This window comes from Aotus nancymaae, unplaced genomic scaffold (genome assembly GCF_030222135.1).
Source record: "Aotus nancymaae isolate 86718 unplaced genomic scaffold, 86718_ANA_hifiasm-v0.15.2.pri h1tg000059l, whole genome shotgun sequence".
Lineage (NCBI taxonomy): Eukaryota > Metazoa > Chordata > Mammalia > Primates > Aotidae > Aotus > Aotus nancymaae.
The window spans coordinates 77,033,332-77,104,636 of record NW_026988473.1 but is presented as its reverse complement, the minus strand read 5'-3'; the positions used below and the strand labels follow the sequence as shown (position 1 = coordinate 77,104,636).

The 71,305-nt window shown below is 43.3% G+C and overlaps 2 protein-coding genes, 1 non-coding gene and 2 pseudogenes across 6 annotated transcripts; 1 reads left to right on the top strand and 4 right to left on the bottom strand.

The window, feature by feature from the left end:
- Positions 1–28,928: 28,928 nt before the first annotated feature.
- On the top strand, positions 28,929–31,810 carry VSTM5 (V-set and transmembrane domain containing 5). Its single transcript, XM_064365625.1, has 4 exons — positions 28,929–29,010; positions 30,565–30,891; positions 31,003–31,143; positions 31,274–31,810. Exons 1-4 carry the CDS (start codon positions 28,929–28,931, stop codon positions 31,315–31,317), a joined length of 594 nt encoding a protein of 197 aa, XP_064221695.1. The 3' UTR covers positions 31,318–31,810.
- Positions 31,811–35,565: 3,755 nt separating this feature from the next.
- MED17 (mediator complex subunit 17) lies at positions 35,566–65,673 on the bottom strand. Of its 4 annotated transcripts, none has more exons than XM_064365420.1 (13): positions 65,216–65,673; positions 62,344–62,510; positions 59,715–59,934; positions 56,160–56,296; positions 55,989–56,073; positions 54,961–55,113; positions 53,825–53,955; positions 52,655–52,839; positions 49,566–49,703; positions 43,990–44,107; positions 41,763–41,819; positions 39,306–39,455; positions 35,566–37,813 (listed from the first exon to the last, which is right to left on the bottom strand). In XM_064365420.1, exons 1-13 carry the CDS (start codon positions 65,463–65,465, stop codon positions 37,796–37,798), a joined length of 1,809 nt encoding a protein of 602 aa, XP_064221490.1. In that variant the 5' UTR covers positions 65,466–65,673; the 3' UTR covers positions 35,566–37,795. The 4 variants fall into 4 exon arrangements, with proteins under 4 accessions (XP_064221490.1, XP_064221488.1, XP_064221489.1 ...); XM_064365418.1 differs by having other exon boundaries at positions 35,577–37,813; positions 41,660–41,819; positions 65,216–65,670; XM_064365419.1 differs by lacking the exon at positions 35,566–37,813 and having other exon boundaries at positions 39,177–39,455; positions 65,216–65,672.
- LOC135270369 (U4 spliceosomal RNA) lies at positions 43,460–43,622 on the bottom strand (annotated as a pseudogene).
- On the bottom strand, positions 53,066–53,166 carry LOC135270341 (small nucleolar RNA U13). The gene has a single exon (XR_010338499.1). It is a non-coding gene; the product is annotated as a small nucleolar RNA U13 (small nucleolar RNA).
- Positions 55,354–55,458, bottom strand: LOC135270377 (U4 spliceosomal RNA; annotated as a pseudogene).
- Positions 65,674–71,305: the final 5,632 nt, after the last annotated feature.

Here is a 71,305-nt window from a genome sequence, read left to right as displayed (position 1 = left end):
GCTTCATCCAGAACCTCCAATATTCACTATTTACCCTGAAATCTCAGTTAAAGCATGCCAAAGACAAACACCCTGCTTCTGAAGCTTTTCCCTTATAAATGGCACTGTTCCTGACTAAATGTATGGGTCCTCCCAAGATTCATATGTTCAAGCCCTAACCTCGAATGTGATGGTATTTGGAGGAGGGAATTTAGGCAGGTGATTTGGTTTAGATGAGGTCATCAAGTGGAGCCCCATAATAGGATTAGCATCCTTGTAAGGAAGAGAGACCAGAGCTCTCCCTCCCAGCTGTGTGAGAACACAGCAAGAAAATGGAGATTAGCAAGCCAGAAAGAAGGCCCTCACCACAAACTGGCACCTTGATCTTGAGCTTCCCAGCCTCTCCAGAACTGTGAGAAATAACTGTGGTTTAAGCCACATCAGTCCATGATCATCTGTTACAGTAGCCTGAGCTGAAAGGAGAAGGATTTACAGGCTCAGAAAGCTGGCAGGCCTCCCCACCAGGGCAGGCACCTTTCTAGAACATTTGTTCATTTCCTTACCTGGTACATTGGCGATCAGGCTCACAAATTCCCACCCAGTGCTCCCCCTCATTTGGAAGCACGTGATTCAAGACTATAGTAGGATAGTTTAGTTAATGGCCTGGGCCAAAATCAGCTTGCTTTCTTTGTTCCAGTCCCAGTTTCTAAGCAGCAGCCAGCTCCCCCAACACACACACACAGACACACAGTGGGGCCAGTCCCCAGGAAAATAGAGGAACAGGGCTAGGGCTGAATCTGAAGCTGAGGAGGGAGTGGACAGACCCAGGGATGCCACAGCCAGAATGAAGCTGTGGGTTCTGGGCTTAGTGGAAGGTGGTGGCGGACGGGATGGGGAGGGAGCCAGTATAGGAGGAATCCCCTCGAGGCCCCTCATAACTCTGGGTCCATCACTCCATAAGTCCTTAGCAGCTGCCCAGTGCTGCCATCCATGTGGCAAACATCTTTGAAGCACCTACTATGCTGCCTTGGGCTCTGCGCTGATCCCTGATCAAACAGAGACGAATGAGGTGTGGTCTCACTCTGCACTGCCCTTTCAGATTTATAAAAAATATTTTTGCATACATATAAATGTGCTCACTGGAAAAAAAAGTGAGTTTTCAATGTACTTTTAAGAAATGCAGTCATTCTGTACCAGTTATTCAGCAACTTAGTTTTTACACCAATTTTTTTTAGCTGTATCCACATTGATAAGGAAGTGCATTCCTTTCAACTACTCTATGTGTCATCATATAAATATGCTGCTTTTTACTTAGCCAGGCCCCCTGATGGACAATTAAGCTTTCAACTTTTAGCCCTCACTCAGGGGAGAGAGACTTCTCATACGGAGTGATGTGTGAGTGCTAGTGATGCCCACATCGTATGGAAGAGGTGCCAGTTTTCTGGCTGACAAGCACCCCTGCACACACACCTCCTCCCCGTCTCAGAAAATGCCCGAAAGACAGAATTGAAGCTGTTGGGAGTGTGGAGTCAACCAGAAAGTGTCGCAGAGGTCTTACTTCTTGATCTCCAAGGGCGTTCCTGAGTATGCTCCCTACCGGTCTGAGAGCAGGGCGCGGGCCAGGAGACTCTACTCTCCATTATCCCCAGAACCTGAGGACAGCTGTATCCCTTATCTGATGTAAGACTCTTTGAAAAAAAAAATTTACTATATCTAAAGTCAGGATTCATGTTATAAATCAATAGCTTTGAAGCTGGGCACAGTGGCACTCACCGGCAGTCCCAGCTATTCGGGAGGCTGAGGTGGGAGGATCGCTTGAGTTCAGGAGTGTGAGACCAGCCTGGGCAACATAGTGAGACCTTGCCTCTAAAACCAACTCACAGAAAAGGCTTTGCTGCCATTTTTGTCAGCCTGGATTGAAGGCGAGTTCTTCCAAAGAGAATGTGTGTTGCTTCTGCCAGTCATGGCAGGCATCCTGCCTGGTGAGTCAGAAATGCTTCATGGAGCAGGTGAGGTTGAGTCTTGAAAGATGAGTAATTGTGTTCATCAGGACAGGGTGGAGAAGAGAATTGCAAGCACACAGCAGGTGCTCAAAAAATAGGTGCACAATACCTCTGGGGGCCTGGCAAGGGAAGAGGGAGTGGTAGTTGCCCTAGCGTGTACCCACGGGAACTTAGCCACTGCCCCACTCAGAGACCCCACTGATGCTGGAGCCCCATAGCTTATGCACTCAAGATACTGGCTTCTCTGTGCCTGAATTTTCCCTGGAAAATGGGCTTGGGGTTGGAAAATAATTACTTATCCAGCAGGAATGAGAGTGGGAGGGAGGGGGATTGACAAGTTCAAGGTTGGAAATGACTCGCTGCTCCTGTAACTGGTTAGCTGGGCTAGGAAGGCACCTGTCGTCCCTATAGGAAAAGGAAAAACGACACACCGGACAGTAAAAGGAGCACAATCCATTCTTTGTCCACGTGTCCGGCTGGTCAAGGGAGCGCACTAGCCTTTCTCCCCACTCAGCTCAGGCCCATCCCATGCTGGCCCCAGAGGAGTCCTGCTGCAGAGAATCCTCAGCTGCCAGCACCCATTTCAGTGTCAGTGTGTAAGCCCCGCAGGTGGGGTCATCCTTCTCTGAGTGTACACGGACATCGTAAGATGCCCACATCCTGCCGTAGACCAGTTAGATCAGTATCTCTGAGGGCAGGACCCACTGCTTTGTTTTGCTTTTAAGCTCCTCAGTGGTTCTGATGTGTGGCCGGAGAACTACCGCACTAGACTGGGCCATTCCAGGTCCCTCCATTAGCCTGACCCTATGGAAACAGCTGGGTCGGCACATCTCCCACCTGCTGTTCTCAGAACACCCATCATTGTGTCGTACAGTCTCACCTGTGGCTTTGTGGTTTTATCTTGACAAACCTGAAAATACTTTCCCACCAGGCTGAGGGCAGGAGACAAGGCTGCTTTGCTGGGAAGTTTGGTTAGGCTCAATAAATGGCTCCTGAGCACCCACTGTGCCTGGGACAGCGTGCCAAGACCTGGAGTAGCAGCGGGGCCGGCACTGAGGGATTAAAAGCAGCTGATTTGCTGTCAGATGCCCTAGGGGTGCTGAGAAAGGCAGGTAGCTCAGCTTGGAATGGGAGGAGCTTCTTGAAGAAGAGGCCTTGATGACAAAGTAGGAGATAGTCAGGTGAGGAGAGAGAGCGAGAAAGTTCTTAGCACTGGTAAATTGCTAAGGACCACTACCGTCTTTTAGTGGGCCAGTGGAAGGGGTGATCATTCTTTATTTTAATCTCGCTTTTCTAGTCGTGTTAATTTCCTTGTATTCAGCCTAACTAGTTGTCTGATGGTTAAGGGAATGGAGCTTGGAAAGGTCTTGGTACCTGGGAAGGTCTTGCATCTTGGGTGGAAGGTGGCAGAATATTGCCTCCAATAGACCCCTTCATTAGTGACAGAGGAGGGAGACGTGGGTCCCTCGGCACTAGGCACAGGTAAAGGGACCTAATGTCAGGCTCCTCTGACAGTTTGTCCTTCTGTACTAATACAGTATTCCTGCCCCAGGCTCCCTCTGGGACTAGATCACATTCTTTTTGGAAGCGAATTCCTCAAAGCAGAACACCAGAACTCCTCCTTCCTCTCCCCTCCACCAAGCCTTCCACACACTTCTGGATGGGATTTCAGGGGTTCTTAAACCAGAACTTGCTCCTTTATATGAGGTCAATTCAATTTGACAGCCTGTGCTTGAATGAGTCATCCCTCATGTCACATACTGCTGAGTGCTGGTGATTCAGACATAAGCACAATGTGGTACCTGCCACATCTGCTAAAGGGGGAGACAGGCAGGCAGTCATCTAACAGGAGTGGAAGGCTGGTGTGAGCTGTGCTGTGGGAGCCTAGTGGGGCCTGGCAGAGGAGGTGACATTGAAGATGGGCCTTGAAGAGTGAGCAGGAACCTCAGAATGGGGAAGCGGTGAGCTGAGCTGAGGTTGAGTGAATAAAGGCCCAGTGAGGGTTGGTCTGTAGTTAGATATGACTGGAATTGGGGGTGAGAAGTCATGGGAGATGGAGATGGCAATGAAAGCTGGGACTAGATTACTGAGGTCTTCCAGAGCCAGGAAGGCGGCTAGATGTGTGGTTTAGAAAGGTCACTGATAATAGCCTACAGCCCACTGAAGAGAAGAAGAGCCAGTATCGCCTCAGTTTTTTATGACTTAATAAATAGCAATTACAAGACAATAGTAACTGTGACTGCTTACCGAGCACTTCATGCCAGGCACCGTAACAGCTGCTTTTGATTCATCTTCAGCGTTAGCCTGCAAAGAGATGCCATTAATCCTTATTTTATAGGTGCAGAAACTGAGGCTCAGAGAAGTTGAGGGACTTGCCTAAAGACATTCATTCATTCATTCATTCATTCATTCATTCAGGTGCATATGAGAAGCCCGCAGTGCCAGGCACTGTGCTAGGCCCTGAGGATTCGATGGTCACCAAGACGGACCAACTCCTATGTTCACATAGCTGACAGCGAATCGAGGAGGAGGAGCCATTCATCAAGAGAAATTAGAAAAGAGGGGGATAACTGTGTTGCTAGAGAGAAACAGGGAGCAATGGGAACACAGAAATGGGACCCTTAGCCTGGTGGTAGGGATTGGGGAAAGCCTTCCTGGAAAAATGATGTTTAAACAGAAACATAAATGTTGAATAGGAATTGGCCTATTAGTTTCTCTGGGAGGAGAATTTACTCTAACCTGTAGTATCCAGTTATGCATGTGCCTGAATTCCTTTTTTTTTTTGAGACAGAGTCTCACTCTGTCACTCATGCTGGAGTACAATAGCGTGATCTTGGCTCACTGCAAACTCCGCCTTCCAGGATCAAGTGATTCTCCTGTCTCAACCTCCTGAGTAGCTGAGAATACAAGTGTGTGCCACCACACCAGGCTAATTTTTGTATTTTTGGTTTTGCCATGTTGGCCTGACTGATCTCAAACTCCTGACCTCAAGTGGTCCACCTGCCTCGGCCTCCCAAAGTGCTGGGATTACAGGATTGAGCCACTGCGCCCAGCCCAGAATGATTTTTTGATCACTCTATACCCCTCCTACAAGTGCCTTCAGGCATCCTGTAAAATCACCTCAAAAGAATTGCTGGGAGATGACAACACCTCTCTTCTTCCCTTGTCTTCCTATTCAATGCACATTTAGTCCCCAGGCTGGCCACTAGGGAACTAAAGAAGACCGAACCTTCTAGTCACCCAGGCTGGCCACTGGCCCAGGCCTGACTCAGTCTTGCCACCCAGCTTTGCAGAGGGCAGACCCAGCCAGCTCCCCCACCTCTCACACACTGGTCCAGGGTGAGGCAGTTGCTACTGTCTTGCCACCCAGCTTTGCAGAGGGCAGACCCAGCCAGCTCCCCCACCTCTCACACACTGGTCCCGGGTGAGGCAGTTGCTGCTGTCATGCCTTGCTCCCTTGGCATCTGGTTAGAATCGTGGCAGTGTCTTTTACATACCCTGTGGCCTTTCAGAAAAACTCCAGCTTTCCAGCAAGGGTGGCTCTTGTTGGTGCCTGGAAAAGGTGTAGGAGGAAGATTGTAGAAGGAATTCCACAGGAAGGAATTTCAGGTCACCCAGTCTTGCCACACTTCAGAAGAGAATCGTGGGTTTACAGATGCTCATTCCAGTTCTATTTTGTGATTTGGAGCAGAAGAACCAGCCTCTTCCTCCAACACTCCCAGTCTCAGATCTTCTGCTTTAATCCCTGATATGACTCCAGCTTCTGCTTACATACCCCCAAGGATGGGAAGATCATTACCTCACTAAGAAAGCCTGTGCATCTTCAAAAAATTCTCATTAGTAATAGCTGCTATTTATTGAGCTATCACCAAGTGTTAGAGACTGATAAGCTCTTCACATATATTTTCTCATTTAAACTTTATTCTGCTGCAGGAGGCAGGCACAGCACTATACTATCCTTATTTCCTAGGCACCATAACAGAGGCTGAAAAAAGTCATTTACCCCAGTTCACACAGTTATTGGCACAGATGAATTTTGAACACCAGTTAGTCTGACTCTAGAGTCCATGAATGCATCCGTTCTACACACACAGCCTCAGTTCTGTTCACCAGAACCTGCCTCCTTTCACTCTTGATCCATTGACCCCGGTTCTGGTAATGACTGGGAGTCCTGTAACTTCCCTTCCCCAAGATCAGACTAGCTCCAGCCTGGCAGGAACGGCGTTAGCAGTGTCGGAGAAGGAGAGGAGGGCCTGGCCTGCTGGGACCCTGAGAGCATCCTTGGTGTCCTTTTCACCATAAGGTCTTACAGAATCCTTTCTGTCGAAGTTCTAAAAGTACAGTTCCGGGACCACCAGCAGCATCACCTAGGTGTAACCGGAAGGAGAGCCTGAGTGAGTTGTCCAGGTGGCTGGTGTTTTGAACAAAGAATTAACACACAAAGTAACAAAGGAATGAAACACCAGTGACGCTGCAAGAGCAGGGATTTGTTACAGCAAGAAAGCACTCCGCAGGGTGGGGCACCCTGAGCCAGCGTTTACAACGTTTCTGGGTTTTAAGTACTCCTTTGGAGGTCTCTATCAGTTACCCCTATCTGAATAAAGGATTTGGCCTGTGGCTAATTAAAGGCTGAGGGATTCAAGACATGCAGCTAAAGAGACGGCCCGTGCTTGGCCCGCGGCCAATCCAAGGCACTCTCTCTTTCCCTCCGAGACCTGAGGGAGGGCGAGGGGTGTACGGCGAGTAGCCTTTGGGCCTGGGAAGACCGGGCTTTTCCTTTTGGTTTAGCTTTAAGATGTTTTAGTCAATTGGCCTTAGGTTCCCTGCCCCCAGACCCAGGTATTTCCCTTGGATTTAACCTTAGGAAATTATCACGAATTGGCCTCAGCTTCCCTGCCCCAAACCTGGTGTTTTCTCTTGATTCGGCTTCAGGAAGTCAGCCAACGGGGCCTGAGTTCCCTACCTGCAGACCCTGTTCTCCGGCCGGCCGCAGAGACACTTGTTAGAAATACACTTTTGGGACTCACCTTAAGCTACTGAATGAGAAACTGGGGACCGGGCCCAGCAGTCTGGTTCAGTGACCACCTCCAGGGAGCCAAATGCTGAGAACTAACGTGTTATAGTTTTGAAGAGGGTGGAGGGAGCAAATGGAATGACTTACCTGCCTGTTCTTCCTTCTAAGCCCTCAAAGTATCCCTAGAAATAGGACCAACCAGTTACAGTAAAATTTGAATGATGCCAGAAATAGTCCACTTCCCCCAACTGTCTTCCTGAAAGAGCTGTCACTAGTATCTCAAACATTCCTAGTTCTTTGGCTTCAGGCGTTGCTAAAGGGCCTGCTGGGAAGGAATTCTAATAAACCGTCTTCAGCTGCTAACACCTCAGTGTGGATTAGCTCAGCGGTTATCAATCTTGATGCACGCTGGAAACACATGGGAAGGTTTAAAAAATCACAGAGGCCTTGGTCCCGCCCCCAGATGCTGAGTTCACTGACACAGGAGCGTGCTGTAAAACCTTCCCCGGATAATCTAATGCTCGATCAAGTTTTGAAAACAACAGATTAGCTGATTCAGTCCTTTCCAATCAGAAAACTGAGGACAACTATTTCTAGAAACAAAAGCCACAGAAGGGCATTTGCCAGGGTGCCATAACAAATGACCACAGCTGGGGTGATTTAAACAACAGAAATTCATTGTCTCCAAGTTCGAAAGGCTAGAGGTCTGGGATCAAAGTGTCAGCAGGGCTGGTTAGTCCTGAGGCCAGTAAGGGGGCCTGTTCCATGCCGCTCCCTGGCTTCGGGTGGTTTGCTGGCAATCTGGCATTCCCTGGCTTGTAGATGCATCCTTTGATCTCTGCCTTCATCTTCACACGGCATTCTCTCCGTGTGCATGTACATCTCTATATCCAAATGTCCCCTTTTCAGAAGGGTCATATTAGATTAGGGCTCACCATAATGACCTCATTTTAACTCGATTGCCTCTGTAACAACCCTATCTCCAAATAAGGTCACCTTCTGAGTTCTGGTTAGGATGCCAACATATCTTTTAGGGGACACACAATTCAAACCATAACAGGCAAAGAGGACGAGGGCTTTGGGTGGAGTGCAGGTCTGGATGGAACCAAGCACCACCTAGATTCCATCCTTACCGGTAGTCTGTGGCTCCCACCCATGCCCTAGCAGGCCTGACCACGCCACTGCCTCACCTCCTCAAGCTGGCACTGATGGACTATGATAATACTTATTTTTAATGCACCTCATAGAGAGTGCTTACTGCATGTCACACTGAGTTTTCACAACCATGCAAAGCAGGCACTGCTATTCTCACTTTACACAAGAAGAAACAGATTCTGGGAGGCCAAGTAATTTGGAAGGAACAGGAGACAATCAAGGCATAGTGTATTCAGAGGGAAGTAGGGGTATCTGCCAAGGACAGAGGTGTCAGGCCTGGTCCTAGACCTGGGACCAGGACCCCAGAAGCCATCTGGGTCCACGGCAGCAGCTGCTGTCTCCAGCAGTCCCTGGCCCATGGGAGCCCAGCCTCTCCTCCTGCCCCGCAGCCTCCTGCCAGGACCAGTTTTCTCTACTCCACTTACTGTGGCCTTGGGGTGGCAGCCCTTCTCTTGGGGCCACCATAGGGCCTAAGAGGCCCCACATCCCAAGTCCACAGTCTTGGGACAGAGAATCTAATTGGCCCAGTTCACATCAGTATCAACCTTGGGCCAATCACCACAGGTGGGTTCACAAGGCCCTTTCTTCAGGGGCTGGGGCTGTAAGAAGAGCCTGGCACCGCTGGCTGGGCAGCCAAATTCATTCATTAGGGACTCCAGACTGGAGCTGGATGGGCCCAAAAGCAAGAGCTCCTTAAATGCTGGTCCCGACTCCACCCTTCCCCAAATGCTTCTTGAATGGAAGGAGACTGAATTCTCTTGGTCTGGAATCAGGGCTTGTGCCCCTGGAATTGCTACTAGCTGTCAAGCTTTCTTACCTGTTTGGTTTTGTTTGTATATTGATTTTCTTTTTTTGAGACAGGGTCTCGCTCTGTTGCCCAGGCTGGAGTGCAGTGGTGCAATCTCAGCTCACTGTAGCCTTGACCTCCCAGGCCCAAGTTATCCGCCCGTCTTAGCTTCCCTGGTAGCTGGGACCACAGCCTGCACCACCACATCCAGCTTTTTTTTTTTTTTTTTTTTTTAAGAGACTGGTTTTCACCATGTTGACCAGACTGGTCTTAAACTCCTGAGCGCAAGTGATCCACCTACCTCCCAAAGTTCTGGGATTACAGGTGTGAGCCACTATGCTCAGCTTGGTTGTTTTTGGTTTTTTGTTTTTCGTTTCATTTTTTAAGATGGAATCTGGCTCTGTCACCCAGGCTGGAGTGCAGTGATGCTATCTTGGCTCACTGCAGTCTCCACCTCCCAAGTTCAAGCGATTCTCCTGCCTCAGTCCCGAGTAGCTAGGTCTACAGGCACCCACCACCACGCCTGGCTGTTTGTATTTTTAGTGGAGACAGAGTTTCACCACATTAGCCAGGCTGATCTCAAACTCCTGGCCTCAAGTGATCCACCCACCTTGGCCTCCCAAAGTTCTGGGATTACAGGCATGAGCCACTGTGCCCGGCTTTGTTTTTTAAATTGAACAATTGACAGGCATGCCACGAAGTGGCCAGGAAAGGGGAAGTGGTTTGTGCAGAGACGCCCAACTATATAGTGTGTGCAGCCCAGACAGAACCTGAGTCTTTTGGCTCCAGGGTATATGCTCTCCCGGGCAGGGGTTGGGAGGAGTCTTTTCTGGCTTTCCCTGTACATGCCCCCACTCCCTGTATCTTGCCCTCCTCTGCCACCCTCTGCGCCCCCCTCGGCAGTTCCCTCAGCCCTGTTGCTCTGAATCAGTTGTGCCACGCAGTCAGCTAAGTTTCCTCTTAAGGGTCAGAGAAGCAGTTTGCCTGTTTTCTTTGTTTTAAAACTTTCTTTTTTTATGGGTGTGTTTGCAACAGCCTGAGGCACACCATGAATTATCTTCTGATTAGTCCTGAGAGTCTTCTTCTTGGCGTGGTTGGCATATAGCCCTGGTATACCCATGCCTACCATTTACTGGCAGGGTGAGGGCACTGTGCTAGGCATTTGGCATATTGCATTCACTTTCACTCTTTCTAACATATCCGATCTGTGAGATGTCTATGGTCCTCCTCGTTTTACACATGAGGAATAGACAGTCAGTGACTTTGAGCTAATTTGGCCAAAGTCATGTTACAAACAAAGGGCAGATCGATATTGGAACCACTTCCGCTTGGCCAATTTCCTCTGACACCCTTGCTTCCCTGGCAACTCCTTAAATGCGCCTTAAAAACTTTTCCTGGGATTTCTTCCCTATATGGCCCCATTTGCCAGAACTCAGAAACTGGGCTCTGTGTGCATGAGGACATATGTAGAAGCATGGGTGCACGTGCATGCATGTGTGTAATACAAGGAAGCTCAGACAGGAGAATCAAAAATATATTGCAGGCCGGGCAAGGTGGTTCACACCTGTAATCCCAGCACTTTGGGAGGCCAAGGTGGGCAAATCACCAAAGGTCAGTTCGAGACTAGCCTGGCCAACATGACGAAACCCCATATCCACTAAAAATACAAAAATTATCGGGCATGGTGGCACACACCTGTAATCCTAGCTACTCGAGAGGCTGAGATAGGAGAATTGCTTGAACCCGGAAGCCAGAGGTTGCAGCGAGCTGAGATCGTGCCTCTGAACTCCAGCCTGGGTGACACAGCAAGACTTAGTCTCAAAAAAACATAGATAGATAGATAGACACATACATACATATACATATATATACACATATATGTATGTGTGTGTGTATGTGTTTCTGTATGTGTGTATATATACATTTTTTCTTTTTTTTCCAGACAGAAAGAAGGAAGCAAATTGGGTCCCAAGGGTCACGCAAGAACTGGCTGTGGGGTCCAAAGTCCTGACCCTGTGCTCAGCTTGGCATAGCCCTGGGTTCTGTAGGCCACACCCCCAGATGAGATGTACAACCCTATAAGGGGAGTCACTGCGCATAAATTCCCATCCATGTTACAGGTCGGCAGCATTCTGGGGCTGCAGCAGGGAACCAAATTGGCAGCTCCTGCCCTCATGGAATTTACAGTCTAAAGGGAGAACAGATGTCAAATATCCATACATGTGTATACTTATAAACTGTGAGAGTTACTATGATGGAAAGGTGCTATGAAAACATACAAGAAGAGACCTGATCTAGCCTGGGATTGGGACAGGCTTCCCAGAAGAGGTGATAATTGAAATCTGAAGGATGAATAAAGGTTAACAGGAAAACAAGGGTGGGAGCAGGCAGGGGGAGCAGCATTTCCTGAGTCCCTGCAATGGGAGAGAATGAGATGACTGCAAGGGGCTGAAGAAAGGGCAGCGTGCCTGGACCCCAGTGCATGTGGACGTGCTGTGGATGCTGAGGCCTGAGTGATGGGCAGGAGCCAAATGACACGTGGCCAGTCAAGCCTTTGAAGGGGTTTAACTTCATTTCTAGAGCAATGGACAGCCAGACAAGAGTTTTAAACGGAGGGTGACAAAATACAATGAAGTTTTGAAAGTATCACCCAGGACTTGCTGTGTAGACAGTAAGTTAGCAGGGAGTAAGCAGGCATAGTGAGGCACATTGAGAGACCATTGTCACCATTCATGAGTTGGTGGCTTGGACTAGGGTGATGGTGGAAGAAAGAGCACACAAATCAGATTCAAGTTACATGTCAGAGGTAAAATTGACAGGACCCTGTGACAGATGGGATGTAATGGGTGAGGAAGGTGTCAGGATGGTGTCCCATGGAACTGACTGGCCAGGAGAGCCTTTCACCGAGGTTGGGGATACCGGACCACCAAATTTGGGAGACAAGATTATACATTTATTGTGTTTTTAAAATTAATTTTCTTCTTTCTGCTTTTGCTTGTGTTTGAATAGGTAGTATTTGCACACAGTCCAAAATTCACCCAGTTCCTCCTCCTTACCTGCTGGGGCCAATAGGTATTACCAGGTTCTTCCATATCTTTCCAGATAGTCATGACTGTAGACTCAATTCTGTGTGCGTTTAATTTGTCTTTGAAGATGTAGATTCCGCAGTGCCTGTCAACTGCCAAGTGCAGATGTAAAGCAGACAGTTGGATTAATGAGTCTGATGTGAATTTGGAAGTAACTGGACTCAGAGCTGCATGCATAGATGAGATTACCTAGGGAGAGAATAAAGGAGAGGGCCTAGGACGAAGCTCAAGGAATTCTGTGATTTAATGGCAGATCAAAGAATCTTAGTCTATTTTTGGTTGCTATAACTAACTACTACAGACTTTTCTTTTTTAATTTTTTTAGAGATCGGGTCTTGTTCTGTTGTCCAGACCTCAGAGCAGTGATGCAATCATAGTTCACTGCAGCCTGAAACTCTTGAACTCAAGTGACCTTTCCCCCTCGGCCTCCTGAGTAGCTGTGACTACAGGTGTACACCACCAACCTGGCTTTCTTTTAAAAAAATTTTTGAAGAGATGTGGTCTTGTTTTGCTTCCCAGCTGGTCTTGAACTCCTGGCCTCAAGCAGTCTTCCTGCCTTGGCCTTCAAAAGTGCTAGGAATACAAGCATGAGCCACTGCACCTGACCATAAGAATTTATTTCTTACAGCTCTAGAGGCTGGGAAATCCAAGATTGAGGGCTATTATCTGGTGAGGGCCTTTTTGCTGGTGAGACCTCTCTATAGAATCCTGAGTCAGCAGAGGGCATCATGTGGTGAGGAGGTCACTGTGAGCTAAACTGGCTTTTATAACAGACCCGCTCTCATGATAATCCATGAATCTATTAACTCACTAATCTATTAATCCATGAATGGGTTAATTCATTCATGAGGGAAGAGCCTTCATGACCCAATCACCTCTTAAAGGCCCCACCTCTTAATACCATTACATTGGGGATTAAATTTCTTGATTTTGATTTTTAAATTTATTTTTAGACAGTCTTGCTCTGTCACGCAGTGGTGCGATCTTGGCTTACTGCATTCTCCGCCTCCTGGCTTCAAGCAGTTCTCCTGCCTCAGCCTTCCGAGTAGCTGGGACTACAGGTACACATCATCACATCTGGCTAATTTTTGTGTTTTTTTGTAGAGCTGGGGTTTTGCCATGTTGGCCAAGTTGGTCTAGAATTCCTGGCCTCAAGCAATCCATCTGCCCCAGCCTCCCAAAGTACTGGGATTACAGGCATGAGCCACCACACATGGCCAGGGGATTCAGTTTCAACATGAGCTTTGTGGGGACAGACATTCAAACCATAGCAAAGAGGATGAGTCCTCAAAAGAACTGAGAAGCAGCAACCAGAGAGGGGGGAAGAATAGCTAGTGAGTGTGGTGGGCCAGAGCTACAAACCACCAAAGCAGGAGGGAGTGTCAGCAGCGTCCCAGGAAGAGGAGGGAGCCTGTACAGTAACTGTGGAAAAAGGAAGTGTGGATTTATGTTAAAAAAAAACAGTAAGAGGCCCGGCGCGGTGGCTCACGCCTATAATCCCAGCACTTTGGGAGGCCGAGACAGGTGGATCACAAGGTCAAGAGATCGAGACCATCCTGGTCAACATGGTGAAACCCCGTCTCTACTAAAAATACAAAAAAGTTAGCTGGGCACGGTGGCGCGTGCCTGTAATCCCAGCTACTCAGGAGGCTGAGGCAGGAGAATTGCCTGAACCCAGGAGGCGGAGGTTGCGGTGAGCCGAGATCGCACCATTGCACTCTCCAGCCTGGGTAACAAGAGCAATACTCCGTCTCAAAAAAAAAAAACAAAAAAGAAAACAGTAAGAAAAAAAATAAAAATAAATTTAAAAAAGCAAAAAATAAAAAAAGAAAGAAAAAAGCAAAAAGAAAAAAAGAAACAAAAAAAAGAGAAAAAAAAAACAGTAAGATTGTCTGGCATGACAGGGGCCCTGCTGAGTTTGGAAACAGTGTGCTTTGTTGTGCTGAAGAGTGTCTGCCAGGGGACATTCTCCTGTAGCATTGGCTACACACGTACGGGCAGAGAGAGAGCAGAACATTGTTAGTCCCAGGGCTAGGGCCTTGCCAGGTAGGCATGATGAAAAGGCAGAAAGTACTGGTGTTGAAAGGATTGACAGGAGTCGTTAGATCCTGATGGGCGATGGAACGGAGGCTGGGTAGGGAGGGAAGTGAGGAGGATGGATTGGGAAAAGTAGAGGGGGTTGGAGTGTAAGGACTGATGAGGCCAAGAAGAGGAATTGAACCATGAACAAGAAGGAGCGAAGGTGTGGTCAAAGCAGGCTGCTTTACTGGAGGCTGAGGCTGACCAGAGGGAGGATGTTCCTGTAGATGAGATCACCGGATGGGCTGTCCATGGGTATGGTGCAGGTACACAGGATGATGCTGTAACTTGTAGTAAAAGAAGCCAACATGTTTAAAGAATGAAGAGAGAGGGCTGGGGACAGAGAGCTCACATTGTTGAGGGGTGGAAGAGCATGGAACAATCTCAAGGGAACAAGTTTTATTTTTCTGGCAAGAGGTTGAAGAAATGATAGTTTATACCAACATTTTCCAATAGAAAATGCCTTGCATTCAAGGCTCACAAGCAAGCCATGTATGTAATTTTATTTTTGAGGCAGGGTCTCACTGTGTCACCCAGAATGGAATGCAGTGGTGCGACCATGGCTCACTCCAACCTCTGCCTCCTGGGCTGAAGCTATCCTCCCACCCTCAGCCGCCCAAGTAGCTGGGACCACAGGTGCACACCACCATGCTCAGTGAATTTTTGTATTTTTTGCAGAGACGGGGTTTCACCACGTTGCCTAGGCTGGTCTCAAACTACAGTCACAGTGTATTTATTTTTTAAGTAATTCACAAACTTGCTAAAATATTACTATTGTTCAAAAGGGCATAGAGTGATATGCAAAACCTTCTCCCATTCCAGACACTCATTCTGCTCCCCAAAGACAACCAAACCTCCTGGTTTTTAGAGTAACTTAGAGCTGTTCTATGCATTTATATAGATAACTGTGTATCTGCAAGTTTGTGTATATACCCATATGATTACTTTATTCAAGTGGAATCATTCTTTACACACTGTTCTGCCTTGTACTTTTTTTCATTATTGTTGAGATCTAATGTCAACACATATAGATTTGCCCCATTCTTTTGAACACTTTTGTAATATCCCAAAGCATGAACACCAATATTTTATTAAACTGGTTCCTTATCAGTGAACACACAGGTGCATCTCCAGTCTTGCTGCTACAATTGACTGTACTCTGCTTCATGACAACACTGACATATGTATCTCTGCATCTATATGACCATCTTATCTGTAGGATAAATTATTAGAAGTGGAATTTCTGGGTCAAAAGGTATGTGCTATTTAAATATTTTTACAGATTGCAGCATATGCCCTCCAATCAGGTTCCACCCATTTACAATCACCACAGTCATGTTTGAGTGTAACTTCCACACACCCCTGACAACAGAATGTTATCAAACTTCTTCATCTTTGCCAGTCTGATAATGGCCAGGTCAGTCAACTTTCCCAGCCTTGGTTTCACTGGGCTGTGATAAAGGTGTATAACATCTGATATCTAACAGGTGTTAACTAACAGAAATGGTGACTATTGCTATTTTCGAGTGATTTTCCTGGTTTGGGTACAAATTCTGAAACCTGATGAAAGGGAATAGCCTGGTGTGATGCACCTAAACCTGCATCTGTTTACGTTGTTTGAGTTTGGCTGACATCTGGGTGACCTTCCAAGGCCATTATACAGCAAGATCATGAGGAGCCCCCTCCAAGATGAGCTGAGCTTTGGTTTCTAAGCAACCAGGCACTGAGAGGGGGAATTACCACCTGAGGTCACAGGAGGTATGGGTACTTGTGAACTGTGTGCCCAGGGCGGCCATCAGCACTGTTTCAAGACCAGGGTGGGCAACATGGCAAAACCCCATCTCTACAAAAAATTAAAATTAAAATTAATAGCCGGGTATGGTGGTTCTTGCCTGTGATCCCAGCTACTCGGGAGCTGAGGCTGGAGGACAGCTTAAGCCCAGGAAGCAGAGGTTGCAGTGAGCCAAGATCACACTCATTACACTCCAGCCTCAGCAGTGAGACCTTGTCTCAAAAAAAAAAAAAAAAAACCAACCAAACAACAAACCTGTGCTGTTTCTCCCGCTAGCTGTTTGACTCTCAGCAGACTTGGAGCTGGGTAAGGGGTCCCTCCAGCACCTTCTCCAGCTAGATCCAGTAACCCTCAGGTCAGCGCAGATACTCCCTTCCTGCTCTCTCCCGGTTGGCAACAGTTTGACAGGCAGGGCAGGCATGTCACCATTTGTTCATCCATGCAAGTATATTTTGAGCATCTATAGTGTCAGGCCCTGTCCTGGGCACTGGGGGTTCTGAGATGAACAGGACAAGAATTCTGTCCACAGAGATCTCATGGTCTTGGGCAGACTTGCCCTATGCATGCCCTCTTCTTAATACCCCTTCTCTCAGAGGCTGGCACAGGGTGGTCAGGGGATGTTTAGGCTCCAGCCTTAGGTTCTCCCAAAAAACAAGCACCTGTCGGGGGGCCCAGGGGCATGCATGTGATGTATGTAAATGGTAAGATCATGAATTCTGCCAGACTGTCCTTCCAGAAGCCCAGTTCAGATCATGTCATGGCTCTATTTGAACACCTTCCTGGGTCCTGTTCTGCCTCTGCCCCGCCCTCACCCTGCCCCACACTCTGTCAGCTTCCTTACCCCATGGTCACCCTGCACTTCTTAATCGCCAAGTCCCAAACTTTGATTAAACTTTTTTTTTAATTGAGTCCCAAACTTCAGGAGCCTCGGACCATCCTCCCCAAGTTATCTCACTATTCTCAGCTGAGATTGGGCTTCCTCCCTTTCCCACACTTTTTTGTTTTGTTTTGTTTGTTTTGAGACGGAGTCTCACTCTGCCACCCAGGCTGGAGTGCAAGGTGTGATCTCTGCTCACTGCAACCTCTGCCCCCCGGGTTCAAGACATTCTCATGCCTCAGCCTCCTGAGTAGCTGGGATTACAAGTGCCTGCCACCATGCCCGGCTAACTTTTTGTATTTTTAGTAGAGACAGGGTTTCACCATGTTGGCCAGGCTGGTCTTGAACTCCTGACCTCAGGTGATCTGCCCGCCTCAGCCTCCCAAAGTGCTGGGATTACAGGCATAAGCCACTGCGGTGATCAACTCTGTTGGTTTGCCCACGACTGTCCTGATTTTAGCTCTGAAACTGCCACATCCTGGGAAATCCCTCAGTCCTGGACAAACTGGGGCAGTTGGTCAGTCACCCTGAGGCAGGTGACAGAGACTTGATCAGAGAAGGGTGAGTGATGGGGGCTGCGGCTCCTGGACAAACACAAAGTGCTGTGTCCTTGCTCAGTGCCTGGCCTGTTGCTGAGCCTTAAACGTGTCATCAACCCTCATCCTCACGGGAAAGCTCGGGCTCTCATAGTTAAGGACTTTCTCCAGATCTCCCAGCGAGGAAGTACCAGGGCAGAACCTGTGTGTGTCCTGCCCACATTAGGTTTCTCCACGACACTTCCATGCCACTTGAAATGATCCTTTTGTAATGTCACTCGTCACTCACCCACCCCACTGTAACAGGTTTCTGAATTAGGGTTCCTGAACCTTCAGGAGTCCTGTACGCTAGCTGCTTAATTAATGGCTTGATACGGATGACAGTGATGCTTAGTTCCTAGTTCTCAGCTGCATCTGACAATCACATTTGCTGAATACGTTGTTTTCCAGATAAATGAGGTGAAAATGAGTTATCCTAATTAAGACGTATCTCTATAACTCCTTAAATGCAGAGACTACGTTGGCAAGATATCTGTCCTATCATTAGTTGATATTCTTGTAATTTCAATAGATGTAATTGTCATCTCAACAGTATTGACCTTTGTTATGATTTCAAGAAATACATCCCCCTTCTTAAATAATCATTAAAAAAAAAAAATTGAAAAGCACAGCCTATGTAATTTATTTGTAAGAAAAGGAGTAAGTAACCCTTCTGAGTGTTATATTCCAGCCCATTGCTCGGTAGGTGGTTTCAGCTTCCTGGTACTTTTACTATTTTCTCTTGACAGCTTTTTGATTAGTTACCAGAGGGTCTCACCGTCTCCAGGAAATTGGGAAACCCTTTGGTTCAGGTTCCAGTGACTTTTGTCCTGCTAAAATCTTCTACTCTGTGAATTGTTCTTCAAGAGAGGGATCCCCATCTACCTTGGAAATGCCTAAAAATTGAGTTCCTCTTTGCTTTTCACAAATAATTCAAGTGAAGATACAAAAGTAAACTTTTAAACTTTAAATTTTGCTGGCCAAGATTGTGTAGTCTAATCAGGAGAACTTAAGACTTTTTAAAGTAACTTTTTAAAAATTATCAACTCAATAAATAACTGAAAAATTCAAAATTATATAAATGGCTTACATGGAAAATAAAATTCTCCTGCCATTCGATCTCTGAGGGGCAATACCTGTTAACAGTTTAGCATATATTACTCCAACACGTTTCCATTTTTCCGTACATAATATGTATATACTAGCACCTGTTTATACAAATATAAGTGAGATCACATTATCTATGCTGTTTTATACATTTTTTTTTAAACTTAGTAACATCATAGACATCTTTCCTTGCCGGTACAAAGCTCATTCTTGTTAATGGCTGCCTGCTGTCTTTTTTTTTTTTTTTTCTTAAGACTAGTCAGGCCAGGTGCAGTGGCTCACACCTGTAATCTCAGCACTTTGGGAAGCTGAGGTGGGTGGATCATCTGAGGTCAGGAGTTCGAGACCAGCCTGGCCAACTTGATGAAACCTCATCTCTACTAAAAATACAAAAATTAGCCAGGCATGGTGGCAGGTGCCTGTAATCCCAGCTACTCGGGAGGCTGAGACAGGAGAATCACTTGCACCCGGGAGGCGGAGGTTGCAGTGAGCCAAGATCGTGCCATTGTACTCTAGCCTGGGTGACAAAGCGAGACTCCAGCTCCAAAAAAAAAAGGACTAGTCAAGAACAATAGCGAAAAGGGAAGAAAGAGTAGAATGAGTAGTTTCATCTGTAACTGACCGTGAACAATCGGTTGAGATAACTCACTAGCTTCAGACCAGCCCATCCATTTTATAAGTGAAATCTGATGTAATGAACAAACCTCCTTGAATAGAACATTTGAGCCAGGCCTGAATATTGGCCCAGCCACTAAGTTTCTCTGGACTCATTATGGATTGATTTTAGCATGAGATACAGAGGTGGTTACTCATTAATTCAACTTTTTAAATAATTGACAAGCAGTTTGCTTTAAAACCATGAAACTGTTCCATTTTCATCTTTGTTATAGATTATTTATTCCTAATTATATGTGATAGACAGGTGTTGTTCCTAACACCTAGTTAAACGTTCAGTTAGTCTGTCTAATTAAAAGGAGGTTTTTCTCAAATCTTAACAAATTCAAGAAGATTTAAATCATGTCAAGTGTCTTTCCTGACCACAATAATATGAAACTAGAAACCAACAGTAGGAATAAAATTGGAAAATTCTCAAATTTGTAGAAATTAAACAACACACTCCTAAATGACCAGTGTGTCAAAGACAAAAATGAAAAAAATCTTGAAACAAATAAAAATGGAAATACAGCATACCATAGTTTATAGGGTGCAGCAAGAACAATTTTAGGTGGAAAGTTTATAGCTATAAATGCTTACATTAAGAAAAAAGATGTCAAATAATCACTTCAAGGAAGTATTAGAAAACTAATAGAAAAAGAAGAGCAGAAGAAAAGAAATAATAAAGATCAGGTCAGAAAACTAAAGATTTGTCAATTTTATTTATTTTAAAATTGTTATTTAATTTTTTTTAGAGACAGGTTCTGCCTCTGTTGCCCAGGCTGGAGTGCAATGGCATGATCATAGCTCACGGAAGCCTGGAACTCCTGGGCTCAGATGATCCACCTGTTTCAGCCCTCCAAGTAGCTAGAACCACGGGTGTGCACTACCACACCTTGCTAATTTTTTGCTTTTTGTAGAGATGGGGTTTCAAATTATACCCAGGCTGGTCTTGAACTCCTGGCCTCCGATGATCCTCTCCCACTCTGGCCTCTCGAAGTGCTGGGATGACAGACGTGAGCCACTGAGCCCGGCCCTTATTTCTTTTTTAAAAAAATCAACTCTTAGTTTTGTTCATCTTTTCTATTATTTTTCTAGTCTCTATTTCACTTATTTCTGACTTTGACCGGCCAAGATTGCACCACTGCACTCCAGCCTGGGTGACAAAGTGAGACACTGTATTAAAAAAAAAAAAAAAAAAAAATTGGGGGGCCGGGCACGGTGGCTCACGCCTGTAATCCCAGTACTTTAGGAGGCTGAAGCGGGTGGATCATGAAGTCAAGAGATCAAGACCATCCTGGCCAACATGGTGAAACCCCATCTCTACTAAAAATACAAAAATTATCCAGGCATCATGGCGCACACCTGTGGTCCCAGCTACTCGGGAGGCTGAAGTAGAAGAATTGTTTGAACCCAGGAGGCAGAGGTTGCAGTGAGCCGAAACTGCTCCACTGCACTCCAGCCTGGTGACAGAGCAAGACTCCGTCTCAAGAAAGAAAAGAAAAGAAATAAAAAGAAAACTGTCCCATTTATAATATAATCAAAAATAATAAAATATTTGGGAATAAATTTAACAAAGAAGGCAAGAGATCTATATGCTGAAAACCATAAGACAATGACGAAGGAAAGTGAAGACACAAATAAATGGAAAGATACCCTATGTTCATGGATAGGAAGAATTAGTATCGTTAAAATGTCCTTATTACCCAAAGTGATCTGCAGAGTCAATGCAATCTGTATTAATGTTTCAACGTCATTCTTCAAGAAATCAAAAAAGCAGGCCAGACACAGTTGTTCATGCTTGTAATCCTAGCACTTTGGAAGGCTGAAGCAGATGGATCGCTTGAGCCCAGGAGTTTGAGACCAGCCTGCACAACATTGTGAAAACCTGTATCTACAAAAAATACAAAAGTTACCCAGGTGTGGTGGCACACACCTATAATCCCAGCTACTTAGAAGGCCGAGGTGGGAGGATCACCTTAACCCCAAGGGGGTCGAGGCTCCAGGGAGCTGTGATTGCACCACTGCACTCCAGCCTATGTGACAGACGGAGACCCTGTCTCAAAAAAAAAAAAAAAAATCAAGTTTATACAGAATCACAAAAGATCCTGAATATCCAAAGCAATCTTGAGAAAGAAAAAAGCTGAAGGCATCATGCCTCCTGATTTCAAAGTAAATTTCAAAGCTAAGTAAATTGAAATTGTATAACACTGGTAATAAAAACAGGCACATAGATAAATGGAACAAAATAGAGAGCCCAGAAACAAATGCACTTATATACGGTCAACTAATATTTCACAAAAGTGCCAAGAATACACAATGAAGAAAGGATAGTCTCTTCATAAAGGGTGTTGGCAAAACTGAATATCCACATGCAAAAGAGTGAAGTTGGACCCTTATCTCACATCATTCACAAAAATTAACTTGAAATGGATTAAACACTTAAGTGTAAGACCTGAAACATAAAACTCCTAGAAGAAAAAATAGGGAAAAACTCCTTGACATTGGTCTTTTCAATGACTTTTTAGATGACACCCTAAACACAAGCAACAAAACCAAAAATGAGTAAGTGGGTCAACATCAAACTAAAAACCCGTACAGCAAAGGAAACAATCAACAAAATGAAAAGCAGTCTATAGAATTCAGGAAAATAATAGCAAACCCGGAAAGGGGTTAATATCCAAAATATACACGGAACTCATACAACTCAATAGCAAAAAACAAACAACAACAAAAAAGAAACGAACGACTTAAAAACGGGCACGAGGATCTGAACAGTCATTTCTCCAAAGAAAACATTACAATTGGCCAAGAGGTGCATAAATCGGTGCTGGAGCCGTCGGGGAGTGCGACTGAAAACCACCAGGAGAGTCCACCTCACTCCTGTGAGGCTGGCTACTATCAAACAGACAAAACGACAAATGTTCGTCCAGCTATGGAGAAAGGGAACCTTTGCACGCTGTTGGTGGGAATGTAAATGGATGCAGCTACTATGAAAAGAAATACAGAGATTTCTCAAAAAAAATAAAAATAGAAGTACCACTGGGCATGGTGGTTCATGCCTATAACACCAGCACTTTGAGAGACCAAGGCAGGTGGATCACCTGAGGTCAGGAGTTCGAGACCAGACTGAACAACATGGTGAAACCTTGTCTCTACTAAAAAGACATATATTATCTGAATGTGGTGGTGGGCACCTGTCATCCCAGCTACTTGGGAGGCTGAGGCAGGAGAATCACTTGAACCTGGAAGGCGGAGGTTGCAGTGAGCCAAGGTCTTGCCACTGCACTCCAGCCTGGGTGACGGAGTGCGACTCTGTCTCAAAAAAAAAAAAAAAAGTGGTGCCAAACGATCCACCAACCCTACTGGGTATATATCAAAAACACTTGAAACCAGTGTATCAAAGAGATATCTGCATGCTCTTGTTCACTGTACCGTATTCACAATAGTCAAGACATGGAAACTACCTAAGTGTCCATCGACAGATGAATACATAAATAAATATATATATGAATATTATTCAGTCATATGAATAAGGAAATCCTGCCATTTGTGAAATGAATGAACCTGAAAGACATTATGCTAAGTTGCTAAATGAAATAAGCCAGACATAGGAAGACAAATACTATATGATCTCACTTACATATGGAATCTAAAAAAATTGAACTCTTAGAAATAGATGAGAATTGTTGTTGCCAGAGGCTGGAGCCAGTGGGGAAGAGGGAGATGTAGATGAAAAGGTCTAAAGTTCGAGATACATGATGAACAAATTCTGGGGACTGAATGTTCAGGGTGAGTGGTGATGGATATGTTAATTAATTTAATTGTGATCATCATTACACAACATTGAGATATATCAAAACATCAGGCTGTATACCCTGAATGTATACAATCTTTGTCAATTAAATTTAAAAAAAAAAATTTTTTTTTTGAGACGGAGTCTTGCTCTGTCACCAGGCCGGAGTGCAGTGGTGCAATCTCGGCTCACTGCAACCTCCACCTCTTGGGTTCAAGCAGTTCTTCTGCCTCAGCCTCCTGAGTAGCTGGGACTATAGGCATGTGCCAAACGCCTGGCTAATTTTTGTATTTTTAGTAGAGATGGGATTTCATCATGTTGGCCAGGATGGTCTCGATCTCTTGACCTCGTGATCCACCCGCCTTGGCCTTCCAAAGTGCTGGGATTACAGGCGAAAAAAATCTTTTTAAAGAAGCTTTTCTAGGCCGGACACAGTGGCTCACTCTTGTAATCCCAGCACTTTGGGAGCTTGAAACCAGGAGTCTAAGACCAGTCCTAGCGACACAGTGAGACCTCATCTCTATCAAAAAAAAAAAAAAAGGAAAAAGGTTTCTCTGGTCAAAAGAAAATACAAAAACCAGCAAGAATCAGTCAGCCAGTTTCCAGCTATATCGGCATCTGAGAAACTTGGAGTTGTTATTTTTATTTATTTTTCAGTTTGCCGAAGTTACTGAAATGCTCAAAGAGAAGTTCCATGAGGGTATGAAAAGGGCTGGTAGTCTCCCAGGAACACTAACCTGTTAACATGGTTGACAGAATGTACATGAAATGCACAGAGGTCATGATGCAGATGTGTCATTAGCTCTAAATATAGTTCTCTAAATCTTACAGTAGTGATCACTACTTCACCTGCTCATATTTGAGGACAGAGGGATCAGGAAACATAGATACATGATAGATAGATAGATGGATAGATAGATAGATAGATAGATAGATAGATAGACAGACAGACAGACAGACAGACAGACAGAGACACAAAGTAGAGACACAGGCTGGGCATGGTGGCTCACGCCTGTAATCTCAATATTTTGGAAGGTCAAGGCAGGCAGATCACTTGAGGCCAAGAGTTTGAGACCTGCCTGATCAACATGAGAAATCCCATCTCTACTAAAAATATTAATACAAAAATAATCTAGCTTGGCATGGTGGCACAGGCCTGTAATCCCAGCTACTCAGGTAGCTGAGACACAAGAATAGCTTGAATCCAGGAGGCCAAGGTTGCAGTGAGCTGAGATCGTGCCACTCCACTCCAGCCTGGGCAACAGAGCAAGACTGTCTCAAAAACAAAATTAAACAAAAAACAAAGTGGAGATCCAGGGTTGGAATCAGAGCTGTGCTGAAATCCCTCCCCTTCCATTTACTGGCTGTGTGGGCATGCTGGTGCACCTATGCAAAAAATAGAAGAGACGGCCGGCACTGTGGCTCACACCTGTAATCCCAGCACTTTGGGAGGCTAAGGCAGGTGGATCATGAGGTCAGGAGTTTGAGACCAGCCTGGCCAACATAGTGAAACCTCATCTCTACTAAAAATACAAAAAGTTAGCCGAGTGTGGTGGCGGGCACCTGTAATCCCAGTTACTCAGGAGGCTGAGGCAGGAGAATCACTTGAACCCGGGAAGCAGAGGTTGCAGTAAGCCAAGATCGAGCCATTGCACTTCAGCTCAGGCAACAGAGTGAGACTCTGTCTAAAAAAATAAAAAATAAAAAATAAAAATAAAATAAAAGAGATAATAATTGTAGATAACATAGTAACTGGCACAGAAAGTCCTAAATATAGTTCTCTTCCCTATATGCATGCTAGGTTTCAGATGTACCTAATTTTTCAAACCACCCAAGGGTCAACATTCCTATTAGGAAAAGGCTCATGTTTCTTGTTGCTGTAAATATTTAGTCATTCACTTACTCATTTACTCAGCAAACGTTTACTGACCAACTGCCATGTGCCAGGCATTGTACTGGGTACAGGGGACACAGGGACAAAGGAAACACGATTCCTGCCCTCTAAGTGCTGGCCTGGAATTTGACCTCTGTTTTCTTCTTTATTCCAGTCGTCTTAAACTCTGCACTTTGTTCTGTGTTAAAGGATAACTATATCACACACTGAGGGCTTGAGTGAGATGGAGCGATCCAGAGTCATGAAAACAGTCCTTGGGTATCAGAAGGGTATACTGAGAGAGAACCTCTGTAGTCTACCTTGCTACAAAGGCGTCAGATTTCAGGTTGAAATAAAAGGGATCTTTCTAAATAGAGCTTCTTCAAAATGGAAAAAGGTTGCTCTGTGTGTAGAGAGCTCTCTATCACTTTAAGGAAGAGTTCAAGCAGAGATTGAACGGTGAGCTCTTTGAATTCCTACACGGGATGGGAGGTTGACCAGTAAGTTGTCCTCTGCCCTAAAGAGTCTGTGATTCTTTTATCAAGCCCCTATGTGTGCATAATGCCAGACCGGGATTCTTTGTCTTGGGCTTCTGTCCCCAAAGGCAGCCCATGAATGGAACTAGTAGCTACCTCACGTAATATGATAATATGAGCATAGGATGCAAAAACACCACCTTTTCAAAATGATCTTCTCACCAATCGTCCCCAGTGCCGTAATTTCCCGTTTCTCATTCTTTGGCTTTAAGACATGAGGACCCTTTTAAAAATGTAATTGGTTCAAAGAAATGTTTAAAACCCAGTAAGGACTTTTTCTTTCTCTCTTTTTTTTTTTTTTGGAGACAGGGTCTCTCACTTTACCACTCAGGCTGGAGTGCAGTGGTGCAACCACAGCTCACTAGAGCCTGGATCTCCTGGGCTCAAGTAACCCTCCCACCTCAACCTCCAGAGTAGCTGGGATGATGGGATGACAGGTGCATGCCACCATGGCTGGCGAAATTTTCTTATGTTTTAATAGAGACGAGGTCTCACTATGTTGCCAGTCTGGTCTTGAACTTCTGGCCTCAAGTGATCCTCCCACCTTGGCCTCCCAAAGTGCTGGGATTACAGCACTTTATGAGCCACCTTGCTCCGACAACTGAGGACATTTCAAATACACACAAATGGCCCGAAGAGGCTCCCACTGTCCAAATGTAGGATAACTCAGCAGGAAAAATTATCATGATTATAATGGAGCATATCGTGTTAAAAAGAATCCACCAGTCTATAGAGACACTAAGAAAAAAAGAAGAGCAGGCTGAGCGCGGTGACTGACACCTGTAATTGCGCTCCAGTCTGAGCAACAGAGCAAGATTCCGTCTCAAAAAAAAGAAGGGCAGAGATGCCCAGAGAAAGAGCTTTTCTTTACAGAGGAATGCCAGCCAATAAATTCTGGAGGAATGACAGAATTGAAAATTATTTGGAAGCTATCGATGAAATAACTAACACAGGTGAAGCTCCTCAGTGGATGCTAAGATCTGTGTGTGCACAGCTGTTAGATGACAGGTTAGTCACATAGTCTCAGAGATGGCTTATCAATGACAAGGGAAAAGAGGCCGTTGCTAATGAGAGACCTGTCAGACATCGTTCCAGTGATCAAACTTAGCTTTCCGAGCAATGGGGCAAACCCACAATATTTGTCTTCTGGAGTGATGCAATATTAAAATATCACCTTTGCAGTATTTTTACCTTTATTCTGAACAAATCGGACTGTGGGGCATCCTCCAAGACAACTGACCTGAACTCTATAAAATGTTAACGTCATGAAAGCCCCCCCAAAAAAAGTGGAAAAAGTTTACTAAACTGAAGGAGATTAATAATGATAACCAAATGCAGTGGGCAATTTTTGATTAGATAATGCATTAAAATTGAAAAGCAGTTAGAAAAGTAATTTTGTGAAAAATCAGAGAAACTTGAATATATACTATATATCAGAAAATATTTGCATCTCAATGTTACATTTCTTGGGTAGGTAATGTGGTCATGTAGGAGAATGGCTTGTTCTTAGGTGAAGTATCAAGATGTCCGCAACACCTTGCAGCAAACATACAAAGATGGTTCAGTAAAATTTAAAAAAATTTTTTTCTTGGAGATGGAGTCTCACTCTGTTGCCCGGGCTGGAGTGCAGTGGCACAATCTCGGCTCACTGCAATCTCCACCTCCCAGGTTCAAGCAATTCTCCTGCCTCAGCCTCCTGAGTAGCTGGCATTACAGGCACGTGCCACCATGCTCAGCTAACTTTTTTTTGCGTTTTTAGTATAGACAGGGTTTCACCACGTTGGCCAGGCTGGTCTCGAACTCCTGACCTTGTGATCCACCTGCCTCGGCCTGCCAAAGTTCTAGGATTACAGGCGTGAGCCACGGCACCCTGCCGAAAGAAAAAATTTTTAAGCCAAGAGTGGTGGCCAAAGCCTGTAATCTCAGCTTGTCAGGAGGCTGAGGCAGGAAGGTTGCTTGAGGCTGGGAGTTGGAGACCAGCCAGGCAACATAGTAAGATCCCCATCTCAAAGAAGAAAAGAAAAGAAAAAAAGAAGAGAGAGGAGGAGAGGGGAGAGAAAGGGAGGGGATGGGAGAGATAGGGAGGGGAAAGGGAGGAAGTGGAGGGAAGGGGAGGGAAGGGCAGGGAAAGGGAGGGGAAGGAAGAGGAGGAGAGAGGAGTAGAGGAGAGGAGAAAAGGGAAGGAAGGAGAAGGAAGGAGGGAAGGAAGGAAGGAAAAAAAAATTTTAGTTTAAAGAAGGTTTTTATTTTTTGAGACAGGATCTCACTCTCAGGCTCAAGTGCAGCGGCATGATCACGGCTTACTGCAGATTCAACATCCTAGGATCAAGTGATCCTCCCATCTCAGGCTCCTGAGTAGTTGGGACTACAGGCATGTGCCACAATACCTGGCTCACTCTGGGACTCAAGAAATTCTCCCACCTCCCAAAGTGCTGGGATTACAGGAGTGAGCCACTGCACCCAGCCTAAAATATTTTGCTAAATAAGTACTTGTGTGTGGAGGAGCGGGGGAGAGAGAAAGAAAGCAAATGTGGGAAATCATTAACAATGGTGAATGTAGGAAAAGGTATATAGACGTTAATTGTACTTGACTTTTAATTTTTAACATTTTTAAAAATACAGAGTTTACTGAGAAAAAAATTCTGTTTCTTAGCAGGTATAACTCTTGAAAACCATTATGACTTCTCAACTTTTCTTTTACTAGATTATCTTGTCACCTAGCCAGGCCTTAGAAAAGAAACACAAATGGGATGGGAAAGGACAGTGAAAAAGGCCTGGAAAAATGACTGGTGTGGCTACCTGGAGCCACCCAACAGGGAACCCAGGGAAACTGGGCATCCAAAGAATGAAAGAGCTAAACCAGAAGTTTAGGTGGAAATCAAGGGATGGGCTCCAAGCTCATATCCTGCCCTATTTGCTCTCTAGCCTCCAGCCAGCCCTGACCTCCCCTTTCAGTGTGGGGGCATTTGTCACATCCCGTGCCCTTCACTGGCAGCCACTGACCTTTGATTTGAGCAAATAGGTTTAATGTCTCCGCTTTGGAATCAGCAGCCCTTGTGTGAATCTCAGTCCTGCAGAGTGAACCTGGACAAGCCTTTTACACCTGTTGAGCCTGAGGTTTCTTAAATGTAAATCCTTGATAGAATAACCATGGGTTGTGTGAGGCTTTCATGAGATGATTAAGATAAAGCAGGTAGCACCAGGCCTGGGAGCTACTCAGCACATGTACAACAACACACATATATAATCTCAGCGAATGTCACTATTATTCATCCATGTGCTCAGCAGAAATCACTGCGTGAAGAAAGGCCTGGAGATTACCGTAGAGCAGTCTGGTTTAGGATACACATCCCCGTGTGATGCCGCTTTGCCTCACCTACCTCCACATCCGGCTGGTCTACATGTTCTGTCCTCTCTACTTCCAAATGTGTATCCTAACTCAGACTGCTTGCCATTAATCACCAAGGCCGCCAGACCGTCTCTTATCTAGCCTCCTGTGGCAGCCACCTGACTGCTCCTCTTGCCCCGACTCTTGCCCGTCTTAGTCTGTTTTGTTCTACTACAACAGAATACTTGACACTGGGTAACCTAAAGGAACAGCAGTCTATTTCGCTCATGGTTCTGGAGGTTGGGAAGTGCAAGACCAAGGGCCAGCAGCTGGCAAGGGCCTTCTTGCTGCAACATCCCATGGCAGAAGGTGGAAGGGCAAGAGAGCATGTTTGAGCATGTCTGATAAAACTCATCCTTTTATCAGAACCTACTCCCATGATAATTGCATTAATCCATTAAGGGGGACAGTGACTTCAGGACCTAATAACCTATTATTATTTATTTATTTTTGACATGGAGTCTCACTCTGTCACCCACACTGGAGTGCAGTGGTGTGATCTGGGCTCACTACAAACTCCACCTCCTGGGTTCAAGTGATTCTCCTGCCTCAGCCTCCCAAGTAGCTGGGATTACAGGTGCCCAACACCACACCCGGCTAATTTTTGTATTTTAGTAGAGACAGAGTTTCACCATGTTGGCCAGGCTGGTCTCAAACTCCTGACCTCAAGTGATCCGCCCACCTCAGCATCCCAAAGTGCTGGGATTGCAGGCATGAGCCACTGTACCTGGTCCCTAATCACCTCTTAAAGGTCCTCACTCTCAACAGTGTTTGTTACATTGGGGATTAAATTTCCAACACTCTAGCTTGGGAAGCTGCCTGATATAAATAAATAAATAAATGGCTGGCACGGTGGCTCACGCCTGTAATCCCAGCACTTTGGGAGGCTGAGGTGGGTGGATCACCTGAGGTCAGGAGTTCATGACCAGCCTGACCAACATGGTGAAATCTCATCTCTACTAAAATACAAAAATTAGCCAAGTGTGGTGGCATGCACCTGTAATCCCAGTTATTTGGGAGGCTGAGACAGGAGAATCACTTGAACCCGGGAGGAGGAGGTTGCAGTAAGCCGAGATTGCACCATTGCACTCCAGCCTGGGTGACAGAGTGAGACTCCATCTCAAAAAAAAGTAATAATACATACCTATATAAATAAATTCCTTTCCAACACATGAATTTTGGGAGGCACATTTAAACCATAGCACCTCCCTTACTCCAGCAGACATTGTCAGATTAATGGGGAACATCACCCTCCTGTCTAAGTCCTCCCATGGCTTCCCATCCCCCTTCAGCACCTGTCATCATGACTTGGCTCCCAGCCAGCTCTCCAACCTCATCTTCTCCATTGTTCTCTGCCGTCCAGCACACTAGCTGCCTTTCTGTTCCTCAAACACCTCCATGCTCATTCTTCCCACACAGGCTTTGCATTTGTTGTTTCCTTTGCCTGAAATGCTGTCCCCGTGTCTTCGCAGACATCCTTCTCCTACCCGTCCTCATCTTTTAGATCACAGTTCAGACACCATTTCCTCTGCGAGGTCCTCTCTGGCCATCCTTTCTGATGCTGTGTAACACTTCCAATCCCACCAGTCACTTGTATTATCTTTAAAGCACTTGCCATTACCTAAAATTATCTTATTTGCTTATCTGCTTATTCATCCCTTGTATTTCTCCTTTATAAAATGCAAGCTCTAGGGAGCCTTGTGTCTTGTTCAGCATTATCGCTTCAGCACCAGAACCTAGAACAGTGCCTGTCAGATAACAGGCATGCAATGAATATTTGTGAACTAGATTAACAAATTATGTCAGTTCTCTTCAGTATAAAGCCATGTATATGTGCCCAACATCCAGCATATTATCCTGCAGGTCAGGGCGTGTCCCTGTACATTCCGCAGGCCACCATCAATGCCACCGTCGAAGAAGACATCCTGCTCTCAGTTGAGTACTCCTGTCATGGGGTGCCCACCATCGAATGGATGTATTCGTCCAACTGGGGAACGCAGAAGATCGTGGAGTGGAAACCAGGGACTCAGGCCAACATCTCCCAAAGCCACAAGGACAGAGTCTGCACCTTTGACAACGGCTCCATCCAGCTCTTCAGTGTGGGAGTGAGGGATTCCGGCTACTATGTCATCACCGTGACGGAGCGCTTGGGGAGCAGCCAGTTAGGCACCATCGTGCTGCACGTGTCTGGTAAGACGTCCCCAGGGCCCAGGTACCCCTCCGAACTGTGAGTGTATGGGAGGCCGATTTCACGATATTAAGAGACGTTGTCTTCCGCTTCCCCTCACCCCCACTCCGTAGAGATCCTCTATGAAGACCTGCACTTTGTCGCTGTGTTCCTTGCTTTTCTCGTTGCTGTGGCCGCAGTATTAATCAGCCTCATGTGGGTTTGTAATAAGTGTGCATATAAATTTCAGAGGAAGAGAAGACACAAACTCAAAGGTAACTCCCTGAATCTTGTGATAATCCGTGCGTGGTTTTGAGGCCAGAGGTGGCATGTTTTATCTTGTTCTCACCAAGAAAGCACTGTGCGGCTTGATCTCCAACTCACTGATTTGTCTTTGCTTTACAGAAAGCACCACTGAGGAGACTGAGCTGCAAGATGTTGAGTGTTAGCCAAGGCTGGACCCAACTGCATTCCTACCTCAAAAGGAAACCATTCTCCAACAAAAAGAGCAAGCACAGCTCTATACCCATTGTGTGTGGTCCTGTTGCAGCCCGTCCTGACAGGACAACAGGAAGTTAACATTGACTACATGGAGTTGAGGACTGTGGATGGGACAATGCCAGTTTTAGGACTCGTGCTAAGGTCAAGGAGAAGAGTGAGGCTTTGAACCAGGGGCTTTGCTTGGCTGCAGCATCAGGGCGATGCTTCCCCATAACCAATGGCAGAGTACAGGTATTGGCTACTTCCTCACGACACTCACTCTGACAGACAGGATGGCCTGTTGTCAGAGTCCCTGTATCAGAGGCCAGAGCATCTCCAGATGGATGTGCAGCCAGCATTGGAACATGCTCTCTGTGCTCCTGTCTGCTCTGCAACAGCTGTGCCCACCAGGCCCCCATCTGGTATCCCACAAGCACTACTGTGGGAGCTGTTGTGAGAAAACCTGAGACTTTTAGACCATCTGCTGCCTCAGAGCAGAGGTGGAAAGAGACAGGGTGGGGACTGGTGCTGTTGTACCGCAGTGAGTTGCTTGGAGGTGAAGCCCTGTGGCTGGGAGCTTTACGGGAGAAGGATTTCAACACTCTCCTCAGAGGCCAGCTTTGGGAAACAAGGAATAGCGAGAAAATTATCTTTCTCTTCCTCCCTCATTCCAACGTTAATTGGATTTTCCCTCCTATGGCTCAAACTTAGGCCATTGTGAGTAAAACAACAGCTCATCTCTGCTATGGGCAGCACCTGGCCTCCTGACGAGCTAGATGCCACCCGCGAGAAAGCTGAGGGTGCACAGTGGGTGATGCAGCTGGAAAATCAGTCACTTCAGGTTTGGGATCTGTCCCCTCAGTCACTAACACTTCACATCCCAAGTCAGGCCCTTGCCTTCTCCTACCTGGGCTGAGGAATGCTTGGCCCTCACCTACCTCATAGGTATTAAGAGAAGCCCACAGTATGCACAGAGTTCTCTGAGCAACTTAGGAAAAGCATGAGGATTCTTCAAGGATCTGGAATGCCATACTGGAAAATGCTATTCTATCTGAGAATTAGCAGTTGATAGAATCCTCTGAGCTCTTGAGGCTCCAGGTGAGACTGGGGACTGGAGACCACCACTAGCCTTGGCCATTATTCTTTCAGGTTGTTGGTGGTCACCATGTTCACCTGTAAGTTTCTCCATCCCAACTTCCACTTGACAAGCTCTAAGAGCAGGCATGGATTTATTTTCCATTATCTTATCTCTCCAATATTCATGGCTACAGACCGAGTGTACCACCTGATGATGATGATGTGTTCCTGGTCCTCAGCTGCAAATTCACCCATGCAAAGATGAAGAAGTGCTAGAACATTCCTTTCTCTTCTCCCTCCTTTCAGGTCTCCAATGTCCATATCTTCTCTATTTCCTGAGTGGCAGAGAAGGAGCTGCTTGGATAAGTGACAGCCCTTTCCCTCAATATTGAATCCAGAGTTATGAGAAGGGATCTCTCGAAATATTCAGACAGGAATTGTCAGTATTTAAAGAAGGGCTCCCAAGGTACTGCTCAATTCAAAAGGCGACAGCAGTTGGTCTACACACCTGATGTGTAGCTCTAGCACCTGAAGGGTAGAAGACACCCTCAAGGCCCCTCCTGTAGCCACACGCATAAACTCACACACTGTGCCCTTTCCTCACGCAGCAGTTGGAGGAACCAGGTACTGGGCCAGGACAGTTTCCAGTGCCGTGAAGACATGAGGTGAGGAGTACCCAAGGGTCTCAAGGATAATCTGCTGATCTTCTCATCTTTCACACAGAAAGGCCGCCAGCAGGAAAGCAGCTGGAGTTGGGTAGTTGCTGGGGCCAGCATGTCCTCTTCCACACTACCTGCCTTTCAGAACTCTGCCTTTCCACTTGTCCAAAGTCGGGGCCGGCAATCTTCTTAATCAAAGGAAAAGAATACCCACTGAGAGGCTTCCATGGCAGATGTCAGTTAAATTCCCCCAAATCTCATGACAGTTTATTCACATCAGTGTAGTGTGGGAAGTTACAATTATTTTTAAAAGCCTCTTTCCTTGCTTTCCATTTCTTTGAAAAAAGGGCTTCTTTTGCATTTTTAAAGCTCTGCCATCCTGAACATTCCTGTGGAAAGTTTTAAAATCCAGAGCCTCGGCCGGGCGTGGTAGCTCACACCTGTAATGCCAGCACTTTGGGAGGCTGAGGAGGGCAGATCGGGAGGTCAGGAGTTCGAGACCAGACTAACCAACATGGTGAAACCCCCGTCTCTACTAAAAATACAAAAATTAGCTGGGCGTGGGGCATGGTGGCGCACGCCTGTAATCCCAGCTACTCAGGAGGCTGAGGCAGGAGAATACTTTGAACCCGGGAGGCAGAGGTTATGGTGAGCCAAGATCGCGCCACTGCCCTCCAGCCTGGGTGACAGAGCAAGACTCTGTCTCAAATAATAATAATCCAGAGCCTGAGGTTTTTATTTTTCAAAAAATAAAAATCATAGAGATTATTAGCCAGTGTAAATGTTAAGCTATAAATTATGTTTCAACTGTGAAAAAAAAGTATTTTAAAGAATGAATGAAATAAAACCTGAAAATAAAGCCTTGGTCCTTTGTGTGTGCACCCAATCCTGCTGAGAACTCAGAGGCTCTGGATGCTATGTCCAGTCAGGGTGAGCATAAGAAAACCCTCAATCGCCAGCAGCTGGGTCTGGCACATATTTTAAGTGACAATGCAACTACGTGCACTGGTTCTACCGGTAAACATTACTTAGCAATTCAGAAAAACTACACCTTATCAGCACCACCCTTCCCAGCTGTTACCAGAAGACCAATTTGAAATTTATGCTTCCAGAATATTAACTGTAATTCAGTAACATTCTTCCTGCTTCTGGAATGGGCTGAAAGTAGGATTTGACAACGCTACCACTCATTCAGCAGTGGATAAGACACTCTACAGAACACACATGCTTTCTCGACAGACTGTCCTTTCAAAGATTATGATCCTAGAATCCCAAAGGGTATTTATTGTACTTTCTCATTTCACGGTGTTCCAGGTAGGCAGGGAGAGCTCATGTCCTCGGAAGCCCATGTAAGATGGTAAATACCTGAGAGGGCTTTGGGCTTACTCTGACTTGAAGCAATACCTCACAAAGGTGAGAAGCAAAGGCAGTGAGAGAGAAGGTTATCGGGATATCTTGCCCCAGGCAAGAAGACAAAAAGAGCTGGGTGAGTGTAACAAGGATTGAGAAGAAATGGCAGAATAGAATGCTGGAGATGTAACCAGGACCAAGGAGCCGAGTAGGAGAGGGTGACACCCCAGAGACGTGATTCAGATGCTGCCTCCTTGATATCACTGGAGAGGATACTGGGGGAAGTGGAAACCCTCTCACTGGCTTCAGCTTTTACATATGCAACATAGGTTTCTTCTGCCCAGTTTCCATGAAGCATGAGACACATCCATAGTTTACTAAAAGCAGAACAAATCCTTAAATCCTTTTGATCCCCAACTCAATTCCCACTAATGAATAGCATGAGTTGCCAGGTCTTGTGCCTCTCTGCACCCCTGAATCCACCCAACCTGGCTGTCAGCTTTTCCAGTTCTTGAGGACAACATGGTTGCTGAGGTGACTATTTCCACTACCCTTTAAAGTTAAGTGGGTATTTTTGGTTTGGCTTAATTACAGAGGTGGTAAATTTTTCTTTAAAATTCAAATGGCACTAAAGTCTATATATATATTAAAGTAAAAGTTATCTTTGGCTAGAGTTAATTAACAAAAAACAAAGTAAAAGTTCTCTCTCCTTCCCTCAATCCAAAAGAAACAGTCAAATTTGGTGTGTATCCTTCTAGACTTGTTCACGCACATATGAGCATATCTGTGTGTATATATATGCCAAATACACATATTTAACCTATTTTCTTTTTAGTCAAATGAGATTCTATCATATATATTACAACTCGCCAGTCTTTCCTTACTATGTCTTTGGCATTATTTCATGTCTACCTATTCCAAAACTTCATTCTTCTTGCCTGCACAATGCAGTCCACAGTATGAATACACTATAATTTTTTTTTTAACAGAGTTTTACTCTTGTCATCCAGGCTGGAGTGCAGTGGCGCCATCTCAGCTCACTGCAATCACTGCCACCTGGGTTCAAGCAATTCTCCTGCCTCAGCCTGCCAAGAAGCTGGGATTACAGGTGTATGCCACCACACCCGGCTAATTTTTGTACTTTAGTAGAGACAGGGTTTCACCATGTTGGCCAGGCTGGTCTCGAACTCCTGACCTCAGGTAATGCGCCTGCCTCAACCTCCCAAAGTGTGGGAATTACAGGCATAAGCCACTGTGCTCAGATGGGTTTGTTTGAATACACTGTAATTATTCATTGAAAAATTAATTTTTATTTCAAATGATATATACAAAAATCATCTCAGGCAAACTTTCTATTTTATCAGACTAGTTTCTTTAACCAAGATGGCTTCCTCCTGTTAAGTAATGCATTCAACTCTATCTCCCGTGAATCTCTTAGTCTTTTAGGGAATTCAGAGTCAATGTTCCACAATTTTGGTGGGTTTTACATAAAATGCATCGGAGATTGGGTGTTGGTGGAAGAGAGGGTACTGATAACATAAAATAAACCTGAAGTTCTAGTGTTAGATTTGGTCTTACAAAGTACACACTATCAAACCCAACTGGGGTCTGCTCACCCGGCACAGCAAGGCCAAGCACTGACACTGGGATTGCACCAAGAGAAAGTGAAGCATTCACTGTAGGGCATCGAGCAAGAACTCCGACTCCCCAGCGGCTTACAGGTAAGGGGTTTAAAGGTGGGAGGCAAGGCCAGGTACAGGGGTTCCCACCTGTAATTCTGGCACTTTGGAAGGCCAAGGTGAGAGTATCCCTTGAGCTGGTTTGAGACCAGCCTGGCCAACACAGTGAGACCCTGACTCTACAAAAAAATTTAAAAAATTAGACAGATATGGGGGTGTATACCTATAGTCCCAGCTATTTAAGAGTCTGAGGCAGAAGGACTACTTGAACCCAGGAGGTTGAGGTTGCAATGAGCAGTTGATTGCACTACTGCACTCCAGCTTGGGTAACAAGACCCTGTCTCAAAAAAAAAGAAAACCCCCCAAAAAAACCAAAAAGGTGGAGAGGCAGAGGTTACAGCCAAAGTCGTAATCAATACATGGTGGCTATACATTGGTTTGATCTCAAAGATGGGACATCTTGAAGCAGGGACCTATAGGCCATACGTGCATTCAAAAATTTTCTGATTTGCAATTGGCTAAGGAGGAGCTTTGTCTAAAACTCTGAGTTAGAATGTTAGCTCCAGCTCATGGGCATGACCTCCTCCAGGCCCCTTAAGAAGAAATTTAGAACAAAGAACAGCAGTCCCAAGTTGTCCTGAGTCCCGGCTTATCGGTCTACATGCCAGCAAATACACTTGGGGATCTGAGTTTCTGAAAAGAACCCAGGGACATATTTTAAGATGTTATCTGTAGTTTCTATAGGGAACCAAGCATCTCAACTCTTAACTTCCTTGGCAATTGTTTTAAGCTATCATTATCTTCTTGCTTACCAAGTTGCTTGTTTACTTCTCAGGACTACCCCAGAAATTCCCTCAACGGAATTCAAGGTTTTTCCTTTATTTTCATGCTCGGGGCGCCCACAGGCCTTAACAAAAATATCTATTATTTTTGTTAATAATAACACACCTGCTCCATCTCACACACATAGGTAGGTTAAATTCCTTTGACGTTACAGGCGAGTGCTTGTCCAGGTAGTTCTGTCCTAAAAATATTTTTCCCTCAGGTACCTCATGTTCTGATCAGATTTTTTTTTCCAACTAAACAAAGTGAACTTACTAAATAGTTCACTTGTCCCTGTTTTTATTCAACAATACCTAAGGAACCCGGGTGCAGTGGCTCTTACCTGTAATCCCAGCATTTAAGGGCCAATTACAATTCCTGATCAACATGAGATAATCAGGGTATCATTTTGATTTGATGGTATTCCAGCAAAGAAATTTGATGAAAAGCACTCAATATCTTCACCATATATAAAACATCACACAAATATGAATGCAGGACATTCTGAAATACTTTCTCCTAATAAATACAGCTGGTGTCTTAACCATTCTTTCTAATTGGCTTGACTCTTAGAAGCACACTTACATAATGCTTTATATTTATGTACCACTTTAGAATTTAACATTCGTTACCAACCTTATTGAAACCTCTCAACCACCACTGAGGTTAGCAGAGGAGGCATCTCTATCCTCATTTATATATAAGGAAACAGGTTCAGAGGGAAGCCTTGCCAAGTTCATACAGCAAGCCAGTAGTAGAGCCAAGATTCAAACACAGCTCCTCACTTGTTGAGGGACTAATTGCTTTTCTTCAAACTGTCTCCCAGGTTTCCATGGCACATCCTTCAAACTCCAGGAAATTCAGGTTAAAACACTAAACTAGAAAATATAAACAAACACAAGGCACAAGAATTGCTACCACAGCAACTAAGCTACCATTTTCCTACACATTTGCTTTAGTTTCTACTATTTTTTTTTTTTTTTTTTTGAGTTCGTCTTGCTCTGTTGCCAGGCTGGAGTGCAGTGGCGTGATCTCGGCTCACTGCAACCTCTACCTCCCAGGTTCAAGCAATTCTCCTGCCTCAGCCTCCCAAGTAGCTGGGACTACATGCATGCGCCACCACGCCCAGCTAGTTTTTTTTGTATTTTAGTTGAGACAGGGTTTCACCATGTTGGCCAGGATGGTCTCCATCTCCTGACCTTGTGATCTGCCTGCCTTGGCCTCCCAAAGTGCTGGGGTTACAGGCATTAGCCACTGTGCCTGGCCTTCATTTTTCTTTAATGAAAAAATGGTGGAGAAATACAAAGAAATTTTATTACTGCACAGTCATCTTACAAATTGTTAAAGCAGAATGTCTGTTTTAAAAACTGAAAGCCTTACTTATAAGGAGACCTCACCTATATGGTATTTCTTTCGGTGGTAGCAAAAGGCTCATAAAGCTAAATCTCTCTCTTACTAATGGGCACACACTTTAGGCACTATTTCCAAGAAGTGCAAACAAGTTCCTTGGAAAAAATAATCCATTAATCCATCAGTTTTTTCCCTTTGAAAAAGCGGAGAGCTAATGGAAAGGCGCCTTAATTGGAGAAAGCAATCCAGGGCTGCTGGGTGGAGGCTGGAGAATCCCAGGTGGAAGGCTGGGCATGAGTCATGCACTAAGCGTCTCAACTGGTGAGGTCATTCAAGCGGGAGAACAGACCGAAAAGACTCAAGGATGCCCTAAAGAGATAATCTACCTCCTATGCCTTCAGCTGTCCTTTCTAAGGATGTTCCTAAATTACCTATGGAGGTTAGACCCGGGCAAACTTAAAGGAGACAACTGGAGGAAGAGGTTATCAAGAGTTTAGAGAGTAGGAGACTCAGAAGGCTGAGACAGGAGGATCACCTAAGCCCGGGAGGTGGAGGCTGTGTGAGCCATGACCACACCGCTGCACTCCAGCCTGGACTACAGAGTGAGACGTCATCTCAAAAAAAAGTATTTGGGGGAAAAAAAAGTATTTGGAGATTTTTTTAACCACACACTTTATTTGATGTCAACATCAAAGAAGGAATATTTAAAAAAGCAAATCCAAACCCTTAAGTTAGTAATATTTTCAACTGCATGAAAAATGTATTATTGTACATCTTGCCATTACTGCATATACAACTGTACATAAACTTCTGCATTTCAAAGCTCTTGTCATTTATAAAGTGAAAGCACTCAATGTGCTAAATACACATTTCCTAATTATTATTTTTAAAATTCTTTGTGCTTATAGTTGATCTGCAAACATTTCAAGTCAAAGTTTCTGGAAACTTCTGGGAAAAATCATAGTAGACAAGGACTAAGTGCAGACATAAGCAGCTCCATTTTATAAACAAAGTTTCGACCTTCCATTTTATTCCAATGAACTTCTTTGAATGGCCCACGAAGATGACTCCATTTGGTGTCTTGTAAAACATCACTTTTTGGAAGGTCTTTACACTGATTACGGGGAAACTGAACCATAATTTTGCTGCCACTTTCAGGTCCATTACGAACTGTGGAGAAAAACAAAAATAGCAACACACTCTAGTTTACCAAACTTGAAATAACAAAGGTGAATCCCACAACTTCATTCTACTGTGAATACAAAAGCTTTGTCTGTCAACTTGAACATTCTTATTAAAAAGTGCTTTTTCAGTTTCAACATGCAAGAAAAAAAATTCTAACTTCTATATAAGACACTGATATAAATACTCATGAATTATTATTTGTACCACAAAGATGAGTTTTGACCTAGGAATGTCAAATGTCCTATTTTCAGGAAATCATCTCTTTTGTTTCCACATGCAGCACTGAAAAACATACAAAGCTTTTTTGGGGGTAGCGGTTAAAGACAGGGTCTCACTGTGTTGCCAGGGCTGGTCTCAAACTCCTGGGCTCAAGCAATCCTTCCACCTTAGCCTCCCAAAGGGCTGGGATTATAGGCATGAGCCACCACACCTGGCACTTCCACCTATTCTTTTCAGTACATTCATTTGATGATACAGGTCATTCAATGAATTGGTTAATACATGCCTAATATGTAATGAAACCTCAACCACTTAAAATCAGGACTGAAAGGGATGAAGGAAAGATTATTCTGAATTAAGAACTTCAGGTTTTAATGAGGTTTTAACTATTACTTGGGAAAAGAAAAGGGTATTTTGAAATTCCTAGCAATAAAGATCCAGCAATGAACAAGCTTGCCGATTCACAAGCTGTGATCCTGTGGGGAAATATTTCCAACTAGCCACTCTTTCAAACATAGTCATAAGCTGTATAACATTTCAGTCAATGACAGATGGCATATATAATGGTAGTCCCATAAGTTATATCATATTTTTACTGTACCTTTTCTTTCTTTCTTTTTTTGAGACAGAGTTTTGCTCTTGTTACCCAGGCTGGAGTGCAATGGCGCTATCTCGGCTCACTATCACCTCCGCCTCCTGAGTTCAAGGGATTCTCCTGCCTCAGCCTCCCAAGTAGCTGGGATTCAGGCATGGGCCACCATGCCTGGCTAATTTTGTATTTTTAGTAGAGATGGGGTTTCTCCACATTGGTCAGGCTGGTCTCATTCTCCTGACCTCGTGATCCACCCACCTTAGCCTCCCAAAGTGCTGAGATTACAGGTGTGAGCCACTGTGCCCAGCCTACTGTACTTTTTCTATGTTTAGATACACAAATACCATTGTTTTACAGCTGTCTATAGCATTCAGTACAGCAGTACGCTGTACAGGTTTGTAACCTAAGAGCAACAGGCTATGCCACGTAGCCCAGATGTGTATGTAGTAGGCTGTACCATCTAGGGCTGTGTAAGTGCATGCTATTACCATGCGATGAAATCCTCTAACAACACATTTCTCAGAACCTGTCCCTGTCGTTATGCAACACATGATTATATCTTTAAAGCAGTTCAGAGCAGATATTAGAAACAAAGATCATGCTAAAATCGTTAAGTGCTTCAAATATAAATTTAAGTTATGTAATAATACTCATGCAAGTGTCTATAAAGTGCCTACTCATAGTAGGTGCTTAATAAAATACTTCTCCTCAGCTGGGCGCATTGGCTCACGCCTGTAATCCCAGCACTTTGGGAGGCCAAAGCAGGCAGATCACCTGAGGTTAGGAGTTCGAGACCAGCCTGGCCAACATGGCAAAACTCCATCTCTACGTAAAATACAAAAATTAGTCAGGTGTGATGGTGGGCGCCTCTAGTTCCAGCTACTCAGGTGGCTGAGGTGGGAGAATTGCTTGAACATGGGAGGTGGAGGTTGCGGTGAGCAGAGATAACACCACTGCACTCCAGCCTGAGCAACAGAATGAGACTCCGTAACAAAAACAAATAAATAAATTAATTAAAATACTTCTCCTCTCTGCTCCATCCCTTTACTCTTTTTAGGATCAGATATTTTTCTTCCCGTGTTTGCAGCAGTACATTTTTTTAAAGTTTTTATCCATTAAAGTTTGGAACTGCAGGAGTAACAATGCTGATGACACTTTTCAACTATCTGAGGAAAATGTGCTGCCAATTTAAACATTTTTTTACAAATACTAGAAAGAGAAATAATAATCTCTTGCTCTGAATAATAGCTATGATCAAATAAATATTCAGTGTAAATACAACACTAACCAATTTATTACAGAGACATTTAATTATTAAAGCTAAACGTTAAAGCCAAACTCCCAACGGTCCCTTCTCATTCAGAGCAGCAGGAAGTACCTGAAATAGCATAGTCACCATTCGGGGAGGCCACCGTGATGGCAGATGCATTGCCAATGCTCTCTATGAGCCCAAGTCCCACATGATTACTGAAGCTCAGTACCTGCCAGCCCATAACCTTGGCGAGCTGCTGAACTGCATGTACCTGGTGCTGTGACATCTGTGAACGAAAAAGGACACTTGACTGACAATCAGCAGAGATATTTGCAGTGACCTGACATCATGACCATAAAGCATTTTGTTGGGGTGCTCACTGACTAGTACAGCAACACTACCTTAGGTCTAAGGAATCCTCCTGTGTATAGCTTAGCGAGAGGGAATAGGAACCCACCTTCCACTAAAGTTGCCTGACACTTGCTTCTCCTGCCCACTGGCAACTTAAGCACAGACACATGATATAAATTTGGCCAACTGCAGACTCCTGTCTAGATCACTGAATATGGTGCGACATTTGCCCCTTCAAATCCGCTGTCTACCTTATTTTCTGCCCTGGGAGGCTGACACACGTGGTTACATTAATAGCTTCTTACATCCTCTGGCTTAGGGCTGGATTCAGATAATGGGAGCCATCCAGTGGGAGGCAGCAGGATGGCAAGGAAGAGTGGAGTCAGTGTATTTATTCTCCTGGCACCCTCCCTGTGAGGTTGTCTAGGCTGGCTGTATCTCTTGACTGGCTAATGGTCTTCTCAAGATGGATTGCTCTACATGACTGTCCCCTTACAGTTCCTGTAACCTGTCCTTCCTCCTAACTTTGGCCTAGGAATGGTGACCACTAAGCCCCTGGGGTCTGGTTACCTGGTTACTACTACTGGCAGCAGATTACCACACTATCCCTGTTGGCTCTCCTGTACCTACCCCTTTGTAAATAGATCTTTAGTAACTAGGCCCTCCTAAAATTATCATCCTGAGCGTGCCACCTATTTCTTGTTAAGACTCTGACTGATACAATAAGGGCAATTTAGAATGCATTCCGTCACCCGGGCTGAAGGCAGTAGTGCTGGGACAGCCTTAGTGCCATTCCCCTGGCCATGATTCTTGTATCTAGCCTTAATCCCTACCCATCTGCAAGCCTTGTTCTCTAGATCTTCCACTGATTCTGGTACCTACTCAGTAGTGTTCTAATATACTTCTGTGTGTGTGCTTAAGGTGACCAAAGCCAATTTGGCTGTAGTTAGCCAAGAGCTGCCATACCTAACAAATGAATTTTATTTACTTGGCACCAAAGAAGCAAATCAGTATATAAGATGATTGCTTCTAGGGTGGAAAGTATCTTGCATTAGTATGTCAAAAACCTATGCTTTATCTCACAATTCAGTATTTCACTGGGTCATTAAAAAAATCCATGAAGAAATTAGGAAAAATGTTGTTACATATAAAAAGAAAGGGCTAGAAATTTGTCCGATGTCACAAAGCAATTATTTTTTTAAAAAAAAAAATGATATCCTGTTGTCACCCTGGGCTGAATACAGTGGGACCAATCATAGCTCACTGTAACCTAGAACACCTGGACTCAGGCAACTCTCCTGTCTCAGCCTCCCTAATAGCTATGTCTATAGGTACATACCAACACACCCACCCAATTTTCTAGTTTTGTAGAGAGACAAGGGTGTGGCTATGTTGCCCAGGCCGGTTTTGAACTCCTGACCTGAAGCAATCCTCTTGCTTCAGCCTCCCAAAGTGCTGGGATTATAGGCGCAAATCACCATACCCCGCCTCAAACCCATCACTTTCTATACTGCCCCTTGGACTTATGATTAAACCACTTCATTTATTAAGGATAATGGTCATTATAGGTTTTTTCTGTTTATTTTGTTTTTTTTTTAATATAATTCAGTCTCCAAAAATTGCCAATGCCGACTACATTTCAAGTCGTCGTGGCGGGGTATTGGGAAAAGTTTTCAATTAGCAATAATCGCGCCTCGGATAAACCTCATTGGCTACAATACTGCCGCTGCACAAAGCTGGTCATTATCGTTTTATATACGATCTCCCTTTCTCTAGTTTTCTTCAGGTTAATAATTCTCTACTCTGGAGATGTTGTAAACCCTACAGATGTTGTAAATCTTCACAAATATGACATCAGGGAAAAAACTTGCTAGTCTCAGAACTGGTCCTTCATCTCAACACAAACAACGTGAAAACCTAGGACAGTTTATCAGCACTTTCAATTAACCAACAGGTTGTAAAATGTGCATTAGAAATTAAACGGAATTTAATTTCTACTGTAAAAAAATTTTCTTAATTTATTACATTTTAACTACTTCTTGACCAATTTGTTATTTAAGTAGCTATGAAAAGAAGGAGGCTTACGACACAATCTGCAACTGTACCTGAGACAGAAGGAAATCCTGTAGCTCCTGCTCCTGATAAGACAGTGTAATTACTCTTCCATCTCTGTGTACAACCCGAATCTGCTCAACTCCAATATTCAACTGCAGCTGGATGGACCTTTATAGACACATATACTAAAATTCAGAGATGTTCAAAATTATACAGTATTATAAACAATAAACCTCAACATCAAATTAAAAAGTATTTCTTTGTTTTGAGACAGAGTCTCAGTCTGTTGCCCAGGCTGGAGTGCAGTGGTATGATCTTAGCTCACTGCAACCTCCGCCTCCCGGGTTCAAGGGATTCTCCTGCCTCAGCCTCCCAAGTAGCTGAGATTACAGGCGCCCACCACCGCGCCCGGCTAATTTTTGTATTTTTAGTAAAGATGGGGTTTCCCCATGTTGGCCAGGCTGGTCTCAAACTCCTGACCTCAAGTGATCTACCTGCCTCGGCCTCCCAAAGTGCTGAGATTACAGGTGTGAGCCGCCGCACCTGGCCAAAAAAAAAAAAGTTTTAATAACCCACACAAACATTCATGAAGGAGATGCAGGAGTCTTCTTTGGTTCAACTAAGCAGACTTACTCCAGAATACAACAGACCACACTGAGTACCCGTCTACCCAGAGGATTTGGAGAGACCACAGCTTGCCAGCAGGCCATGCAACTGTCTATATAGAAGTAAAATACCTTTGTTGCAAGATGAGATCCACATTGGATATATGTGGGACCTGCCTTAACAGGAGCCATAAGCTCTTGTAACAACTATATAGGCATGGTTTCCACAAGACAAGATCAGCTTTAAAAGTCACCACCAGCCAGCGAAGTCCAAAGGCATTCCCATCAGTTATTTAAAATTTCTCCAGTTCAGATGCATTTTACCAATTTGAGATCATTTTTACTATTAATACAGATGACATCTTTCCTTATCAAGTTTCCAAGGGATTAGAGCCAGTGTTAATCAAAGAGTAAATTATCATACAGAAAGAGAAATGGTTTTATTAATTCTTTACCTTCTCCTGCTGAAATAATGAGCAAACAAGCCAGACTACATGTACTCCATTAATTTGGCTTAGGTCAAATAAAAAACTCATATAAAAGCCAGTAAATAACAAGCAGATCACTGTAATCTTCCCAAAAAAACTGCTAAAAATTTAAGAAATCACAGCACATTGCATCCTTGAAATCCTGAGCCTCCAGAGAAGCTGGGACTTCAGGTATTTGCCACAATGCCTGGCTTAAGTTTGTAATTTTGATAAACTAAAGTTTACATTGTTTTCTCAAATAAAAACTCAAAAGGCTTAAAGACATATAAATCTACCCCATATTTTAAAATTCTTTTCTTAAAACAAGGTGTGAAGGAACAGGGACTCTTACCACTCAACATTGGTAGCTGCATACTTTTGGCAACCACTTTGAGGAACAATTTGACAGTACCAATTAAAATGTAAATGTCCTTATCTTTTTTTGAGACAGAGTCTCACTCTATCACCCAGGCTGGAGTGCAGCTGCACAACCTCAGCTCACTGCAACCTGTCTCCCGGGTTCAAATAATTCTTCCACTTCTGCCTCCTAAGTAGCTAGAACTATAGGCACTATCACCACGCCCAGCTAATCTTTCTATTTTTAGTAGGGACAGGGTTTCACCATGTTGGCCACACTGGCCTTGAACACCTGGCCTCAAGTGATCTGCCTACCTCAGCCTCCCAAAATGTTGGGATTACAGGCATGAGCCACCAGGCCCGCCAAATGTCCTTCTCTTTTAACTCAGAAATTATACTTGTAGGACTTTACCCTATAGACAGATATACCTGTACGTGTGCAAATTATTTTGCTGGTACTCAACAAAAATGTTCAACAACAGAAGACTGATTAAAAGTTTGGGACGTATAATAAAATACAATAATGCTGTAAGAAAATGCGGTAGATCTATGTGCTAACAAAATAATGTTTACTCACTAATATACTACTACTGAGCAATAAATTATTTATTATATGTACTTGTCTGCATTTCTGGACCTTATGGCCACAGGATTAATTTTAACTCAGAAGAATGCAGAACAATCACATATTTTAAACCTTGTTAAAACAGTCCACATAAAAAGAATCTCCTACTCTGTAAAGCATTTCTTGTATACAGTTTTTCCTAATTGATCCCATTTTCTTCTGATCATTAAGCCTACCTGCATAAGCTGAACTACTAAAAAAAAACACTACTGAGTTTAAAAGGCAGGTAAATTCCAAATGATTGCTAATACATAGAGTTTCTTTTTGGGGAGATGGAAATGTTCCACAATTAGATAATGATGACAGTTACAAAACAGGGAATATACTAAAAAACACTGAACTGTGTTCACTTTAAAATGGTGGATTTTGTTGTATGTATTATATGTTTTTTAAAAAGCATACAAAACTGCATGAGAGGTAGGGTTACATGTCTTCTACTCGTATATGTAAAAAAAAAAATTTTTTAAAGAGAGGTAGGGTACAGGTACAGGTAGGACATGCATGCTTGTAAATACAGTCTTTCCTAGAAAGATGTACAAGAAATTGTTATTAAATGAATCCAAAGGAGTTCTGAGAATTATTTTCAACTTTCAATAGGGTAAGTTGAGCCCAGCTGTGATAGTTAAGAGTGTCAACCTGATTGGATTAAAGGACACAAAGTATTGGTCCTGGGCATGTCTGTGAGGGTGTTGCCAAAGGAGATTAACACTTGAGTCAGTGGGCTGAGAAAGGCAGACCTGCCCTTAATCTGGGTAGGCACAATCTAATCAGATGCCAGCACAGCCAGAATATGAACAGGCAGAAAAATGTGAAAAGAGAGACTGGCCTAGCCTCCCAGCCTACATCCTTCTCCCGTGCTGAATGCTTCCCGCCCTCAAACATCGGACTCCAAGTTCTTCAGTTTTGGAACTCAGACTGGCTCTCCTTGCTCCTCAGCCTGCAGACTGCCTATTGTGGGACTTTGTGATCCTGTGAGTTAATACTTAATAAACTCCCCTTTACATATATGTATCTATTCCATTAGTTCTGTCCCTCTAGAGAATCCTAATACACCAGCTATAGAAGATGAGGAAAAGAGCATTCTACTACTGCCTTCTACTCCTCCTTCATTCCTGAGTCTGTCAAGGCTACATTATCACGAACCTTCCTTCATGGAAGTTTAGAACGTGTACATGGGGACCTGTAACCATAATCCCAGCTTTAGTCTCAGTTCTAGTATAAACAATTCAATGATGATAACTTCCTCTTTTCTTTTCCACTGCACTCACTCTCTCTTCACTTTTTATTATGAAAATTTTAAACACAAACAGTAGGAGGGCAAAAGGCTTATTGGCAAGTAAATAAACACCAACAGAAGTATAACGAAAGCCTATAATTCCATCACCCAGTCTTAATGGTTAAAAATGCAATCCAAACTTTTTTCATCTATGTTTGACGCCTACTTTCTCCCACCCCATCCCCAATCACCCCAATTATTTTATTATTTCTTTAGATATAGGGGAAGGAAACTCTATGATTCTGCTTTACTCCATCATCTTTCTCTGAAAGTTTCAAGGCTAATTTCCTTCCCATTGTGTATTCTTTTCATACTCTACATCTAAACTCACACTTACCTATTTTTCATTTTTTAAGTGAATTAAAACCTCTGCATTTAAAAACAGCATTATATTGGGAATGACTGTACATAGGAAAAATCAAAAAGAAAGAAAAAAATAGCATTATAAGGCTGGGTACAGTGGTTCACGCCTGTAATCCCAGCACTTTGGGAGGCTGAGGAGGGCAGATCATGAGGTCAGGAGTTTAAGACCAGCCTGGCCAACACAGTGAAACCCCGTCTCTATTAAAAATACAGAAATTAGCCAGGTGTGGTGGCACGCATCTGTAGTCCCAGGTACTCAGGAGGCTGAGGGGGGAGAATTGCTTGAACCCAGGAGGCAGAGGCTGCAGTGGGCCAAGACTTTCAATAAAACTCTAGCTTGGGCAACAGAGCGAGACTGCATCTCAAAAAAAAAAAAAAAGGATTATAAATGTATTTTCTGCCCCTACTCCTAAGGGTGGCTATTTTGTGTTTCACAGTAAGTTTTGCTTTAGTGTGGCTACTTAAGTCTGTCTGAAATAAAGCAACTAAGAAGGGTACGGTAGTGCGCACCTGTAGTTCCAGCTACACAGGGGGCTAAGGCGGGAGGACTGCTTGAGCCCAGGAGTTCGAGATCAGCCTGGACAACAGCATTGTAAGACACCATCTCAAAAACACAAATTGAGACAAAAAGGAAAGAAAGCAACTAACACTTTAAAAATAGTCACAGCCGAGCGCGGTGGCTCACGCCTGTAATCCCAGCACTTTGGGAGGCCAAGGCGGGTGGATCACGAGGTCAAGAGATCGAGACCATCCTGGTCAACATGGTGAAACCCTGTCTCTACTAAAAAAAAAATACAAAAAATTAGCTGGGCATGGTGGCGCGTGCCTCTAATCCCAGCTACTCAGGAGGCTGAGGCAGGAGAATTGCCTGAACCCAGGAGGCGGAGGTTGCAGTGAGCCGAGATTGCGCCATTGCACTCCAGCCTGGGTAACAAGAGCGAAACTCTCTCTCAAAAAAAAAAAAAAAAAAAAAAGTAGTCACAGACCCTGATAAATGTCAGGTGTTAAATTTCACAGAGGCTCAAAAGGTAGACTAAAAAGTCCTTTGATGGCTTACTAGCCAATTGTATTAACTTGTGATTTGTGAATGTATATCAAGCAGACTCCCTATGAAGGCTGGGGACAAAAACCATCTTATCTCCTTCACAGACACACAGTTATCAACCCAGTTTTTAGGGCATAATCATGATCTGGATTAGACCCAGGATCGACACCAGGTCCTGAGAGCTGTAAAACTTCAGCTGTTTTAAGCATAACATGGAGAGTATAGGCTAGAATACAAATGACCCTATTCACTTCAAATATACTAGACTTACCGTATAGCCATTAGGCAAGAACTGAAGCAGACCTGGAGTCTCAAGAGGTAAGGCAGCTTTCTGCTCAGTGCTGGGGTTCACTGTTTACCCCAGCTCAAATATGTGACATTTACCTAATAGAGACTATTTTTTAGACATTCTTACCTCTCATTCTTACAATGTTTAAAAACAGACTTTTTGAATTTTCTCCTAAGAACTAACTGCCATCAAAAAAACTGGCTGGGAGTGGCGGTTCAAGCCTGTAATCCCAGCATTTTGGGAGGCCAAAACAGGAGGACTGCTTGAATCCAGAAGCTCAAGACCAGCATGGGCAACATAGACCTGTTTCTTAGGTACACGCCTATAGTCCCAGCTACTCAGGAGACTGAGGCAGAAGAATTCCTTAAACCCAGGAGTTCGAGGCTGCAGTCAGCTATGATCACCACTGTACTCCAACCTGGGTAAAAGAGTGAGACTCCACTTATTAAAAAAAAACTCTACAGTTGATATAATTTACAGAAATGTTATGCCACCCTAGCAAATAAAAACCAAATACTTAATATAATTACTCAGCAAACATCAATACATTAAAAGCAAGTTAACATATTAAATACAAAACTTTTATTTTGGCCACTTACTTGCATATTTGCTCATAGCCTTGTGATGTGATTAAAACTTTCACACTGGATTCATAAACATCATTGATATTTGACCAATGAGCCTGTATCTGAGGATCCTCAATTCGGCTTGCTAAGCTGTCAATGGTTGCTGCAGTTCTTTTAAACACAAGAGGTTAAAAAGCTTTAAGTTATCACACAAAATGATAGGAATATAAATGATTCATCAGTTTTATGAAAATTTTAAAACTAGATAACTACTTTTTAGAACTAACACTAAGTGTAAAGCAGACTTTAAATGAAGGTAGAGGTAGTTCTAAGAACCCTTTCACACTGCTTGAAGGTGTAGGTTCTCAGCTTCACACTCTAATACACACTCATCACACACTCCTGATTATCATGATTCATGATGGGTTTATTCCCTTTAACTCATTCGTTTTCTTCCACTCAGGAAAGCTTATCAGGAAAAGAGTAAGGATAGTCTAGGGTATAAACCCAATATGAATCATTCATAAATGTCAGTATTTGATCCTTGGTAATAAATGACTTGTGGCATACCCACAACTAGACTCATTACTGTATTGAAATTACAATCAAATTGAAGAGAAGCTGGAGATTTTTTGCACAATCAAAACCTTATAGTCCAAAAAAGAAAAATATCATCAATACAAATGAGAAATAAGATTCATCAAGTGTTCATTATACGGCAAGTATTATACTAAGTGCTTCCATGAATTGTATTATTTAATCTTACTAACAACTCTGTTTCTTAGGTAGGCACTATTATTTCTATTTTTAGAAGAGAAAAAAGTTTAGCAATGTTCAGCAATTTGCCCACGGCCACATGGCTATAAATTGGGATACAAAATCTGGGAGTCTAAATCCAGAGCCAAAAACCTGGCAATTAATTCCAAAGCCAGTAAACTTATACACACTAATCAACAGCCAAAGCTTAGAACCAAAGCATAAATACATAAAAATATATTATACATAAAAATATATTACATGTCAAGAGATCTCACTGTGCATGGCATCATACACATCAGTCTTTTTTCTTTTTATGGACATGGTTTCACTCTGTTACCCCAACTGGAGCGCAGTGGTGTCACCACAGCTCACTGCAGCCTCGACATCCCAGGCTCATGCAATCTTCCAGACTCAGCCTCCCAGAGCTGGGACTACAAGTGCATACCACCACACCCGGCTACTTTTTTAAATGTTTTTTTGTAGAGATGGGCCATGTTGCCCAGGCTGGTCTCAAATTCCTGGACTCAAGGGATATGCCTGGCCTCCCAGAGTGCTGAGATTACAGGCATGAGCTACCACCCAAGCAGCTGATTTTTAAAAGATTTCCTGACTAGGCAGTGGCTCATGCCTATAATCCCAGCACTTTGGGAGGCCAAGGTGGGCGGATCACTTGAAGTCAGAAGTTTGAGACCAGCCTGGTCAACACGGTGAAACCTCGTCCCTACTAAAAATACAAAAATTAGCCAGGCATGGTGGTGCACACTTACAATCCCAGCTACTTGGGAGGCTGAGGTGGGATGATCACTTGAACCCGGGAGGCAGAGGTTGCAGTGAGCTATGCCACTGCACTCCAACCTGGGTGACACAGCAAGACTTCAACTCAAAAAAACTTCTCGTAGAGACAAGGTCTCACTGTGTTGCCCAGGCTGGTCTCAAACCCTTGGGCTCAAGCAAGCCTTCCATCTCAACCTCCTAAAGTGTAAGGACTATACGCGTGAGCCACCATGCCCAGTCACAGTCTTTTTTTCTTCACTAAGCTTTTTGAACACCAGAAAGAAGTAATGTTTTTAAAGCTTTGCTGCTTCCAAGGCTACACTTACTACTCTGAAATTTATAATGGTTCTAAAGACAGCTATTTTCATGCTGATCATTTATTTTGGGGATTATTTAAATTTATGGTCAATCAGAAATTTGCAAGATTAATAATCTACTCAAATTATCACCTTTTTAAATTGAACTGTTATTAGCGGTAACAGTAACCTGTCATATGATACTTTATTACTTCGAAGATACTTCTACATACACTGTTTACTATGACCCTAAGACCCCACTCCTATACCTAATACTGACAGGGGAGTAAACGGGGGGCCACAGACACTAAATGTTTTGCTCAAAGTTCCCCAGCAAGTGGCTGAGCCTTGGCTGACACACCTCTCACCCAAGTCCACTGCTCTTCTCACTGCATCACGCTGTCTTCTCTAAAATGTCTCCCTTTTTAGCAAAAATTCCTTTTACTAAAAGCTGAAGGACCTAAATTTCTACTCTAAGACTACAAACTAATACACTAAAAAGACTGCATTAATAAGAAAAATACTGGAAACCAAAAATAAAACATCATCTATTTAACGACAATGCCCATGCCTGAACTTCTGGAGTACTACCAATGCATAATTACAAATGAAGTAAAAACAGGCCTTTTCACTAAGTACCAATAATAAAATAGAAAAGCACCCTTTAGCATTGAAAAAGATACATTTGTATGTACTCATGCCATGTTATTTTATAAGCAATGTATATAAAAGAAAAAAACAAACAGTTTTGGGAGTTACATAGACCTGGGCACGAATCCTGGTTCTGCAACTTTTTAGCTGTGTAACCTTGAGCAAGGTGCGTAACTTCTTTAAGCCTCAATTTTATCAGTAAAAACAAGGTTAATACTGCCTGTCCCAAAGAACAAAGATCAAATAAGTCAACATAAAGGAGCGTATCCTCCAAACTCTAAAATGTGCAAGAAATAAAAAATACAGCAACCTTCAACAAAAAGATTTAAATCAGTTCAGAAACAAGTATCTTATGGCTGGGTTACTGAAGAAAGTATGCTGTCATAAAGCACATTTCTCCTAGTCAGTTGTCTTTGCAAAAAAGTGACAGTGTTAAAAAGAATACACTGTTAGATCAGACGTGGATCTAAGTCTTCCCCAGACTTGACAGGACCCAGTCTATGTCGGCAAATAAACTCTTACACTTCCTCTCCCTAAAAAAAAAAAAGTTAAAGCATTCCAAAAAAGTATATGAAATAATAGAAGAAAACGGAAAGTAATTTCAAAGAAAAAACAGAAAACAATAACTTTGTTCAACCTTACCTACTCCTTAGAAAAATATGCTTTGCTTGTTTAATTATTTTTTCCAGAAGCCCTTCACTGGACTGTAATGAATTAATTTCATTTTTATCAAAAGCTTGCGGACCCGAAAGTCTCATTCTCTTGTGGCCGAAAGGTGCACTTGCTGGATGAGGCATCATGATGGAACTCAAGGTCTGTTTATGAAACTAACAAAAACAGCCATTTTAAATAACCAATACCCACATACTAAATGCTACATAATATTTAATCAAAACATGGGTCACATCTTGAAACACTGAAAGGAATGGATTTGAACCACATATGAAAAGAATCCTGACATGGAGAAAAACGCAAGCATCTAACAGGTCACACATAATGCAAGTCTGTGCAGAGAAGGGTCCTTCTCAAGTTGTAATTTTTTTACTTTTCTCATGTGAAATGGGTAATGTGCCGACATCCTAATAAGGTTTGAGGGAGCCCCAACTCACACATGAACATGAAAACCCAATCATGCTTTTGAACCGCAAAAGGATCTCAAGCTTTATTTTAAAAGTTTTAAAATGTAAAACAATCCTCTTCTCTGAGTCTCATAAATAGAACACATGCAATCAGTAAATAGTTCTTTCACTATATCCTAGATTAGAGGTTCCCAAACCTGGCTGCCTATCTGAACCTCCTGATGAGCTTTTTAAAAACAATTCTTGCATCATGACAATCAACTGAATCAGATTTTGGATGGGGCAGGGGAGGCTGTAATACATACTTCTATGAAATTTCACAGGATATTCCTTTGAAATTACCCTGGCCTGTGAACCAGCACCCTGGAAACAGTTGTAGATAATCTGTAAGTAGAAGATGTCCTAAAATAAAACTAGTCTCTTCACAGACTCTGGTAAGACATTTTCCATTATCTCTCCCAGTCAGAATCACCCTTCCCTCTGAACTTGAACATCATGTTTCTTACACCTCTACTTTAAAACTTGCATCTCTCTACCAGTAGAAGGTATGCTTGGAACAGTGACAGTATTCTGATTATCTGTATTCCCCTAGCACACAGCAAGGATCTTTCATATTAGACAGTGATGCTGTTGCTATGTCAATAATCAAGACTCAGCAGAGGAGGGGGGCTTTGTGCATACTCACTGCCCTGCACGTGCTCACCACAATGCAAGAAAACATTTATTTCCTTACCTCTCTAATCAGCAGATGTAAATTATGCTCTAAGACATAAAGGTGGTCCTCCGGACTTTGCTTCTCAGTAGCGAATTTTTGGGATTTCTTATCATTTGAGGAATGGCACAAAGAAATAGATAACTGCAAGTCTATTTATAAAAAGGAGGAGGACAGATGTGAATAAAATATGGCAAGGTACAAACTGTCTTCATAAAGTATAATCATAGTTCATTTTCAAAAGATACATTCTAAACTTAAAGATCAGGCCTCATGCTTAACATTTGTATATCAAGACGACGATTCATGAATATAATAAACTACCATGTATTTCAATAATTCAAATTCTGTTGACATATACTATGGCTGCTGCCCTCGAGCTGTGGCTCAAGACTGGTGAAAAATGCCATATATTGCTTTTTCCTTTAAAATAAGAGTTGGTATCCAGTCTTACTGAGTAGAAGACAGTCAGTCTTCCCTGCTCCCATAAGAAGTAGGATGGAATTTCTCACCGTTAAAACCTATTTCATTCTAAGATGATCGCCCTTAGAATTTACATAAAAAACAAGTGCAAAGCTAAATACAAACTCATCCCCAGACAAGTCTACCTGCTTTTGAACAATATAATTAAAATCCAGTTTCTACAAATTTGAAAATATTATGAGTAAACTTCAAAAAAAATTTTTTGTTTGTTTGTTTTAGTAAAGACTGAATTTCACCATGTTGACCACGCTAGTTTCAAACTCCCAACCTGAAGTGATACCCCCACCTTGGCCTCCCATGGTGCTGGGATGACAAGCGTGAGAGTAAACATTTTTAAACTGGCCTCTCATTTAGACAATCTCCCTTCAAAGCAACTGTTGCTAAATAAATGTAGCTATGCTAGTGCACATTTTTTCTCTTGACAATAATAATGACTACATAAGTGCAAATTTTTGATACGTAGCTTAAAAATCCAAAGGTCACACCATTTAGGACACAGAACTGAATCCGCAGTATAGTTTGTGTTACAGGCTTTACTGGCTGTCACGCTGGATAACACACTATTTCTTTGCTCTTATTATTCTCCCAACACACCCTAACAGCTACCTTCTTCTCCGTCCTATTCCTCAAAACACAAAGTCCTGTTCATAAAGTCAAAATAGGGCTGCGCTTACTTGGAAAAGGCTGAGAGATAATCTGGTTTTTCACCACAATGTGAGGGATCTGTGATTTAATTTGAACAGCTTCCCGAGAGAGCTGCGCAAAAATTTCTTTACACAAGAGAACGTTCTGTGCTGCTTCTAATTTTGTCTGCCAATGTGGGGAACCTGAGAGACAAGAAATGCATGTATCAATTATCTAACAATATTATGCATTAATTAGCTTAAATGGCGATGTGAGTACATATGACAAATGTTCAGAAAAATACTATATTACAGTATATTCTTTTTTTTCTATTCACTTTTTTTGTGAATAGAAATTTTCTACTGCCAATGCCAACTGTGTTACAAATCATCCCGGCAGGGTACTGGGAAAGTTTTTTTGTTTTTTATTCCCCCAAGCTTTCATTCCTAAAGAGGGAAGCTTCAATTCCTAAAGAGGGAAGTATCAATTAGCAATAATCATGCCACAGATAAACCTCAATGGCTATGATACTGCCACTGTGTAAAGCTATATTCTTTCCAAAATATAAACACCTCACTTCTTTAACAGAGAAAACCAGTCAGTCAGTCCAGTCTGAAAAAACAGTGTCAGTGGCTCACGCCTATAATCCCAGTACTTTGGGAGGCCGAGGCTGGCAGATCACCTGAGGAAGGGAGTTTGAGACCAGCCTGACCAACATGGAGAAACCATGTCTCTACTACAAATACAAAATTAGCTGGGAGTGGTGGCGCATGCCTGTAGCCCCAGTCACTTGAGAGGCTGAGGCAGAAGAATTGCTTGAACCCGGGAGGTGGAGGTTGCAGTGAGGTGAGATCGAGTCACTGTATTCCAGCCTGGGCAACAAAAGCGAAACTCCATTCTCAAAAAAAAAAAGGTTGCATAGCTATTCACTAATGGTTTATTGACAAATTTTAGAATTATATTTTAAATGGTTCTTAGTTCAAAATATCTATTATTCCTAAGCTATATTTATCTTCAGTTTATTTTAAAATGCCAGCTCAAATAAGACCAGAAATTAGAGAACAGAACATAACCACACCTGGTTTGGATTTGGGCAAAGGTCTTTTGAAGAGGTTAACTGTGCCAAGATCACCTATATCTGGAGATTGTTTTTGAATTGAAACCTATATGACAACAAAAACAAAAAAAAGTTAAAATTAGCTTCAGGGCTATTCATAAGAAATTACATGAAAAATATTTTGACAAATACCTTGATATATGCAGACCCCTCTAAATCACTAGGAATTTGGACATCAAGGGGACAGTAATCTTCAGGTATCTTTTTATCCAGATCAAGATCCGTATTCTTTATTACTTCAAATGTACCATGATGAGGAAAGAGAGATCCTAATGTGGCATTAAAAATAGGAAAATAAAAAAAACAACGTATTATTCTGATACACATTATTAAATATATAATAATTCACATCCACATCACTGAATCATAAAGTAAGTTCCCACTAAAAAACATTTGGGGGAAAGGGTGAGGAGTGGTGAGGAAATGAAAGAAAGAAAATGGGGGAGGGGAAGTTATTTACCTTAAAAAAAAAATAGCTTCTTAATCTAATGACATCTTTATAATAAAAATTCGGGCCGGGCGTGGTGGCTTACGCCTGTAATCCAAGCACTGTGGAGGCCAAGGCAGGCGGATCACTTGAGGTCAGGAGTTCAAGACCAGCCTGACCAACATGGTGAAACCTTGTCTTTAAAAAAAAAAAAAAAGGAAAAAAAAGAAATTCCACAGAAAATCCAAATTGTTTTATTACAATGGAGTATTGATAAAAATGAGTGTACTCCTAGAAAACAATTCCTCAGACTGAAACATTGGGGATGAAACACTTCTGGAGCTTAGCCTCTCTACTAAGTTTTCAAGTAAGCACTCTGCATTCAACAACAGAAAGAGAGAAGATAGTGCATATAATATCCTTTTTTCAACCAGTTCCTAGATGTTTTATTTAATTTTTTATTATCTTTTTGGAGACGGTCTCCATCTGTCTCCCAGGCTGGAGTATGGTGGTACAATCACAGCTCACTACAGCCTCAAACTCCTAGGATTTAGCAATCCTCCCACTTCAGCCTCCCAGGTAACTAGGACTGCAGGTACATGCCATCACACCCAGCTAATTTTTAATGTTTTATTTTTTAAATAGGGTCTATGTTGTCCAGTCTTATCTTGAACTCCTGGGCTCAAGCAATTCTCCCACCTTGGCCTCCGAAAGTGCTGAGATTACAGGCATGAGCTGCACAGCCCAGTTCTGAGATTTTATGTGATGTCTTTTTGTGTAGTTCAGAAGTTTGGGTAAGTTGTTCTGGGCCACTGAATTATGTAAGGAATAGGTGGTTAAGTGTAATTGGTTTTGGGCCGGGCGCAGTGGCTCACGCCTGTAATCCCAGCACTTAGGGAGGCTGAGGCGGGTGGATAACGAGGTCAGGAGCTCAAGACTAGCCTGACCAATATGGTGAAACCCCGTCTCAAAAATAAATAAATAAATAAATAAATAAATAAATAAATAAATAAATGTAACTGGTTTTATGACAAGGGAAGATGCTAAAGATCTGCATGCAATTAAAAACAATGTGATCAAATACTTTCATAATCATGAGTGACTACCCCAAATAAAGAATTAGGTAAAGTTCCTGTACACAAATTATTTGTGGAAAAGAAAATATCCAAAACCAGAAAGTGCTGCTTCTACAGACTACCTATTAAAATATTTAAATGGTCTTATCAGTTTTAATTCATATTTATAATGAGATGTAACCTTCAGGGATCAAAATATTCCAATTAATATTAATGCTGAAGCATGTTGGTCCTCTAGTGTTTGACTTAACCACCTTAACTTACCCTTTTAAAATCTTAGGATAATGATAGCTTACTCTGGCAAATGAATCTTTCAAATATTACTGTACCATTATCTCAACTATCAAAACCAAGACTCTTTGCCTCCACCCCTAATATTCACAGCCTTTACCCCATTGAGCTATGAACTTTACAAGTTTTTCCATATAGCCAGCCCCTCTGCCTCAGCAGCTTATAAAACACTGCCATTATTACCTTCAAAACCTACAACTAAGACTTTATACCAAAAAATGTGAAGTCAACAGCATCAAACCTTGGTACGCCTCCAAAAGTTGCATTCCCTAAGTTAGTGTTGCAGCCCTAGTTTAGTGGGAAAAAGGAAAGCAAACCTTTTTGCCACTCTTTCTCTTCACTCAGGACATAAAAACAGCTTAGCAGATTAATGGCAAAAGAAAGAGTAAGAATAAAAAGTTTCTTTCCTCCTTTCATGTCCAGGCTTTTTGTCTGTTCTTTGGGGTGGTTAGGAGTGTGTGTGTGTGTGTGTGTGTGTATGTGTGTTGGGTGTGTGTGTGTGTTGGGGGTGTGTATGTGTGTGTGTGTTTTTAAATTCTCAGAATAACACTTGCATCATGTCCGGGTTTTTTTGGGGGTGTGTGTGTGTATGTGTGTGTGTGTGTGTGTGTGTGTGTGTCCTCCTTTCATGTCCAGGTTTTTTGTCTGTTCTTTGGGGTGGGTAGGAGTGTGTGTGTGGGGGTGTGTGTGTTGGGTGTGTGTGTGTGTTGGGGGTGTGTATGTGTGTGTGTGTGTTTTTAAATTCTCAGAATAACACTTGCATCATGTCCGGGTTTTTTTGGGTGTGTGTGTGTGTGTGTGTGTGTGTGTGTGTGTGTGTGTCCTCCTTTCATGTCCAGGCTTTTTGTCTGTTCTTTGGGGTGGGTAGGAGTGTGTGTGTGTGTGTGGGTGTGTGTGTGTTGGGGGTGTGTGTGTGTGTTGGGGGTGTGTATGTGTGTGTGTTTTTAAATTCTCAGAACACCTGCATCATGTCCAGGTTTTTCTTTTTTTTTTTTGGAGACAAGGTCTGGCTCTATTGCCCAGGCTGGCGTGCAATGGTGCAATCTCGGCTAACGGCAGCCTTGACCTCCTGGACTCAAGGAATCCTCCTGAGTAGCTGGTACTAACAGGCATGCACCACCAAGCCAAGCTAATTTTTGTATTTTATGTAGAGACAGGGTTTTGCCATGTTGCCCAGGCTGGTATCGAATTCCTGAGTTCAAGCAATCTGCCCACCTCAGCCTCCCAAAGTGCTGGGATTACAGGTGTGAGCCACTGCGCATAGCCATGTTCAGTTTTTAAGGGTTACAGGTAAGGCCTTGATTGAGGAGTCCAGTTCTGCCTCATTTCTAACTAAAAAGTGAATTATGCTTCAAGGTGTGCCACCACATAAACTCCATCTTTGAACTTTCTGTTAAGGGTATCTAAAAGGTTTGGAAACAGAAACCAGGCTATTTATTACAAGGCTCTGATAAAAATGGTTTTGGCTTATATGAACAAAAATGAAAATTTCGAAACGTTAACATGTAGCTGAGAAATAACATATTACAGAAGGACGTTTAACATTATACTTACAGAGAAAGCATAGTTTTTTGTTTGTTTTTGAGATGGAGGCTCGCTCTGTCCCCCAGGCTGGAGTGCAATGGTGCAATTTGGCTTACTGCAACCTCCACCTCCTGGGTTCAAGCAATCGTGCCTCAGCCTCCCAAGTAGTTGGGATTACAGGTGCACATTACCACATCTGGCTAATTTTTTGTATTTCTGGTAGAGATGCGGTTTCACCATGTTGCCCAGGCTCGTTTTGAACTCCTGGCCTCAAGTGATCCACCTGCCTCAGCCTCCCAAAGTGCTGGGATTATAGGCATGAGCCACCACACCTGGTCACAAAGCATAGTTTCTAGTAATTATTTATACCTGCACTTCTGTAGCTCAGATCTCCAAGAATTTTATCTCCAACTTTTCGAAGTTTCCAGTGCTGCCGTAATCGCAAAAGCTCAGAATTGAAGTCTCTTTGTAGCTTGTTTTCTTGGTTTTCAGTGACCGATTTAGTCAGTCTTTCTGCTCCCTTCAGTAAGATTTGTGCTGCTCCAGCGAGTGACTTCTTTTTGGACATCAACTGCAACGTCTGAGGATTCTATCAAAAACAATCCAAACATGCAGTTCTGCATGATTTTCAAATGACTCTGAAATTACACATTTTATTAATAATAAAAGGTAGAAGTGAAAGAAAAGCAAAAAGGAGGGGAAAGCACCCATAAGATGGTTTTTATAAAATAATAACCTTAACCTATTTCTTTGTTCAGCTCACTCAAAGCTTAACTTATGTTAAACCACAAACACGACAATGGCCTCAGTCAGAACTCAGCACTGCATCGACTCCGTCCAGCCCGTTTAAGGTCCCCTCTTGACGTACTGCCATTCCTCTCCTTACATATTGCCACCCCCATCCTGTACATACACGCGTACAGTTTTATATATAAATCACCTTTTTGGCACTCATTATACTTCTGATTAACATCTATAATCTCTGCTTCAATGTAACCTGCATGATGGCAGAAACCACTACATCTACAAACTCTAGAAGAACGTCTGGCACATTGATTTAATTTCACTTAATGAATGAATGACTCCAATGAGTCTAAGTGTAAAATTATCCTGTTATTTTGTAGCTTACCATATTTTTTATCTTACCATAGCTATTAAAGTGCTTTTGGAATTAAGAATGAAATCACCCAGCATTAACTGTTTTTCTTTTGAGATGGAATCTTGTTCTGTCACCCAGGATAGAGTGCAGTAGAACCATCTTGGCTCACCGTATCCTTGACCTCCTGGCTCAAGCAATCCTCTGGCTTCAGCCTCCTGAGAAGCTGGGACTCCAGATTCACACCACCAAACCTGGCCTTTTTTTTTTTTTTTTTTTGTAGAGACAGGGTCTCGTTATGTTGTCTAGGATAGTCTCAAACTCCTGGACCCCTGCTTCAGCTCCCCAAAGTGTTGGAATTACAGGTGTCAGCCACCGCGCCCTGCCATTGTTAATATTAAATGTACTTAACTGAATCCTAATTTTTTAGAAAACTGATCAGAAATAAAAATCTATGTATCATATATGCATACATAAATACCCACATCACCATAATTTGTGTATTTTACCAACCAGTTTAATAAAAGAAAGTTTTCTGGCTGTATGAGTCAAAAATCACAAAGCTTCATAAACACATCAAAATAATCTTTTGATTGTATTAGGGAACATAAATCAAAGAGTTCCTGGAGATCTTAAGAAATTCCTAGAGACTCCTTTCTGGGAAAAGCACAGAACAGTAGAAAAGGCACTGAGACCACAAGTCAGGGGCTGGAGTTCTGGTCTTGGCTCTAACTACTGGCTTGACAGCAATCTGAACATATTACAAACCTCTTTAGGCCTTAATTTTCTCTCTGTAAAATGAAGAAAGCATATTTAGGGAATTCTATCAGTTCCCCAGCACAATGTTTCTAGATTCTGATACTATTACTATGTAATTCTATTCAATTAATTTTATTTACAAATGGATTCTAACAGTCATTACTTCCTCTCCATGACAAATTTGGTCATGGTCTTGACACTTTTTTTCCTTAAGGACCCAAGTAGCCTCAACGTTTTCAGACTCTTTATTCACCAACTCATCTTTCTGCTGCTTCTCTTTCATCTTCAAATGTTCAAAAACTGAATATATTGTTTATGAAATATCAGCAATTTTTCCCAGCTCTCAATATTCTCCATAATTTGGCCTAATTTTTCTAATCCATCACCTTAAAAAAAAGGAAGGAAGGATTAGATGAAAAAACAAGGACTTACAGAAAATAACTTGCTTGCTAAATTTAAGGTCACACAGTTAATGAAGGCAGAAGCAGGATTTGAATCCAGGTCTATCTGATTCCCAAGCCATTATATCATCACGTTTTTGTGTAATATATCACAGACCAAGGACCCGGGCTGTAAGAATTTGTTAAGATTTGGTAACTTTTTTTGTGTGTGTGAGATGAAGTCTCACTCTGTTGCCCAAGCTGGAAAGCAATGGGGCACTCTCGGCTCACTGCAACCTCCACCTCCCAGGTGCAAGCAATTCTCCTGCCTCAACCTCCCGTGTAGCTGGGACTACAGGCACATGCCACCATGCCCAGCTAATTTTTTTGTATCTTTTAGTAGAGACGGGGTTTCACTGTGTTGGCCAGGCTGGTCTTGATCTCCTGACCTCGTGATCCGACCGCCTTGGCCTCCCAGAGTGCTAGGATTACAGGGGTGAGCCACCACACCCAGCCAAGATTTGACAACCTTTAAAGTATCAGATTTTTAATGAAACTTAACTCTTCCAAGGATCAAAGATACATAATAAAAAAAATAAAGGAGATGCAGTTGTATGGCTTTGTTTTAGACCAGCTAGTCTTTAAATCTTCATCTGGACTTAATTTTGCGAGAAAGAAAAATAGAACAATAGGCACAAAGCCAAAAAAGAGTCCTGGGACTTAATAAGTAAAATGTTATTATTCAATTAAAGTCCACAAATACCTGTTTTGGAGGAAGTGCATCCTGAGAGACAGGATCAAGAGTCATAAATTTTTTATCCCTAACAATACTGAGAACATCATAGAGAACACACATCTCTGTCAGGGCACTTCGCAAATTGTTCCTCACTGAGTCCCAAGGCCAAAGGGAAGGTTGAAATTTTACCAATCCTAAAGAGAGAAACAAAAAAAAAAAAACCAGAAGTATTCATTACACTGAATGGAAGACAGCTCACTTAAGTTTAATAAGTACTAAATGGAGGAATAATGAATTTCATTTTAAATTGTTCTCTTGTTTATCCCATCCCATCCACCCTTTCTTGAATCTGTTAACATTCATATTAGCATTCCTACAATCACAAAAAGAATATGGTATCTATTTCCACAGGTTAAATTTATTATTACAAGGTTATAGACTCAAATATCTTTTTAAATTTATGTAAACCTTTTTAATAATCTTCTTCTTACAGTTTTTAGAAATTGAATTTACAATTGTACACAATTTCCAAAATACAGAAAAATACAAAACAAAAATGACCTGTAATGCCAGCCACTATTAGCATATCTTCCTTTTAACCATTTTAAAAAAAGTATTGTTATTAAATACATGAACATTCACTATAAAGAGTTCATATGATAAAGAATTAGAGTGTAAAAAGTGAAAGTTTTCCTTCATTCCCCACCCCTTATTCTCTCCCCTCCTGAGAGGTAACCACTATTAAGAGATGGAGTGTGCCCTTTCAAAGGATCTTCCATGCACTTACAAACATCTATTTCCAATTTCCTATTACTTGCTTTTCCCCCGCCCCCACTTATCATGTCCTAGGACACTTCCACGTTAGCACTTACAAATCTACTTAATTCTTTTAATACTGTACGATATTCTGGAACATAGATATACGATACGTTTAACCGTCTGTATTTAATGGATTACTTCTAACAATGCTAGCAGTGGTAAACACCTTGAACATATACCCTATCTATGTGCACCTTTTTCTGCAGGTTAAATTTTTTGCTGGGGTAATAGTGAATCAAAGGAAATAGACATTTAAAAGTTTCGGCCGAGCGCAGTGGCTCAGACCCATAATCTCAGCACTTTGGGAGTCCAGTGCAGGGTGGATCACCTGAGATCAGGTGTTCAAGACCAGCCTGGCCAACGTGGCGAAACCCTATCTCTACTAAAAATACAAAAATTAGCTGGTCATGGTGGTACACGCCTATAGTCCCAGATACTAGGGAAACTGAGGTGAAAGAATCTCTTGAATCCAGAAGCCGAGATCCAGCCTGGGCGACAGAGCAAGACTCCGTCTCAAAAAACAAACAAACAAAAAGTTAAAATTAAAGTGTGGCAGATACTAAACTGTCAAATTGTCTTTCAAAAACACTACCAGTTCACATTCCTAACCCTGAATATGAATAATCTTTTCAATTTCTGTCAATTTTGTACACGAAAAGAGTATCTTAATAATGTCTTAATTTCCCAGTCCCTACTAATGAGATGGAGTCTATATTTTGTTTCTTGGTATCTGAAGTCTCTCCTCTATAAGCTGTTTATAACTTTGGCCTAGTTTTCCAACCTATCATCATTTTTTTTTCAGTATGAAGAAACTTTTGGAATATGGAGGATATCAACTAAATTTGTGTTGTACGTGTAGAACTTCTCCTAGTCTGTCATTTATCTTCTTACTTTGTTTATGGCATCTTTTCCCATTATTTTTAATTTTTATGTAATTAATATATCTATCCTTTGTAAGGCAGGGGTGTGTGTGTGTTAGGCTCTTGTTCTGTTACCCAGGCTGGCGTGCAGTGGCACAATCATGTAGCTCACTGGAGCCTCGATCTCACTGGCTCAATCCATCCTCCTCCCTCAGCCTCCCTAGTAGCTAGGACCACTGATGTGCACCACCACGCCCAGCTAATTTTTTTTAATTTGTAGAGACAGGAGTTCCCTACGTTGCCCAGGCTGGTCTTGAACTCTTGGGCTCAAGTGATGCTTCCACCTCGGTCTCCCAGTGTCGGGATTACAGGCGTGAGCCACCGTGCCTGTCCTGTTATTCCCTAAATTAAGATCTATCCTAGTCCCAAAGTAACACAACTATTCTTACATTACTTCTTCTAACACTTTGTTTTACTTTCATTTGGCACCTCAATCCTCAAAAATTATTGTGGAAATAATTTTTGTGTGAGGTCTAAAGCAGTATTTACCTTTTTTCGCAAATGGACTGCTAATTATCCTAACACCACTGGCCTGAGATAACATCTCTAAATTCCCATTTACACCGGGTCTGCTGCATAACTAAACTAAGAATTGTGATTTTTTTTTTTCAAAAATCCTTGACAATGAGAACCCACTCATCGTTTCTTCACTTCCCTCCTAACCAGCCTCCTCCTTCTCTTCCAGTCTTGCTTTCCCTATAATTCATTTAACGCAAAGCATCTACAGTAACCTTTAACAAAATCACGTCTCTACCTATCCTGCAAAAGCTTTCCGTTGTCCCAACACAAGTCAAATGCTTAACCCGGCCTACTGGGCTCGACGGGATCCGGCCCCGCCTACCTCTGGGACCTCGATACACATTCCCGTCAACACAGACCTCTTTTCGGTAGGTGCTACTATCATCATCCACGCCGCGCAAAGATGCAGAGTAACCCGCCCGAGGTCACAGAGCCGGCAAGGGGCAGAGTCCCGATCTAGGGCTCTTGGCCACTAAGTGTGCCACATTAAAGGCGCTCTACCGAGAAGTATTCATTTAAACACTTCACCGTGTGACAGCGTCTCAAACGCTCCCACTCAAGGAGACTCGCAGGTCTCCCCCTCGCGGGACAGGCCAAGGGCCGCCACCCCGGCGGACTCGGGCAATAGACGCAGGCCCTACCTTCCTCGTCGTCCTGGTCTGCGCTCGATCCGGCGCCCGCCCAGTCCTGAGCGTCGCCCTCGGCCCCCGCTGCCTCCTCCTCCTCGGAGCCCGAACCCTGGCTGAAGTCTATGCGCTGGGCCAGACGCGCCAGGTTCTGCGACATGGACAGCGGCTGCAGGTACGTCTCGGTGCCATCCAGTCCCACCTCCTGGACCTGCTTCTCGCAGGCCGATTCGATGCTGATCCGCACTGCGCGCACCCCGGACATGCTGGCGGCGTCGGCCCGCGGTGGGAGGACCCCCGCGCGAGGCAAAAAGAGGTACGAAGAGGCCTCCCTGCGGAGACCCGGGAAGCCGAACCCCGGAGCCGCGGTGACACAGAAGACCCGCGGGAAACCGAACGCTCAGGCCGGAAACCAAAGAGCCGGCCCAGCGACTTTCCCAGAACGCACTGCGGGCTCCTTTCTCCGCGTCTTACGTAGCAAAACTAGGCAGGCGCGGAAGCTCCTGGTCGCGCGGAAGCTCCTGGTCTCCCGAGAGCGCTTCCGGCGAATCCCGCGGCAGGAAGGGGTAAACTTCCGGGCCTGTAAGAGGCGTGGCCCGCCGCAGGAGTAAAGGAGCAGTGCCCGAGCCGAGAGTTGGGGGAGTTTATTCCCTGCCTTTTTTCTTTCTTTCTTTTCTTTTCTTTCTTTCTTTCTTTTTTTAATATTAAAAAAAGAAAAAGATGGGGCTTCACCCTTATGGCCAGGCTGGTCTTGAACTCCTGACCTCAGATGATCCATCCATCTCGGCCTTCCAAAGTGCTAGGACTACAGGCGTGAGCCACCGCGCCCGGCCTATTCCCTGCCTTTTTAACCCTGTCTTTGGGAGGCCCAAGAGGGCGGATCACGAGGTCAAGCGATCTCTTGTGAAACACCGCCTCTATTAAAAATACAAAAATTAGGTGGGCGTGGTGCTACGGGCCTGTAGTCCCTGCTACTCGGGAGGCTGAGGCAGGAGGATCGCTTGAACCCGAGGGGCGGAGGTTGCAGTGAGCCAAGTTCGTGCCACTGCACTCCAGTATGGACAACAGAGCGAGACTCCGTTTAAAAAAAAAAGAAGAGGCCGGGTGCAGTGGCTCACGCCTGTAATCCTAGCACTTTGGGAGGCCAAGGTGGGTGGATCACCTGAGGTCAGGAGTTCAAGAGCAGCCTGGCCATCACGGAGAAACACCATCTTTAAAAATAATAATAAAATAAAAATAAATAAATAATTAAAAAATGGAGGAGGAAATAAAATTGCAGAGGCGAGAGGAGTCAAGGAAAAGGAAATTAATGGATCCTTGAACCTTAGCATGAAAGTCCTACAGAGAGAACTGAGATCTGGGGGCTTACACCTTAGAGTTGAAACAACAGCCGGGCGTGGTGGCGCGCACCTCTGGTCGCGCGCGCCTGTGGTCCCAGCTACTCGGGAGGCTGAGGTGGGAGGATCGCTTGAACCCAAGAGATGGAAGCTACAGTGAGCTGAGACCTCACCACTGCACTCCAGCGTAGGCAATAGAGGGAGACCTTGCCTCAAAACAAAAGTTTTTTTTTGTTTTTTTTTTTTAAGACAGAGTCTCACTCTGTCGCCAGGTGCCAGGCTGGAGTGCAGTGGCACAATCTCGGCTCACTGCAACCTCTGCGTCCCGGGTTCAAGCAATTCTCCTGCCTCAGCCTCCCGAGTAGCTGGGACTACAGGCACGCACCACCACGCCCAGCTAATTTTTGTATTTTAAGTAGAGACAGGGTTTCACCATGTTGACCAGGATGGTCTCGATCTCTTAACCTCGTGATCCGCCCGCCTCGGCCTCCCAAAGTGCTGGGATTACAGGCTTGAGCCACCGCGCCCGGCCAAAAGTTTTTTTTAATTAAAAATTTTTTTAAAGAAACATTATCTGAAGAGTTATAAATTAAGGGTGTGGCTTGGGGGAAACAATTGTGCTTATCACCACTTAAAATTATACTACATAATTATTTGGTTTCCTGTTAGTTATAACTCTATGACAGCCAATATCTGCAGCAGACACAATAGACTCTGGCATATAATAAGTGCTTAATATTCATTTTATGCCTGAGTAACAGAATAAATAATGTTGATCTCGTTTTTTTACTGGTGATGGGGTCTTGCTGTGTTGCCCAGGCTGAGTGCAGTGGTATTCACAAGTGCTATCAGCACACTACAACCTTGCACTCCCAGGCTAAAATGATGCTCCTGCCTTAGCCTCCTGAGCAGCTGGGACTATAAGGGTGTCTCCCCATGCCTGGCCTATAAATAATTAAAAGATTAAGAAGAAGTGGTATAACTTCAGTCTTTGGGTCTCTAAGAACATATTTCATTAGTAATTCCACAGACAAAAATGGATTCTCTTATATTACAAAACTCTATGTTTAAGGATTTATATATACCATTTATCATGAGTCTTTGCCAAGTTTTGTTCTGACCAAGATATATCTAGGTTTTGAACTACTTTCCTAAGATATTTAGGAAAATACAGTTGCCCTGGTGTCAGTCCCTACCGAAGAAGAAAGTGGATGGCTGTGTGTGGAGGGCGGTGCATTTTCATGAGAGGAACCTATTTCTGGCAAGCTACAGTCTGTCACACAATCATGTTCAAGAACCACTGTACTTGCTTTTCATGTGTAAATTTGTAAAGAAAAAACGTTTATTTTAAAATTTGATTAATAGCCAGGCGCAGTGGCAGTATAACAGCAGTGCAAACAAAAACAAGGCGAAACAACAAATGATTATGATTCCTAGAATAAGCAACAGCGTTTGCCACCAAGTCCTCGAGATCCAAACTAGCTGCTTAGCCAATCATTTAAAGAGGTGCTGGATCCAAAAGGTTTCATATTATCCATTAATATAGTGATGTTATCTGATTTATCTGGGTTACAGACATAAAATACAGGTTTTATGATGGTGAGGGTTCCTCCCTGGGCTTTGGTGGGTATGTCAAAAACATGTCGTTTCGCAATATAGCCTTTTCCTTAAGAGTAACTTTATTGTTTAATAATGGAATACCCATGTAGCTATCTTTTGGGTATAATTGATTAAGACCTCTACATGCCAAATAACATCCTCAGCACCCAGTTGTGGTATGAAGATGGAAGCTAAATGATTATACCAATGGAACGCAGAATGAACCCAATGAGTTCATAAATAAGGAAAATTTGCAGGCTTTGGCAAAGTATGAACTATTTGACTATATGCTTAAGCATAACCCGAAGAACATCATCCTAACTATCCCAGAAGTAACCATGGCCATAGTTAGTGCCACATAGCCAAAATGTTCCATTTGGAGCTAATCAATAATACATTCAATGGCATGCCGATCAGTACTTTGTGATATAATGGTGTGGATACACCGTTCTTTGAGTGTCCATCCCATATCTCCAGTGCTTTGGGACCAGATATCTTTGGTATGATTTCTCTGCTTCCAATATAAAAGGGCCAGCTGGCCGGGCACAGTGGCTCACACCTGTAATCCTAGCACTTTGGGAGAATGAGGTGGGCAGATCATCTGAGGTCAGGAGTTCAAGACCAGCCTGGCCAACATGGCAAAACCTCATCTCTACTAAAAACACAAAACTGGTTGGGCGTGGTGGCACATGCCTGTAATCCCAGCTACTCGGAAGGCTGAGGCAGGAGAATTGCTTGAACCCAGGAGGCAGAGATTTCAGTGAGCCAAGATCATGCCATTGCACTCCAGCCTTGGCAACAAAGCGAGACTCTCTTTAAAAAAAAAAAAAAAAAAAAGTGGGTAGGGGCAAGGTGACTGAGCTGGGAAGGAGAGGTAAGTCAGATAAAACCATCCCAAGTTTATGTTACACCATTCTGAAACCAAGGCGTCTTCTTTCAATTAATTGGGGCAGTGTCATTGTTTGATTACTTGGTTGGGGCAGTGCCAGGATTAAAGTCAACAAACTAGTTTTTTTACTAAGAAGCTGCTTCCATGACCTTCACTCTGTAAAGTTTTTTTTTGTTTTTTGAGATGGAGTCTTGCTGTGTCACCCAGGCTGGAGTGCAGTGGTGCAATCTTGGCTCACTGCAACCTCTTGCCTCCAAGGTTCAAGTGATTCTTCTGCCTCAGCCTCCCAAGTAGCTAGGACTACAGGTGCACACCACTATGCCCAACTAATTTTTGTATTTTTAGTCGAGTCAGGGTCTTACCATGTTGGCCACACTGGTCTCAAACTCCTGAGCTCAGTTGATCTGCTCGCCTTGGCCTCCAAAAGTGCTGGGATTACAGGCATGAGCTACTTGTGTCTGGCCTGAAAGTATTATTAATAAGCTAGTGATGTGCTTTATCCTTCATCATACTAGTGTCAAGCACCATGACTGTTTTTGAGAAACACAAATATATTTCTGATACTCTATGCAATATGGTCTCTCCTTGGAGAAATATATTTCTCTCCTTGGAGAGACGATACCCACCAGGAAAGCCAGAACTACTGGGAAGGGGCATGAGACCACATATTCAACAAGTATTTTTTTTAAAAAATAATCTATTAGCATAGCCCTAAGCCCATTGCAAAAAGAGGTTTGCTTTATGGGCAACAGTTAATGATAGTAGTGCCAAGACATGAAAACTGAAGTTTAGTGGGAGCTTGTAAAGGAAAGTCTTCCCCATCTATTAACATTGCTAATATTAAGCATTTGTTTAGATACAGGCCTGGTTTGGAGTCTTGGGTTTTAACCGCCTACCTCAGATGTTATTTTATGCTAAACCTCTCATTGACTTATTGTGAAACAGCGATCACCTTCTGGGGAAACAGTCCCTTAGGAGATGGAGCCCTCTTCAGATGAGAAACATGGATCCAGGAGTCAATTCCATTTTTTTTTTTTTTTTTGAGATGGAGTCTTGTTCTGTCAACCAGGCTCGAGTGTAGTGGCACAATCTCAGCTCACTGCAACCTCTGCCTCCCTGGTTCAAGCGATTCTCCTGCCTCAGCCTCTCTAGTTGCTGGAAATACAAGCACATGCTCACCACCACATCCCACTAATTTTTGTAGTTTTAGTAGAGGTGGGATCGTGCCATGTTGCCCATGGTCTCAAACTCCTGAGCTCAGGCAATCCACCCACCTCAGCCTCCCAAAGTGCTGGGATTATAGACATGAGCCACTGGCCAAGAGTCTATTCCTTCTAATATAATAGCAAAAGGCTTACTAAGAAGCACTTGGTAAGAGCCCTTCCACTTGGTTGGAGAGAGTCCTTTAGAGGACGTTGTTTCCAGTAGATACAATCTCCTGGTTGAAAATTGTGGGTCTTGAATTATTCATATCCCAGGTGCCCACTAGGAAAGAATTTTTCACTAGGTAATCATTTTTATTAATTGTCTCATACGGTTAGAACAACAAAGAAGTATGACTCCCCTTACAATTAAGGAGTTACCGTTTCCTGGGACAGATTCATAGATATGTGAGTTATTATTTCAAATGAGTACAACTGATGTTCTCCAAAGGGGTTGATGTTAGGTTAAGCAAAGCCAGTAAGAGAGCCTTTGGCCATGGGATCTTAAAAACTTGTGTTAGTTTTTGTCAATTGAGTATTTTCTTTTTGTAAAGACGGGGTCTCACTATGTTGCCCGGGCTGGTCTGAAGATTCTGGGCTCAAGCCGTCTTCCTACCTTGGCCTCCCAAAGTGCTGGGATTACAGATGTAAGCCACTGCACCCAGCCCAACTGGGTCTAAATTATTTCATGTGTATGCCCCACCAATCCAGATAATTGGGAATGATACACACAAACTGTTGGAGGATGGGCTGAATTTTACATACTGATTGATTTCTCCAATAAAATGAGTACTTCAGTCTCTGTAGAGTTCTAGAGGAACTCCCCATGTTGGAATAATCTTTTCTAAAAGAATTTTACTTACTGCTAAGGCAGTCACTCTTTGGCATGGAAATGCTTCTACTCAATAAGAAAATTCAAATCATCACCAAAACATACTTGTATCCTTGTGACGCTGTCAGCTGAACAAAATCTAATTGCTATATTTCCAAGGGGTCTTCAGGTAAAGGGAAATATCCTTGGGAACTGTGTAAAAGGTTTCCCTGGATTACATTTTGGGCAGATGGGGCGGAAATTGTA

Coding starts and splice junctions, on each gene's coding strand:
- VSTM5 (XM_064365625.1), top strand. CDS start 28,929: ATGGTTCTGGAGGTTGGGAAGTGCAAGACCAAGGGCCAGCAGCTGGCA. Junction 29,011..30,564: donor GCAACATCCCATGGCAGAAG/GTGGAAGGGCAA, acceptor ATTATCCTGCAG/GTCAGGGCGTGTCCCTGTAC. Junction 30,892..31,002: donor CATCGTGCTGCACGTGTCTG/GTAAGACGTCCC, acceptor CCCACTCCGTAG/AGATCCTCTATGAAGACCTG.
- MED17 (XM_064365417.1), bottom strand. CDS start 65,465: ATGTCCGGGGTGCGCGCAGTGCGGATCAGCATCGAATCGGCCTGCGAG. Junction 62,511..65,215: donor AGACCAGGACGACGAGGAAG/GTAGGGCCTGCG, acceptor TTCTCTCTTTAG/GATTGGTAAAATTTCAACCT. Junction 41,820..43,989: donor AGGATTTCCTTCTGTCTCAG/GTACAGTTGCAG, acceptor TTTCGTTCACAG/ATGTCACAGCACCAGGTACA.